This window comes from Quercus lobata, chromosome 8 (assembly GCF_001633185.2).
Source record: "Quercus lobata isolate SW786 chromosome 8, ValleyOak3.0 Primary Assembly, whole genome shotgun sequence".
NCBI lineage: Eukaryota > Viridiplantae > Streptophyta > Magnoliopsida > Fagales > Fagaceae > Quercus > Quercus lobata.
Genome location: NC_044911.1, coordinates 44979096 through 45050309, shown reverse-complemented (window position 1 = coordinate 45050309; position 71214 = coordinate 44979096). Strand labels below are relative to the sequence as shown.

At 35.1% G+C, this 71214-nt stretch overlaps 6 protein-coding genes and 1 pseudogene across 9 annotated transcripts in view; 5 read left to right on the top strand and 2 right to left on the bottom strand.

Moving 5' to 3' along the window:
- The window catches only part of LOC115955231 (transcription factor JUNGBRUNNEN 1-like), a 3575-nt gene extending 3456 nt beyond the window's left edge, over positions 1–119 (top strand). For both annotated transcript variants that reach the window (XM_031073298.1, XM_031073297.1), the window contains exon 3: positions 1–119. This exon is cut by the window's left edge and continues 620 nt beyond it. The gene's annotated coding sequence lies outside the window, so the exon portion shown is untranslated.
- Positions 120–4096: 3977 nt separating this feature from the next.
- Positions 4097–13491, bottom strand: LOC115955853 (switch-associated protein 70-like). Of its 2 annotated transcripts, none has more exons than XM_031074224.1 (10): positions 13292–13491; positions 13076–13198; positions 12605–12666; positions 12430–12513; positions 12272–12303; positions 12059–12140; positions 8194–8422; positions 6014–6241; positions 5522–5814; positions 4097–4685 (listed from the first exon to the last, which is right to left on the bottom strand). In XM_031074224.1, the coding sequence occupies exons 1-10, from the start codon at positions 13313–13315 to the stop codon at positions 4322–4324; spliced, it is 1521 nt and encodes a 506-aa protein (XP_030930084.1). In that variant the 5' UTR covers positions 13316–13491; the 3' UTR covers positions 4097–4321. The 2 variants fall into 2 exon arrangements, with proteins under 2 accessions (XP_030930084.1, XP_030930085.1); XM_031074225.1 differs by having other exon boundaries at positions 13076–13180.
- Positions 13492–16815: 3324 nt separating this feature from the next.
- LOC115956937 lies at positions 16816–17970 on the top strand. The gene is made up of 2 exons (XM_031075199.1): positions 16816–17310; positions 17470–17970. Exons 1-2 carry the CDS (start codon positions 16816–16818, stop codon positions 17968–17970), a joined length of 996 nt encoding a protein of 331 aa, XP_030931059.1.
- A 2350-nt stretch (positions 17971–20320) lies between these two features.
- LOC115955809 (anaphase-promoting complex subunit 5) lies at positions 20321–46217 on the top strand. Of its 2 annotated transcripts, XM_031074160.1 has the most exons (20): positions 20321–20698; positions 20829–20988; positions 21124–21245; positions 24587–24836; positions 28135–28312; positions 28412–28490; positions 28614–28699; positions 29184–29313; positions 29449–29481; positions 30305–30553; positions 33096–33173; positions 33292–33554; positions 35410–35469; positions 35647–35714; positions 40914–41019; positions 41130–41271; positions 41879–41977; positions 42728–42992; positions 44670–44737; positions 45661–46217. In XM_031074160.1, the coding sequence occupies exons 1-20, from the start codon at positions 20528–20530 to the stop codon at positions 45820–45822; spliced, it is 2769 nt and encodes a 922-aa protein (XP_030930020.1). In that variant the 5' UTR covers positions 20321–20527; the 3' UTR covers positions 45823–46217. The 2 variants fall into 2 exon arrangements, with proteins under 2 accessions (XP_030930020.1, XP_030930021.1); XM_031074161.1 differs by lacking the exons at positions 44670–44737; positions 45661–46217 and having other exon boundaries at positions 42735–42851.
- Positions 46218–49492: 3275 nt separating this feature from the next.
- LOC115956936 lies at positions 49493–52898 on the top strand (annotated as a pseudogene).
- Positions 52899–59541: 6643 nt separating this feature from the next.
- LOC115955235 (4-hydroxyphenylpyruvate dioxygenase-like) lies at positions 59542–62716 on the top strand. The gene is made up of 2 exons (XM_031073301.1): positions 59542–60873; positions 62247–62716. Exons 1-2 carry the CDS (start codon positions 59552–59554, stop codon positions 62431–62433), a joined length of 1509 nt encoding a protein of 502 aa, XP_030929161.1. The 5' UTR covers positions 59542–59551; the 3' UTR covers positions 62434–62716.
- A 1630-nt stretch (positions 62717–64346) lies between these two features.
- LOC115955234 (GDSL esterase/lipase At2g42990) lies at positions 64347–67428 on the bottom strand. The gene is made up of 3 exons (XM_031073300.1): positions 66969–67428; positions 65292–65778; positions 64347–64837 (listed from the first exon to the last, which is right to left on the bottom strand). The coding sequence occupies exons 1-3, from the start codon at positions 67332–67334 to the stop codon at positions 64644–64646; spliced, it is 1047 nt and encodes a 348-aa protein (XP_030929160.1). The 5' UTR covers positions 67335–67428; the 3' UTR covers positions 64347–64643.
- Between the last annotated feature and the right edge of the window lie 3786 nt (positions 67429–71214).

Here is a 71214-nt window from a genome sequence, read left to right as displayed (position 1 = left end):
AATTTGTAGTATGATCCACTATTTATGTGAAAAAATGAAGTATTACGTCGTTGTATTCTAGGAATATATAATAATTTTCCTGTGATCAAGTTACATACATTCTAACTATACTTTCACAGCATTAATAACTTTATAGGAGATTTTTTTTTTTTTTTGTATTATAAAATAAAGAATATTGTGATAATTATATATTTCCATATGTGGTTTGGACTGGTTGTACTTTTCTCACCCGTAAAAAGCATTACTTTATAGACTTGAGGTTAACTCCATAATACAACCATAACCCAACTTGTGTCCACAGTTAAAAGACGCAACAAAACATTAGGATAATCGCTTCTTAGAGAGAGAGATATATATATATATATATAAATCCAAGAAGTTAGATCAGATTTGTCATTCTGCAGATAAATATAATCTTCACAAGAATTTTTATAAGGTAGCCAGTAGGTTAGGGATCTCACGAGCACCAAAATGTTGACAGAAAGGGAGTAGAGTGTTGGATTAAGATAGTTTGACTCGGTTAATTAATTCAATTATTCAAGTTTATTAATTAAGTTAAATTGCATGCAAGCAGTGGAGGCACCAACAAATCACCAAAAATACCAAATGCAGCAGAAAATAAATTTGGTACGGTAATTTGTTGACAAATGGGAAAAATCTTTCGCAAGGCAAAAACCCCATTGGGTGATTTTAAGGTCACCACTTCCAAGAATCCACTAATCAACAATCAAATGGTCACAAATATAAGGAATCTTACCACTACCCTAGTCTATCCTGAAATATCAACCTATAGTTAAACCCTTGCTCCAATACCCAATTGGGCTTGATCTTGTAGTAGACTTCTTTCCATTGATGCACAAATCTCGAATTTGTGATTAACCCTTTTGCATAGATCCCAGTACGTGACTAACTCCAGCAACTTAAATGGATGTTGTTGGCTACAAAATTCTTCACTTCATTAACAATAGAGATCAGGAAGCACTTGGTTACAAAACCCTATGGCGTACAAACGCAGTAGCTTCTCATAGAGAAAAATAAACTCTTTGGTCTCTGTATCCATGTGTGACGACTCTTAAAATAAGTCTTATATATGTCTAGGGTTGTGAGTAAAGAAACCCTAAACAAATACATAAGCTTTGGCCAAATTTCAGATTGAAAATCTTAATTCTCGATAGATTGAGCTTCTATCGAGCCATCTATCGAGCATTTCATTTAGTCTCAATAGTAGTATCTATTGAGCTATCTGTCGAGACTTAATAAAACAGCTTTTCTTCACTTGTTTCTTAGATCAATCTTCATGTCTTTAATACGAACATTTGATATGCTTGAACAATATATTTCTTGACGTATTAAACCCAACCTAAATCTACCCAATTATAAGTAAAATGTATTTTATCAAAGATTAGCCAATTATATAAAATATGACCCTAACACACACTATTCAGCTAACCATCATTAATAGATAAGGAGCCAATCTTCCCAACCAGCAACCCCTCCGCATATGCATAAAGAATGAGGAAAATGTAAGAGTTTGAAATTCCAACCAAGTAGTAGATTAAAGGAAGTGATCAATCAAATGGAGCTCCTCAAGGCCCAAGATATGACATGACAGAATGCCAGTACTCTCATAAAGCATTATTGGAGAGCATCTTAGTGCATTCAAACATTGGCAAACCATTTATGGTGCACTATATATACCATTATTTATTTTGGGATGACTGTTTTGCTTGTCCAAATATATATATATATATATATATATATATTAGTTGAAGCATAATATTTATTGTTACTTCATTCTTATTGAGCCTCAGTGTGTCATTTCAGTCAAATTTAGTCAATTTCGGTTATTCAGTCTAGTTTTGTTCATCTGGTCCACTTGGTCAATTCCGGTCTAGTTTGGTTCATACAGTCCACTTCGATCCATTCAGTTTATTTTGGTCTATTCAGTCAATTTGGCTACGATATGTTGCTCCTCAATCCATGATATTCCTTAAATATACAAAAATATGATAGAAATAACATAATAAATAAATTAGATAAATAAAATTGGAAAATAATTAGGCCATGTTGTTCTATTTTATATAAAAAAATTGAGATGCTCCGTGTAATGTATATTTCTTTTGAACTTCTTTCATATACTCATCTACATAAGCTTTTTACAAGTACTAAAAGTTCTTGAAATGATTATGTTAAGTTGTGATTTTTTTTTTTTTTTTTTTGTTCCTAACTTCCTATGGATATTCAGTAGGGGTGTTGGGGGGTCTTTCTCTTGGAGAGTTTAACTATACATTCATTACCCTTAACCCGAAGAAACGACTTGCAAACAACTTTGACCAATTTCACCCTATAAACTTATGCAATGTTGTGCATAAAATCATGTCCAAGATGCTGCCAAACTAAATAAAACCAAATTAGCATTTGTCCTTGGTGGACAAATCTTAGAGAATTTGGTCATGGATTAGTGTAGGAAATCATCCATAGCTTCAAGGCAAAAAACGGAAATGAACGATTGTTGAGCATCAAATTGGACATGAGGCAAAGCATATGACCTAATGTAATAGGATTTTTTTTTTTTTTTTTTTTATCAAGGTAATTAAAAATTTTGGATTATGTGATAAATTCATAGCGTGGATTCACCCGTGCATATCAACTTCTCTATCTTGATCAATGGCTCTCCCCAAGGTAGAATTGATTCAAGCAAAAGTTTGGGAATATGTACTTTAAACTAAAAATTTTACATTCTTTGTCTGAGTCCATAGCATCCTATCATCATGCTTGAGAACCCCGAGTGGAATTCTCAGTATCATATCATATGTATCTTATGCAGCTAGAAATTTTGATTTAGAATATCTATTGCAATAACTTAGTGTGTGGTTTCTCAAAAAAAAAAAAAACTTAGTGTGTGTGCGTGAGGGAAGACTACACACACTTAAAAAAATAAATAGGCTCTTGAAGAGTTCTGGATACATAGAAATAATAATAAAAATAAATAAAGATGTGGCACAAAAAAAAAAAAAAACTTGAATTCTTGGAAAATGAACCAAAAATACAATTACTTCGTCTTTGCTTGTCCAAGGTTCCAGTTTTGGGTATGATTCAGAACAAAAAATGTTCCAATTTAGGTGAAGATGTTTTTCAATTGTCAAAAGAATATCAGACATCAACATGTTTGAGCCATATTAGTAAATAATAATGAGATTGGTAAGCTTCTATAGACGCATTTGGATGAACGGGGTGTGGTTAACCAATGTCTCTATAGAAGTTGGCATTGTATACAACTTCCATATACAATGTTGAGATGTTAATAAGTGTATCCAAAACTCTTCAAGAGCCTACCTATTTTTTTGAGTGTGTGTAGTCTCCCCTCGTGCAAACACACAAAGTAATTACAATAGATATTCTAAATTAAAATTTCCAGCCGCATGAGATACATATGATACTAGGAATCCCGTTCAGGGGTCTCAAGCATGATGATAGGGTGTTATGGACTCAAGCAAAGGATGTAAATTTCTTAGTTAAAAGTGCATATTCCCAGACCTCTGCTAGAATATCCATTGAAACTTCCTCGCTGCACTCATTGTAAGGCGTTTGGTCATTCCACAAATGCCTTGCAAAGAAAAGAAAAGCAAAGTTTGGATTCCGAAGGAAAATAAACTAACTCAGCAAAAGACTCAAAATGAAGATAATATCTGGTCAAAGGTCTTGCTTGAACGGATGTCAGTGGATGCACAAATGTTCAGTCATGAAACGGTTTGCAGTAAGTCTAGAGTCCTCATAGTTCCTCCGAAAGCAAAGGATCTATTAGCTTATGTAGTGAAAGTTGTAAGGCCTGGGAGTGGAAATAAACAAATAGATGGTATTAGCTACTGTAACAGGAGATGAGAATGCTCAGAGAAGGGGAAGACATGCAAAATCTGGATGATTTCTTGGATATCAATATTACTTTACAACATTCCATTGATGCTGCTTTGGTCACCAGGCAGGACTTTTAATAAGAAGAAAAAGAGGAATCAGAGACGAGCCAAAGGTAAGCAAACTATTACAAGGTCATGCAAAGAACACTTCAAAGTAGGCTGTTTGTACAAATATCAAAAAATGGTTTATTGAGAAGCTCTAGAAGTGCACTTTATATTAACTGTCCTCCACTGGGAAGGAATCGAATACCATTACATAGATATCAGTTTACCCTGTTCATAGCTCAATCATGAAAGAAATAGAAGGAAAAGAAATAGGTCGAGAAAGTTCACATTTTCCTGTAACTGAATGTGTGCCAATCCCTACATTTGAAAATTTTTGTTTATGTAATTGTGGATATTTAATATCAAGGCTGATGAAAAGAGTTTGCTCCTTGTTCATGGTGGTTATTAACTGGTTGGCTAACAACAGGAATATCCAAGCTGCTTCCTTCAATCTCAGGAGCAACTTCTCTTACATCAGCTATCCTTGCCTCTGTTGCCTGAATATCGCTCCATTCACCATCTCCAATTGGCCGGAGGTTGACCTGATCTGCTGCCACGTGGACTACACTCTCCCCAGGAACTGGGACTGCCCTAGAAACACTGAGACATGCTTTATCCACATTCTCCTCCGACAAGTCTACATGCTTTGTCAGTGGAAGCGTGTTATCAATACTTGAGCAAGACTCGGTCTTCTCCTCAAAGACTTGCTTAGTATCAATATGATGTCTGTTAAGAAAAAAAATAATTAAATTTTGATTATTAATCCCGAAAAAGTAACAAACAATTTTTTCATTACTTTTTATATTATAGTCTAATACTACAGATGTAACTTTAATGGAAAATTTTGGAATCAAGAGTGGTCTACATGTAGGCCAAACATGCTGAGCCTAGACATGTCAAAAACAAGGGGAGAAAATGACTAAACTATAGCAGTAGTTCCTCATATCATTAACAAATTACATAATTGTCACACTATGTGAACTGTAGAGAATAATAACAATACAGGAGAAATGCATTATCTAGAGAGACACAGGTTATTGCTTGAACATGAGAAAAAAATAACATCTAGCATAACTGTTCACATTAACTATCATTTTGACATGATCATGCTTGGGAAATTCTTTGGGTGGAAGTAAAACTCAAATCATATCCCGAAATACTCAGTGAGACATATACACAAAATAAAAAATTTGAAAATGAAAATCTTTATAAACTCCTTCTTTTCTTTTCCATACTTTGTGTTTTGGTAAAACTTTATCCTTTTTCTTACCTATTAGTTCCACTTTTACATGGATGAGAACTCACATCATTTTCAATTTAGTTTAGTTTAATTTTTAGTTGGGTTTTTTTCCTCTCCCTCTCTCTCCAGTTCTATTGCTTGATTAGTTGTTTTACATCAGTGTCATTAGTACTTTATCATGTTACTTATAAAAAAAAAAGAGTACTTTATCAAGTCTTTTTCCTGTAACAAGGGGCCTTACATCGAGCAGAATAAAATTGGGATTGATCCAGAATGATCCCTGAGTACTACGTGTATGGATAAAAGGGTTAAGATGCTAAACCTTTGGAGTTGTGTTTGTAACTTATTTACATATGCCAGAAGCTCTTGCTTTTCCTTCACAGCAGCTGACTCTTTCTGTACTGCCTCCTTTATTCTAGATTCAGCATCTGCCTCTGCAACCCTGACCTTTTCCTCTGCTCTCACAACAGCTGCTTCTAATATAACAACACGCTCTCTAGCTTTTGCAAGCTCAGAACGCCACATATGAGCCTCCTGATTAGCAGAGTCTCTCTGCTTGATCAATTGATCCTTTTCTCTACTCAAGGTCATAACCTTTTGTTCGTACTCTTTTAGCTACAAGTCAAATGAAAGCCAAAATATAGAGAGACAATTAAAAAGCGACATCTAAAATCACAACAGCATTTTGTGCAAGTAGAATTAAATAATAGGGAAGTTAGGAGATATACATGGCCATTGGCACAGGATTCTTTTTAAGCTGTTTACTCCATATCAGGTTTTATCAATACTATGCAATGAGCAATCAACAAAGTACCTTTGCCACACATGACTCCAGCTGCTTCTCGGAATCTCTTTTAACACGCTCAATTTCTGCACATGCAATTCTTCTTTGTTCATCCATTGTATGAGCTGCAGATGCAGCAGACTCAGCAGCTTCAGCTGTCTCAGATAATTTCTCAGCAATTTCTCTTATTGTTGAATCCCGTGCACGAAGGTCCTGAGCCAAATTGTGCAGTTCCTCATCCTTAACTCGTAGTGTCTCCTGCAAGATGTACTCACACAGTTAAAGAATCAAATCTAGGTTAAATTAAAGACCAAATAGACTTGCAGGATTAGCGATGACTTTAAAGGAATAAGCTTAGCAAGAAAACAAAAACAAAAGCAATATATATACATATAAGAAAGACTTAAAAGGGATAAGAACCCCAAGATGGTGCCAACATGCCAAGCAAGGCCAGGCTCAAACAGGACCATAACAACATCAACCACTAAACCTTGGTCCCAAAACTTTGGGTTTGGCTATGGATCTTCAAAAGACTAGGGTCAGTCACATGTATTCTTTTTTGACATTCTATCCCACCCAAAATATCACTCTGTTACATCCAATATTTAGTACCATAGAGTATAAGTGGTCTTATAATAAAAGGCACCTTTAAGGAGCCAAGCCAGCTTGATTTACATGACAACTCAAAATTATGGGACCCAAACACGTATTCGTTTATTCAATGACTATGCAAGACTAGCTTAAATTGAGGCGAGGGCATATCCACAAACAAGAAAATACACACAAGGCCCATCACAAAGACATTCTTCATCAACCTGTTCATAAATTCCTTAGCCAAGACAAATCAACATTAATTGCAGCCATAAAATAGTGGATGACTCTACAGGATGCTTATATGCCATTATCCAAACCCCCAAATTTTGCCTAGTCATCAAATAGCACCTAACAATTATGCATATTTTTCCATTGCTTCTACTTTCCAAAGTTCAATAATAATAATATGAAAACAAAGAGTTCTCTACCACTATTCTACTAGAAGCTATTGCTATTTCTTGCTAAAGTTGTCTGCCTAGTATCATGCTTCTGGTGCACTTAACTGCTTCTTAACTGTACAAAAAGAGAAACAAGGCTCTACATATATTTTATAATTTGTCTTCTAGATCAGATTTTATGTCTCAGTTTCAAGAAACTGGGTTTCTCAAGATAATCAATTTTTAGATTTTAATGAACATAAATTGTCTGATAGATTGAAAACACTATATACACAACATAGAACTTTTTTAGCGAATGAGCAGTATGTACCTCTGTACTTTCATTTGTACCAATTTTGATGGTCCAAAATCGTTCAATGTCTAATTCTATGTAACTTCATAAACTTAAAGTAAATCGTCTGAAAATTCTGAGAATATTAAGGCATTTATTAGGATAAAAATAATTTAAAGGCTGAGCCTGAGCACTCTTGATTTTGAAACCAATATTTCAAAAAATATTAATCTGATTACAACCCTTTTCTTTCCTAGTTTTGGGAAAAGAAAGCGGGGGGAGGGGGGGATGTTAAAGTTTTTGTAACTCATGACTCATAAGCCTTGCAATGTCCAGGATCCTATGTCCTTCCAACCCTTCTTCTTCTTCTCAAGGAAAATAAAATTGCCACAAAGCCAGAACCAGTCAATTAGGTAATTTATTGGCACAAATAAAAAATAAATATTTGCAGTAACTCTATATCCCTTGAACCAATACAAAGGCATATACTGGCATGTCTTAACTATTACAAATTAAATATTCCTTGTAGAAACATGAGAGAGGACATTCTAGCTATGCCTCCTAGATTTTTCCATCTATCTACTCAATGATCAGAGGCAGTCAAATAACAGCAAATGCATTTACAAGTGATGAGGAATGTACATTTCCAAGGAGGTTTTTTTTTTAAAAAAAATTACGAACTTGCATTTTCAAGTTTGTCAAACAATTAAAGAGAAATTGCAGGATATAAATCTATTGTAACTGCAGAAATGACAAGATTATATTTCATCCTATGCACCTGAATATCAAATGAAGGCATTAATCACCATAAACATGTTATTGATGAAGTACAAAAGCAATAAGAGTCTGATCTTTATATAAATATTATTGGATATGCAATCCATAACTGAAATTAGGACATAGTATCACTGCTATAAAATTGAAAGTGGAAAGCACAGGTAGAGTACCCTCATGATTGCTACATCATCCATTGGACCATCAGTTGTTCTATTTGTCACCATTCCTAGAGCATTTCTTAAAGAAATCTGCATTGCTGATTCAATTTCTTTAGAACATTCGAGAGCTGTTGAATTGGCAGCAGCAACTACTGCTGCGACTGTTCCTAATTTTGCAGAACCATTTCCACTTAAGGAATTCACAGCCTCTTTATGGGCCTTCAGAACCAATTGTGTTGCGCTGAATGTCAGAAGGCAATGAGAAAACAAAACATTAGTAGAGAAATAAACTGCAATATATGTATTTGATAATTCAGGCAAGAAGACAAGAACTCAAACCTAGCAAAGACAAACCTCATCAACAGATGCTCGTTTTATGAAATGAAATTTAAAGAATAAAATTCAACTGTAAGAACAACTAGTTGTTCATTCATTAAATTAACCCACCTTAGTATGTTACTTTCATTTTTATTAGGTTACTTTAGAACAGAAGAATAAATTTCAAGAAGCTTTAAGTAGCCAACATGAGGTAAAGAAGAAAGAAGAACTCTCAAGGTAAAGCTTTAATAAAATATAGAATAAGATAACAGTAAAATCAAAAGACAATGTTTCTTTTTCTTTTCATTTATTTTTTTAATAAGTAAATCAAAGATAACATTTCAGTTGCAAGAAGGATCAAAGAATGTCATAAATTAGGGAAAAAACTCAAATATAAAAAATTCAGTATCATTCTGAGCATGAAAAGAGTATGATTATGGATGCAAATGAGAATACACGTGGTGAACCCCAATTAGTCAGTGAGAATTCATAGCCAATCACAAAGTTTTGGGATTAAGTCTTTGTTGTTGTATCATTATGAGCATGAAAAGTGAAGTACTCATAAATGCTCTAAATTTTCTCCAAGATGTTCTTAGTTGTACATTTAAGGATAAGAAACAATACAATAAAGAAAAGTGATCTTTAATTTTTTTTTTTTTGATAGGTAATAACAAACTTTATTGATAATAAAAACACAATGAATTTACGATAGTAAACTCACTGCACTGAAAAGAATACAAACCAATCAAAAAGAAAGACTAACAAAATTAAGAAATACAAAGAATGACAATGCGTAAACCCCCAAATACGGGACCACTCAAACAAAGTCCTAAGTAGCAAAGACTTCACACAGTTTACAAGTCTCTCAGTTTCCTTAAAAGTTCAGGCATTGCGCTCCTTCCAAATTAACCACATAAGACACGCTGGAACCATATTCCACACATTTGAAGTGTGACTCCCCAACCACCAAATTCTCTCCTAAAACCTAACTTTGGCACCCAACCCAAATCTTGATCTTTTTTTAGGAGAAAAATTAACCTGGAAGGCTGTTGCTAGTTCCACACTTCATGGATTCAGTGGAGGAAGGATCATAACATCATACAAGATATAGAAATCAATCATGTCATTCCACTCGCACAACAAACATACGGAAGCATGGACATATGAAAGGTCAAAGCACCTTCAGTGTGTTTCTTTCTTTGTGTGGACCGCAGCTTGGGATAAGATTTTTATGGGTGATAATTCGTGGAATAGGGGTTTTAATTTTGTTGATTGGTGTATTATGTGTTGTTGTTGCGGGGAGACCATAGACCATTTGTTGCTACATTGTAAGAGGGCTCATCAGTTGTGGAGCTTTATCTTTAGATCTTTTGAGATTTGTGGGTTTTACCAAGATTGGTTGCAAATTTACTTTTTGATTGGTGGAGTTGGTTGGGAAGTTCTCATCTAATATTTGGAATTTAATTCCATTGTATTTAATGTGGTGTATTTGGAAGGAATGATGTTAGCAGACTTTTGAGGACATGGATAAATCTGATGACCAGTTGCTTGCTTCACTTAGTGGTTCTCTTTTTGACTGGTCTAAGGCTTGGGGACTCACATCTAGTGATTCTATCAATGTGTTCCTTATTTCTCTCCTTTGCAATTAATTTTCTTTTTTATTTTTTGTTTTTCTCTTTTTTGTACTCTTTGGTTTGCTTTATGCTTTTTTCTGCATGAAGCAGTTTTTTGAATATATATCTTTCTTACTTACAAAAAAAGAAAAAAGATAAACAAGTTGCAAACAAATCCAGACCATAATCTTACCAATAAGTCTGCTCACAATGTCCCCTATTGCTAATTTTTTTTTTTTTTTTTTTGATAAGTATCCCCTATTGCTAATGTTAGAAACCGCATTCCACTCAAATAGTTATCTGTTCCTTTGTTTAATAGCAAGAGAGGAGATGGGAGCAGGTATCCCTTCCCTTCTTTGGTTGTAGGGTGGAAAGGCAAGAATAAAGTAAATTACCAGAAAACTATGATTAATGATAGGAATCTGTTTATACATTGTTGAACATATCCCCCAAAATAAAATTTTAAAAAAAAAAAAAATTTTAAGACATTGTTGAGATTTTAAGAATTTGATAGGGTCAAAAGGGAAGTACAGAGAAATTCAGTAAAGTCGGTGTCCTTTCATTTCTATTTCCCCAATTTGAGAGAACTGGAAAAAAGGGCTTTGATAGGGTACATTAAATCCCTTTTAATCATCTCCCTCTCCGTCAAATACATCAAACAAGGGGAAGGGTAATATCCCAACCCCTAACCTTCCCCTTTCCTTCCCTTTCCTTTTTGTTCATCCAATTACACCTTTCAATTTGAAGAGCTGCTCAGCCTAAGCCCTCATAGTTTTCTGCCTACTTTCTATTGAGGTTCTAAAACAAACTTAGGTTTTCACCACTAACCAAAACAACAAAGCTGGAAGAAGTGATGCATCTCTTTCCAAATTCTCCCTAAATGACTGCATCCTTTCTTTTCAAAAACAATTGGGCAATTACAAATAAAAACCATCAAATATGTCAGACTCTCTCTCCCATAGTCTAACTTAATAATAATTTCATGGGACCAAATGATCAATGATGTTGGTTAATCTCTTTACTGGGGAGGCAACTTTGCATACCAACTATCCATCAATTTGCTAATATACATATGCAAACTAAGAAATTATAGGATAAATCATCACATAGTCCCTTGAACTGTGAAGCCACCCTCACAAAAGCAAACCATCTGAAATCTGAACCAAAAAAAAAAAAATGTTCCATGGTTTCGACCTAGAAGACAACTTCTCACAAAAATAAATTGTTGAGAAATTTCTTGTTGGATGGGGGGTGGGGGGTGGTGAGGAGTTCAAATACCATTTGGTTGGGTGGAATGCGGTTTGCTCTCCTATTGCTAATGGTGGTTTGGGTGTAAGGAAGATAAGTACTTTCAATCAATCTTTATAAAATGGCTTTGGTGTTTTGATTTGGAAGACACTCATGTATGGAGATGAGTAATTGCTACAAAGAATGGGGAAGATGGATTTTAAAACTGACTCAAGGGACACATGGAAGTAGCTTGTGGAAAAGCATTCAGACGGGATGGGATGGGCTGCTAAGATATGTAGGTTTTGATGTAGGGGATGGTCATCGCGTGTGGTTTTGGCATGACACCTGATGTGGGGATCATCCTTTAAAGGGTTTGTTTCCCGTTTTGTTTTCATGTTCCACAAGTAGAGGTGATTCATTATGTGATATTTTTATTGGACAAATGGCAGGGGAAATGAGAAGTTAGAAATGTCAGTTTTCAAAGAGCTTTTAATGATTGGGAGTAGGATTCAATGAGTGCTTTTCTTACTCTGCTTCAATCTAATACCCCTAGGAGAGATGGTTGTGATAAATGTATATGTGAGACTCTCCAAATAAATAACAGATGCACACAGGAATCATGACACACTCATAATTATTTATACAATCATAGAAAATCATTACAACAGACTCAGACCCTGTAAGAGGCTGCAAAAGGAAAGATCCAGAGAACTTACTTCAAGGTTGATACCCAAGCTCTAGCTGCACCTGGAGTCTCTGCACAAAGGAAGTAGTCTTTTTTCTGTGGGGTCCCAATATCTAATCACGCTAGTTAAGAAGCACATACGTTTAGAAATTTCAAACAAACCCCAAACCAATTCTTTCACTTGAACTCCAAAATATTTTCCACATTGTTTAAAAAGAAAAAAAGAAATGATAAATGAGGATACAGAAACAGCAGCCATCATACTTTGGTAGTCCACTAAATCACATTGAAAAAAAAAAAAAAAAAAAAGCATTAGTAATCTTTAAAGCTAAAAGCCACTTGCAAAAAGAAGTAGTTAAGAATTCAATAAAGCAAAGTTGTTAAGAAAAGCATTAATCTTACTGGAAGTTGACAGGAGACACTGTAATGGTGCTATTTGCATCAAATATAATAGATCCCTTGACAGTTGGCTCATTTCTCCTAATCCTAATGCAACCAAACAACCCGAAATATCAAAGATAAAAAACTTGCTCCATATTAAAGTTAAAAAAAAATGAAATGCAAAACAAATACTAACTTGTACTCCATTCTGCCAGTGGTTGGGTCCAAAATCACCCAACGCTCGTTCCATTTCCTCAGCTGTTATAATGCACACAACTTAATTAGTTACGCAATCAACGACTTCCTCAATTCCCAAATCTTAAAATGGCAATTTAAACATAAAATCATTCTTATGTCAGTTCAGAATAAGCATACAGCTGTGTAGTCAAGTAGTTGGACTCTTGTTTACCCACTACACCCAACCAAAATTTTTTTCTTTTCTATTACTATTTCGGTTAATTTACGCAAACCTGAAGAAATTAGAGCTAATTACTAGTTATAGATTCCGATAGAACATTTCTAAATTGACCCCAAAATTTTTTTTGAAAACTACGATTTAGCAAAGCTAAAATTTAAAAGCATTTATAAATTACCAAAGTACAAATTCTTAAAATAACAACAACAACAGGAAACAATCAAAATCTAAGAGAGAGAGAGAGGATTGTACGGTCTCAGATCGCTTGAGAAGTGGGCCTTGCAACAAATTCCTACCAGAACCGGACGCTAACTGGCGTTTGATCTTCTCCAAACTGTTCTCTGCATCACCAGGTCTCTGCTCCATCCCAAAATTCTTCAAGTTTATACATAATACTCCAATAACATTATTATTTTGTACATATAAAAATATACGTATATTTATATAATCTCAGATAGAGGGACTAACCGGAAGAACAGCATTGGAGGCCATGGTAGAAGTGGACTTTTAGAGAAGAGGGATCAGGATGTCAATTATGGGAAAATGGAAGGGGCTATTTGCTATAAAAATCTCTCACTCGCTTTCGATGATATTTCGGAAAGCTAGCAAACAATGCAAGGCTGTTAGGTTTGTTTCATGGACTTGCAGGTGGTAGTTTTAGTTGTCTTCTTTTCTATAATTATAATTTATAATTCTTATTTAGCCCCAAAAATCCTCTTTTTTTGTGTTTTTATTTTTATTTTATTTTTTGAGCTGTTCTGTTGCGTTCGAAGGTTTACTTTTGACTCTTGAGTGCTAAACTAAGCTAAGGCCCGATTCTCATTAAAAATAAATAAAAAAACTAAGCTAAGGCCCCGGCACGACACGACACGAGCGACGTTGTACTTGTTAACGCCAATGCCACGGACCGTGTACGAGTGTGAACTCTACCACGTGCACCATGCCACATTCCACTGCGTGATTACTATTGGTTGAAAAAAAGTATTCTTTTTTTTTTTTTTTCTAATTTAATCGCTCAGTGTGAAGGTTTGAATATTAAATATATCCGATTAGAAATATTAGTAGGCTCAACTAATCAGTTGAATTACAAAGCTTTTTTGGATTTTGTTTTCAAAGATTGTAGCTTGTCATTTTTGTAAATAAATATAAAAGGTAGGAATAATTGTGGCTTTGTATTTACCGTCTTTCTACATATGTTTTTTTTTTTTTTTTTTGAGTAATCTTTCTACATATGTTTGGTTGAAAAGCTACAAAGGTAAGAGAATAAAATATGTTAAGAACATTTATTGTAAGGACTCAATTTCACTAATAGGCCCAAAAGGTAATAGGATTTAGGTTCAAAGAGTTCAATACAATAAATTTGTAAAAATCGAGTTAGAAGACTAGGCTCTAATGAGTTGGATAACAATTATAGGAGATTCAGATAACAAAAAAACAAAGATAAACTGATTTTATCAACAGCAACAAAAATCATCCTTGACACGATCCTAGGAGATTAGTTATAGTATATATTTCTTTTGAATTTGATTACAGGTTCAATTCTTACTGCTACAGTATTTTTCTCTCAATGCTCTGATCCCTCTCATTTAGGGGATTCTTTCTTTTTTATACTCTCCTCTTCCTTCCATCTCCACCCTCCATGTGTAGATCAAGTTGTTAGCTTTGATCATTGTCTCATCAGCATTTTCCTGAAGTATCTAGGAGTAGCTGTAAAGCTAAAAATCACTGTTCAGGTATCACTTTCACATTAATGCGCCTAAAGAGTTAGCTGCATAACATTTAATAAAGTGGTAGTAGCCTTTTCTCATATATTTCTTACCTTTCCCATGTCTCGTTACTTCCTGATACTTATCCTTAATAGTGGAATTGCCCGGAACGTTACTCTTTATGGCAGATCAACCCTTCTGACCTTTGCACTGTTACAACCAAAGAGGAATTTGTCCTCGAACCACCTTTTTGAACTCTTATGAACAGTCACCTTCCACTATTTACTAGCCCGCACTTCTACATCAACGTTCCCTTGTCCTTGGATAGGGCCATGGCCCAATATATGTTTCTTGCTATCTTCCCTACATTTACCATTAGGAAGATGTAAAAGTAAAAGGATAATAAATTTTTGTATTTTCCAACCTATGTAGTAGAGAGATTAAAAAAAAAAAAAAAAAAGAGGAATAGAAAATAAAATACTTTTATACCTTATTATTAAAGATAGAAAGATGAAAAAGCGGTGAATATATACTTTTATTCTCAAAGTTTTTTTTTTTTTTTCTCAATTTGGAAGAAAAAAAAAAAATTGTGAACACGATACTCGCTCAAGACATTGCTGACATGGATCATGTCTTTGTACAACTACTACTCGTGCTCGATATGATTTTTGTATATTACAACAAAATCTTACAATATATTTCACAAATTGTATTGTACATAAACTTTAACTTAACCATACATTATATTGTTATAATTTTGTAGTTTTGTATTTTAGTCTCCTAGATAAGCTTATGTGTAGATATAACTTTTGCTGTTGCTCCGAAATGATAACATCTCTTTTCTTCCTATTTTGCGTCTCCTACCAGGTCGGCAATTATTAAAGATGGCTTTATCATTCTCTTTTGTCTTGTTGTATAATATCTTTATTTATATATATATATATATATATATATATGTACGGCAACGAGGTACCCAGACCCAATTGAGCCTTGGGTTCAGGCCCAATAGCACGGCCCCATTTTTCAAATCTCTGCTTTAAACTACCTTCATAAACTGCGAGTTTTAATCTCGTCCCCTAACCAGTGCTCGGCATAAATTTCCGAAACAACTAAGAAAGTCTTTTATCCAGACGTTCCATAGGGTGCTCGGCAATTCCCAGGAAACATCACTGCCGGGCATATTAGCTTGAGTTGGAACCAAGTTCCAAAACCATAATCTCATCATTCTACTCTCACCTAAATACCCACTTACAACAGATAATATTGGACATTTGATTGCACTAACAATGGCAGTAATCATGACCTCCCCATTAATTTAAAACTGTAAATAGTAGAAGTTGGGGAAAAAAAGGGGGTTCAGAAAAAAGGGAGAAAAAATAAGAGAGAGAAAGAGAGAAGGAATATCACTTTGAGTCTCTGTGCCAAGAACGACTCAAAGTAGGAAATCCTAAAACCCACCTCATAAATAAGTTATGAGCCCAAGTGAAGTTAGGCCCAATAATTTCATTTCCGGCGCACACAATTGGTGCCCACCGTGGGGCCATCCTACGAAGCTGTGATTTGACTGAGACTCAAACAAGGGAAATGTCCGAAGGGCGTTCGGGAGGCCAAGTCGAGAGCAGATCGATAGGATCTTCTTGGGGTTCCACATGGCGGGAAAGAAGACAGAAAAGGCGTGAGGATAGGGAGCGTGTGCGAGGAGAAGAAGAATTTGACCTGGGAGAAGGATCAGACTAGACTCATCGAACGATGTCGGGTGCCTCGGGACACGGGCAGCGTGATGGTAGAGACCGAGAATTGGAGCGGTTGCGCAAACTGATGATGGATCTAAAGTTGGAAGCAAGGGGTCGGCGCTAGAGAAGGAACCGAAACAACCGAGAAAGGAGGGATGATAGCATAGGAAATCAAGGCGAAGAGGGCTCTAGCCAGTCCGGTCCCCAACGATTCTAGGACCAGTCACTTTCACGAGAATCACGCCGACGCAGGAACCACTCCCACTCCCGAGAGACGTGTCATCATCGAAACCGTTCACATTCACGTGGATACGACGACCGAGGCTCGGATTCACCAAAGGAACAGCAAACCCACAATGCTGCCACGAACGCCATGAGCTGGGCTTTACGAAGAGCTGCTCGGTCACCATTCTCAAATGAAATTGAACATGCCCCTATGCCGAGTCGGTTTACACGACCATCATTCAATTCCTACAATGGGAAAACGGACCCTGTGGAGCATGTCAGTCATTATATCCACATGATGTCCTTGCATGCACACAATGATGCGCTGATGTGTAAGGTATTCCCCTTTAGTCTCGGCTCCACGGCCTTGAGATGGTTCAATGGATTACAAAAAGGTTCCATTCGCAGCTTCGCCGAGCTAATCCAGGAGTTCGACGCTAGATTCGTGACGTGCAGCCGAGTGCTACAACCGGTGGACGCGCTACTTTCCATAAAAATGAGGGTTGGCGAAACCCTTCGGAGTTATGCCAGTCGATATTGGGAACTATACAATGAGATCGGTGGGGGAAATGAGAACATAGCGGCAAGCACCTTCATGATGGGACTTCCCAAAGATTCCGAACTATGGGAGTTGTTGACGAAAAGACCTCCCGAGAATATGAGGCAACTTATGAGGCGTATTGAGGAGTATAAGCGTCTCGAAGATGATCGGTTGCATAATAAGAGGAAGGCCCCGTTGCTCGGTAGATCTCGACAGGGCACTATTCCGACAAGACCAAAAAAGGATTTCAAGATGCAGGAATCAGAAGCGCAAATTGAAGGGGTGAATGTGGCATTCAAATAACCGGTACACAAAATTCTAGATCGGATTAAGAACGAGTTGTTCTTCAGGTGATCGAACAAGATGGGGGGTGACCCATCTTGAAGAAATCAAAACTTATACTGCACATACCACAGAGATAAAGGACACACCACTGAGCAGTGTCGGGTATTAAAAGATCATCTGGGGCAACTAGTAAAGGCAAGGTATTTGAAAGAGTTCGTTTTGGATTCCCGTAACCGAGATGCCGGCCAGGGTGCTCAGCAGAAAAGGAATCCCCTCCCACCACCGCTGGGAGTGATCGAAGTCATCCACGCTGCCTCAAGGAGTGCGGCCACAGTTAGGAGAGTATTGACAGTGGCTTGCACGAAGGAAAAATCACCCGAGAAAATGATGAAAGTTGGTCAGCTAACAATCTCTTTTAACGAGGAAGATTTGGAGGGGACGATCCAACCTCATGATGATGCATTGGTAGTAACAGCACAGATAAACGGCTTCTTGGTGAAAAGAGTGATGATAGACCAGGGAAGCAGAGCTGATGTAATGTACAAATATCTCGGAATGAAGGATGAAATTCAAGTCTTTGACGTAGACTGTTCTAATGTCCGTGACGAACAATTTGCCGTCTGCAAAGGAACGAGATATGATATCAATAACCAGTAATAAAAAGTTACTTCAATAAAAAGAAAAGAAAAAGAGAAACGGTTAAGTCAGAGATTGGTACGAACCTACTTCACGCCGTGAAAGGGGGCAGGGGATCTCTTCGGCAAACCAGTTGCCGCGCACCCGGACAAACTCCCCAGCCGAGTTCCTATTCGAATTAGGTAGGCATGATATCAGCCGTACCTGATTATCCCTAGTTTTTAAGTAATAGTTGGAAGTTTTATTCCCACAGAGACTGTACATGTGGTTTATGTCATGGTGATCCAACTGTAAATTAAAGGTGTGGTTCAACCTACTAACACAGTTAACTACCCGGTAAAAATTGGGAGGGAGCTGGTCAGGGCACAGCCCGTAGTACCTAAGTGTGTTGGTCAAAAGAGGGTCCACGGGGAACCTAACCCCACCCTCTAGAACTGCCATTAAAGGAAAAAAAGCTATACCATGCCCTATGTGGAGAGCGATTTCGCTCTCGTGGCAGTAAGCCACTTCTACGTCACTGGGGATATCAAACTTCTGCTTAAAGGTGGCCAAAGTCGCTGGGGCCTCCAGGAGATAAGAATAACCCATTTTTGAAATCTAATACTGTGAGAGGGAACTCGTAGAAAGAAGTTTAAGAAAAAGGAAAGGGAAGAGAACTTACTTTGGGCTCTAAGGAAGAAATGGACTCTGGGCTGGTGAGTAAGCGCTCAAAGGAGTGATCGGCAGAGAGTATGCTCAAGAAGTAAGAAGTGAAAAAGTGAAAGAATGTTCTAAAGAGAACTATTGATAGGAGCGGAAAAGGGCATGGGAACGTTTAATCAGCAATAAATAGGCACAATTCACGAAAGACCCTACGAATGCCAATGATAACTGACACGCGCGCTGCTTCGATTCACGAATCGTCAGGCAATAATGACAATTAAACTTAGCGCTCCAGAATAGCGCGTCTTTTGAGAAGAGCATTAATGGGAAGCCATAACTGCATGAGTCCCTAGTTATAGGGCTTTCAAAACAAGAGGGCCTGATCGGTTCCTTGATTCTTCCTGGCAGCTGGGCATGAATCAAGGGGGGCTAATATACGGCACCGAGGTACCCAGACCCAATAGTACGGACCCATTTTTCAAATCTCTGTTTTAAACTACCTTCATAAACTGCGAGTTTTAATCTCGTCCCTTAACCGGTGCTCGGCATAAATTTCTCGAACAACTAAGAAAGTCTTTTATCCAGACGTTCCATAGGGTGCTCGGCAATTCCCAGGAAACATCACTACCGGGCATATTAGCTTGAGTTGGAACTAAGTTCCAAAGCCATAATCTCAGCATTCCACTTTCACCTAAACACCCACTTACAACAGATAATATTGGACCTTTGATTGCACTAACAATGACAGTAATCATGACCTCCCCACTAACTTAGAGCTATAAATAGTAGAAGTTGGGGAACAAAAGGGGGTTCAGAAAAAAGGGAGAAAAAACAAGAGAGAGAGAGAGAGAGAGAGAGAGAGAGAGAGAGAGAGAGAGAGAGAGAGAGAGAGAGAGAGAGAGAGAGAGAGAGAGAGAGAGAGAGAGAGAGAGAATATCACTTTGAGTTTCTGTGCCGAGAACGACCCAAAGTAGGAAATTCTAAAACTCACATCATAAATAAGTTGTGAGCCCAAGTGAAGTTAGCCCCAATAATTTCATTTCCGGTGCGCACAATATATATTAAATTTTTATTTATTTATTATTAGTACTTGATAAGGGTAAATAAATTTAATAAAATTAGCTGATTTTCTTAGAAGGTGAAAATACTATTTTGATCATTACATTTTAGGGTTATTGTTAATTTGATCCTTACATTTTAGTAGTAGTTAATTTGGTCATTATTATTATTTTTTTTTATACAAGATAAAATTATACTCTAATTTAATCTAAATGTATATATGTGTGAAGTTCCCTCTTGAAGACTTGAACCCGACCTTTACCCCCTACACCCCACAAGTATTTATATTTGTGGTGTGACCATCACACCAAGGATATGTAGTGGTGGTCATTATTATTTTTAACTTGTAGTCAATTTAATATTTATTATTTTTAATTTACCACCATTATGGGTCCAAATTTAGGTTTGTTTTAGTTGTTGAGTTAATATGTGTGTCTATTAGAGTTAGTAATTGATAATTTGAATTTGTTTTTTTGTGTTTGATCGCCAATAAAGTGTAAGAAAATTGATGATTTGACTAAATAGTCTAAATTAATTACAAGTTGAAAATAACCAAAAACTGTCGGGCTGAAAACGTTAAAATTTGCCTTAAAAGTTAAAAAAGAGAGAAGAAAAGAAAATTAGCTAATAGACTCCCTATAATTTATAGCTACTTGAAGATAAACTCCGGCACATCAATTTTCCCGGTTCTTTTTAAAAACCCCAAATTTTCTTCCTCCATAAACCCTAACCAAATTTATTTGCCATTATCGACCACCCTACAACCAAATAAGTTAAACACCTTTATATTTCTCTCACACTCACTCACTCACTATACAAACGCAAAGAGAGTGGGAGAGAGTGAGAGTCTGAGTCTGGAGTCTCAAAATTCAAAAAAATGGCAGGGATTGTGAAACCGCCAGGCGAGTTCTCAATCACGCCACACAAAGTTTCGGTTTGCATTCTCCTTCAGATCTACGCTCCTTCCGCCCAAATCTCGTTTCATTTCCCTTTCGCCTCCGTCGCTCAGCACAACCGCCTCGGCTTGTTCCTCTTAGCTCTCACTAAGGTAAAACCGCCTTCACTTCAATCTCTCTTTAATTTCACTTCAACTTCTTCTTTCTCTCTAGAATTTCGCAAAAACGAATCATCTTATTTGTAGTAATTACATTCGAATTTCGCATTTTTTGTTTTCTCAGTCGTGTGATGATATTTTGGAGCCGAAACTCGACGAGCTAATTGGTCAATTGAGGGAAGTTTTTGGCGTATTGAACCCTCGTTTCATTGATCATTTAACAACTAGGCTTTCGGCTCTTTCGTCACCTGATGACTTGTTTAACTTCTTTTCCGAAATGCGAGGTGAGTTGGTCCCAATTTAAAAAGCAATGTGACTCATTTTTTCGTGTCTTCGATTTTGTGTACCACATCACATTGCTTACTTTTGTAATTGTCTGATATGGATAGTTCGTTAATTTTATGTATAATGTTGTTCAGGGATTCTTGGCAGCCCTGAATCCGGTGCCTTGGAAGATGAGCAGGTTATTTTGGACCCTGCTAGCAACCTAGGGATGTTTCTCCGTCGTTGTATACTTGCCTTCAATCTGTTAGCATTTGAGGTATTATGTTTTCCAATATCATTTTGAAAGACCTCCATTTGATTTCACCATCATTTTTGTCAGTTTCATTGTTGTTTGGCTGTGAATGAAAGTTACATATATATATTTTTAAAGGTTCAATCTTTAATTATCTACTGTAGTTTTTCTATATTGTTAGTTAATCTGATGTGTCCTTACTGACTACAATTCAAGCTCAATGTCGTATTTACTGTTTACATTGAGATATTCAGAGAAGGAACCTTCCAAATTCCACTACCTCTCTAACCAAAGACGGCACTTATGTGAAAGTGAATCTTGGCTATTAAAACTTAAATCACCATAAATTTTAAATACAAGTACTATCTTGAAGACCACTTATATTGGTTCTGTTGTTAGATATATCTATTGCATGTATCACTTCCTCACTTCTAGTCACATGTAGTTTTATTTAGTTTGCCCATGGCAGTCAAAGACAAAGCCTTTTGTTAGGTGCTTGTCTTTAGAGCCTAGGCGAGCACCTTAAACCATGTAAAAGGGGCTAAGGTGAGAGCCTTTTTTAATTTCTAACTTTTTTATTGGAAGCTTGTTATAAAACCTATTGTTGGATTAACCTATCAAAAAAAAAAAAAAAAAACCTATTGTTGTATTAATTAATTTACAAAAGCTTGTTTTAAAACTTATTGTTAGATTTATTAATTTATAGAAGTTTATTGTAAAACCTATTGTTATAATGATAAATAGAGCTTAAACCATGTTAAGCATATTTTGAAATCAATTAATATATTTCTTTGTGCAACAAATGATTATAATATTTCAATACATTAGATGCATATGATTTTAAGTCCTATATGTATAATAACTATATTTAGAATTTGGTGCTTTTATTTAATCAGACTAGTGCCTTTTTGTTGCCTCACGCCTTGTGTGATACAATGCCTTGGAACCTTATGGCCTGTTTGGATGGAGGGGGGAGTGGAGGGGAGTAGAGTAGAGTTGGCTAAAAATAAAGCTAATTTTGTTCTAAATCTACTCTACTCTCCCTCAATCCAAACGGACCATTAAGGTTGCCTTTTGCCTTTGACTACCTTGAGTTTGCCAATGTATTTTGTTCCCTTTATCAATTTGTGTGTCTATTGTAGGTAGTCTTTCAGAGTGATGCAAGGTCATATAACAACAGAGAAATTTAAAGGGAAGGATTATAAATTATTTACATGAATTATAGCAAGATATTCTCCAAATAGTTTTGTTGTCTGACCAATATTTAGGTTATTTGAAAAGATATTATCCTTTCTTAGGGTTCTCTTAATCCAAACCCAACTTAATTTTAAAAAATTGAGGCCAAGTTTATCCATAGATAGGGTTGAATTCTGATTCTTCCTTCTGAGTTGTGGTCAAATTGTGAGGACTTGTTCTGTCAAATGCCTGTCAATTTCTAGCTTGTCTCATCAACTCTTCACAATAGTATTTGTATAGAGGCTTCTCCATTTCATTTAGGGGAAATACCTTCTTGTCCATTTATCTGGTAAATTATGATCTCTTGTATTTCATTTACTCTTTCCAGAATATGCTGAGATTTGGAGGCTTGAGGTGCTTTTGAAAATCAAAGCTTTTTCTTGATCAAATGCCTAGAAAAGTAAATCCTGGTGATCTGCCACAGGAGACCCTTAAAAGGCATTTTTTTCCAAGCATAGGCATCATATGCAAGAGTAGAAGTGTACACTACCTTAAATGGCTAGGTCTCTTACTGTTGAAGCAGAATATTGTGATAAAATCCCATTGCATTTAATTTAAGAAATGGGGTCGGCTACCTCTTGTTTGATAGTCCTAGGTCCATCTTGCCTCCAATGGATTTAAAAAATCCCCCTCCCAAGTCCCAGCTTTCTACACCAATGTATATCGTGCAAAGCTTTAGCCAGATTCTGCCCTCATTTACCTTTTCAGGTTCTTTCCTTTTTCAAACATGGACACAAAAACATGTATACTACACCCACCCAAAATAAATGGAGTTGAACTTGTTATATGCAAATTACTTTTTCTTGTCAGTTACAAGTGTTAAACATTCTGCCCTTTCAGTTTAATTGACAGGTATCTTAGATTGCAGTCAGTCAACCTTTTGACTTTCAACAGTCATGTTAGACACATTTCTGAAACACGTGCATGCTAACAAATCTCAGTATCAGCATGAAAGAACTTTAAATTTCACTTTTTGCTCTAGAAATCTGCCATTCCCAATTCATAAGTGTATCACTTCTTAAGATTGCTTAGACAGTGGCAATAAATGCATAGAGATGACAGTCAGTTCCTCTTCCTCCATGCTTTATTCAAATTAAAGTTGGTCACTTGTTTGCCTTCTATCACAAGATTACTTATCTGTTACCATACATCTCTTGAAAAGATGTCTAACTGCCATCTGCATCAAATGCTTCAAGCTAAGTGGGCGTTTTTTCTGGATAATAATTTTATGGCCCTAAAGACTTCTTCTATCCAAAGTTAAAAAATGATGCCAAAAAAGCAATAATGTATTCTGTTAGAATAGCTGAATTCTTGATCAGCTGATAGTGCTGCTACTGATGTTAAAGTATGGTTGAGGTTTGCAAAAAAAAAAAAAAAAGGTTGCAAAAGAGGCAGACAGGAAGGCAAATAAAGAAGAAGAAAGGAATGATGTGCGTTGTAAAAAAAAAGTTGCTTCTAAAAAATTCTTAAAAGAAAATATGATTCATTGTTTAACATAATACAATAAATTTGTCTATGGTAATAACTTTCTGTGTATTTCTTATTAATTAAAGTTGTATTAATTTTTAGATACATCAGTCTTAGTGCTAAATTGTACATTTTTTTATTTAATTTTGACAGTTGGGATATATTCTTCAATAATCTTTCCTTCATCTCTCTCTCTTCTCTTTATTTTTGATCTTTTGTTTTTATAAGAGCAAGGTGGAGAGTGAGGTTGTGGGTTTAAGGCCTACTAAGTGCGTGTGTAATTACTATTAAAAAATTTTGTTGTTACGTTTTTCATATCTGCTTCCCGCTGGTTCACTTTTTGTATTAATTTAACATCGGATGCAAACTGGAAAAGCAATGGAAAGGATTAAGAGCTAGAGCTATTAATAGTTGACATTAACTCTTGCACATATCATACTATCCTTGATATTATTCTTTTCCAGCTCTCTAAGTTATTCAAATATTATTTCAAAAAAATCTATGTGCTTACTTTTTCTCCTTTTGTTTTCACTTTATTTTTTCTACTTTGTAGTTGTGTTGTAATTTAAGCCTTTATGGGACAAATAGAATGTTAGATATGTGCTTTACTTCTCTCTTTCCACTTTTAGGATAACATTCTTGGTTTTTATTTTGAAGTGCAGGGTGTGTGCCACCTTTTGACAAATATAGGGGTATATTGTAAAGAAGCCCTCTCAAGTTGTGCTTCTTATGAGACAACGTGTTTTGAAGATTCCAGTAGCAATTTGGAGGCCTTTCCAGAATATGAAAACATGGACTTGGAAAATTTTGTCTTCAAGAAAGTTACCGAAGAAATTGAAGCAAGAAAAAGGGCTAGTGAGAGAGTATCTTTTCATCTTCATGCACCAAAAGCACTTTTTAATTTGGTTGAAGGTATAAGCACTTAACTTTTTTACTTGTAAAGCATGTATAGATGTTATAAAAGCATAGGCCATAGAGCCCCTTGCCCCTTTTGTTTGATGACAAACTAGTAAGAAAGTGAGCTTGTGAAGATAATAGAGAATCAAGTAGTTAATTTTCCTAAGATTGCTTTCGGAAGGTATGCTATGATTGAATTATTGCATAGTTAAGCCAATAAGACCCTAAAACCCTAAACCCTAAGTTTAAAACCCCAAAACCCTAAATTCTAAACCTGTGCATAAGAGTCATTGCTTTTCACTATATTGGTGCCTTGATCTTTACCTTTTGGTAGTATTTTGATTAAACCGTGTTTTTTGTTTTGAACATCGCTATCATAGTTGAATATATTTTGTAAAGCACAACAGAGTTGTATAAAATATTATGTTTAACTTTTTATGTTATTAGTTGATTATGTTGTTGCCAATTGATAATCTTGATCAAAATAGCAATGTAGAAAATGTAAAGAAATTGGAATAGCCTATGTAGGATTTGAAATTTTGAACGTACAACTTTTGTGCAATTGCATGATGCTCTGCTAACGGGACTTTTTTGATTATTTGTGATGAATCTTTCTATTAGAAGCCCTTATACTTATATTCAAAAACTGTGTGCTTCTCTAGTTAGGCCTGCACTTATGCTTTGTGCCGAGGCTCTAAAGGGCCTTTGTTTTTTAGTGCACCTAATGCTTTCAACAACATTGTTTATGATTGTTTGAAGTTGATTGTGTTAGTGTTGATTACATGAAAGAACTTGCTATTACATACTTGCTAGATTACATTTTTTTTTTTTTTTTTTTGGATAGGTAATGAAAAATTTTATTAAATAAGAAGCCAACCCCAGTATATTGGGGATGTACTTTGGGGTAAAAATCAAGAACCAAGGTTACAATGATCAAGTAAAATAGGAATGGAAAAACAAGAAAAATGTGATAGAACCACACCCCAAACAAGGAGAATATGACAGAAGAAAGACTTAATCTCTAGCAAGGATCGTTCACATCCCTCAAAACATCTAGCATTCCTCTCACTCCAAATACACCACATCAAAAAATGTGGCACAAGTCTCCAAAAGCCTATATTGCTATGATGCCCAAACTTACCTTGCCAAGACTTAAACAACTCAATTACCTTATGTGGCATAACCCAATGAATTCCAAACAAACAAAACTCCAAAGACTGCAACTCAAATGCTATGGGGCAATGAAGAAGAAGATGATCCATTGACTCCCCACACCTCTTACACATATAGCACCAATCAAGAACAATAATACGCCTTTTGCGAAGGTTATCAATTATAAGAATCTTCCCTAAGGAAGCAGACCATGAGAAAAAAAGCTACCCTTGGAGGAACCTTCGCTTGCCACACCATTCTCCAAGCGAAAGAAGTAAGAGTTGGAGGTTAGAAAGAAAGATAAAATCCTTTAACCTCAAAGCCTCTACTCCTAGTTGGATTTCAAAAAACCTTATCAGGGCCAACCCCTTTCACAGTTGAAGAGTAGACAATGCCTATAAACCGATCAAAAGGTTCTTGCTCCCAATCTTGAGGTGGATGATGAAATCAAACATCCCAATGAATCCTTCCACCAAACCACCCTATAACCTACCTCCGCCATTGAAGCATCCCTTGCCCTACTAAGATAGTAAAGTTTTGGAAAAACCTCTTTGAGGGTACAATCCCCACACCACACATGCTTCCAAAACTTCAGTCTAGCACCATCACCCACCTCATATCGTAGGAGTTTAGAAAAGTTCAACCGGCCACTTCTAATAAACCTCAAGAGGCTAACACCTTACGTACTTATCACCTTTTTCATAAAAAATAAGAGTTACCTTACCCCCTTTAGACAAATAAAGCCTCTTCCAACCTGCTAGTCTCCGCTTCATCTTCTCTAAAATTGGATTCTATATTGAGAGCTGCTTGAACTTAGCACCTAAAGGAAGGCCCAAATATTTCAAAGGAAGGGAAGAATGCCTACAACCCAACAACCCCACCAGATCATCCAGATTGTGCACGTCTCCAACTGGAACCAATTTTGATTTCCCTAAATTAATTCTTAAACCTGAAACCCCCTCAAATCTAGGCAGAATCTCCCTTAAAGTAACTAAATGATTAGGGTCAGCATAACAAAAAATAAGAGTGTCATCCGCAAATAACAAATGAGACGCCATCATTGAAGTACCAGCCATATTGTGTACGTAGAATCATGAAAACTGACCAGCAGTTGCAGCCACCTCCAACATACGGCTCAATGCTTCCATAACAACATCAAATAGAAGCGAAGATAAAGCATTCCCTTGCCGAATCTCCCTAGAACTTCCAAAGAAACCCGAAGGACTACCATTAATTAGAATGGAAAGCTTAACAGTAGAAATGCAGCACACAATCCATTTCCTCCACTTCTCTGAAAACCTACAACTCTGGGGCATATACATTAGAAAACCCCAATTCACATGATCATATGCTTTCTCCACATCCAACTTACACAACACCCCTAGAATCTCTGTCTTTAGTCTACTATCAATACATTTAGCAGCAATGTTTAGAGAAAGAGAGAAGATATCAATTTGGTGTTTTCTACTCTCTTGCTGAAATCATCCCAAAGTTGTTTAGCCATGAAACAGGATGCCTATTGTCAAAATATCTCCCCCCCCACCCCCCCCAAAAAAAAAAAAAGCCTTGAAAGAAGTCCTTAAAATCAACCAAAGATGTAAAGATGACAGTGTCCCTGATGCAGGATAAACCAGAACTTTGCAACCAAAAAAAGAAAAAATGAAAATAAAGGATAGAACTTGGGAGCCAACATCTAGGCTTGCTTGGAGTCAACACCAAGCAGCAGAAAACTGTTAGGAGTCGGCATCAAACCAAAAAAAACAAAATATCTTTCATTCATCAAAATAATTTCCCCTTTGACTGGAGTACAATGTTTGCTTATATAGAGATATGAAACCCTAATTTTGTGGTGTAGGAAACCCTAATTGTCTTATCATTAATTAACCCTAACTTAAAAAAAAGTACATATAAACCTAATCAGATACTAGGGCCTAAAATAAAATACAATTGACTAGCAAAATGAAATAATACTAAATTAAAGTAAATATCTCTTTTTGTCTCCCTCATCACTTTCTCATGCCAAGATTGTTTGCCAATGGTCGCATCTCCCTCCACCTCAGTATTTTGGATTAAGGTCATCATGCCTGTTCTTTAAAATTTGATGTCTTATGTCTAGAGGCAAGGAAATGGTAATAGTGTATTTAGCTATCTAAACGTGCAGATATTGAAGCTCCTGCTGACCCAAAATCCAAGCACGGTGACAAAGTTGGAGAGGCTTCTTCATATGTGCATCCTCCGGATTATGCATTAAGAGAATTTGAGCCCAATAGTGGAATATTCCTACGAACAAACTGGCAGATACAAGGGTACTTACAAGAGCAGGCCGATGCACTTGAAAAGTAAGCAATATTCCTAAATTAAAGTTTTGTTTGTGAACTTATGAAGTTGCACTTTAGGTTGTACTGAATCTCAGTTCTCAATCCTTATTCTCGTGGCAGGAATGGAAGCTCTTTCTCTTTGAATGCTTTCGAACTTATTTTAAGGCAGCTCCATAAATTGGCACCAGAGCTTCATCGTGTAAATTAATTTTCATTCTTTATTAATGCTTTTCTTTTTGGTAATTTTCTCCTACTCTCTGTTGTTTCTTGCACTTTTAATATGGTGCTGCTGCATTTTTTTTTTGGCTGGATTATGATGTAGGTTCACTTCTTGCGTTACTTGAATAGCCTTTGTCATGATGATTATTTTGCTGCTTTGGAGAACCTTCTCCGTTATTTTGATTACAGGTAAATCTGGATTTTAGCTTGCTATTTAATTTGTGAATGTTGTACTAGGTAAACTGCCTCTATCGTGGCTAAAATTTTCATGTTTTAATCTAAATATCTATAATTTCAAACTGAAAATGGAGAGCTGAGGTCTGGCCGCCTGGTGTACCTATATTGAAAAGAAGCTTCTGCAAAATAAGTTGTTGTCAGATTAATTTTTAGTGTTTCCATAACTATTTGTATGTAAGTATTCAGTGGCTTGACTACTTTAAAAAAAAAAAAAAATCAATCTGACAACTTATTTTGCATACAAATGGTTATGGAAACACTAACTAAAAATAAATTATCTAAAATGCAGTCTATATTTGAAATTCTATATTGCAGCAAAGAATACATCTCTAAGAATTTTTTTATTTTATCAATTTTAACTTTATTTCCTTGTCTTCTTGTTATAAATTCAGGTTTAAGAAAAATGAACTAATCTGAAAAAATGTTGGCACAAAAGTGCAGGGACAGAAGGAATTGATTTTGTTCCTCCTGCATCTGGTAGCAATAGTTTTGGGAGATATGAAATTGCTTTATTGTTTCTAGGGATGATGCATTTTCAGTTTGGGCATCCAAAGCAAGCTTTGGAGGTGAGCATGTGGAATGCATTTCCCTTCCAAAAGAACCCTCTTGCCCATTTTCTGTACCATTTATGAAAGTAGACTTGTAGCATTCTACTTTATACCCCTGCTATTGTTTGACAATTGTTTTTCTTGGTTCTTTAGGTTTTGACTGAAGCAGTTCGTGTTTCTCAACAGGTAATCTCCTTATTTATGTAATTAACTTTATTTTCTAGTTTGTAACCAATGAGCTCTAGCTCAAATGGTATCTTCTTTCCTTGTAAGAATTGGATGGAGGTTGAGATTGTGGGTTCAAGACCTGCCAGGTGCATGTACTACTGACCAATAAAAAAAAATTACCAGATTGTAATTTATTGGACTCTTGCATGAGTATATCCCATCTGCTTTTAGCTTTTAGAGATTTGTTGCTGATAGTTTGGATCAGTTGATTGTTAAATTAGCATTTGAGAATGGTTTAATATTATAACAAAACTCAAACAATGATAAAGCATATAAAATCCTAATCTTTTTAGTGAAAAAATGGAGAAATAATATAGCTTTAAGTCTCAAAGAATCCTAATCATTTATTCAAAAAATTGGGAATCTGTTGAATTTTGTTAATTTTTAATTAAGCGGCTCAGCTAAAGTAGAATTATAGCTTCTGGTTTTATGTGAATATTGCGGTATGTATATAGTAATAAGGGAATTGGCTTTCCTCTTGGTAATGTGGTAGATGCAAGATCAATTCAGTGTCAGACTGATTTTCTAGTGTTTAAATTAATGTTAAATAATATGTAATGTTTGTTTAAAAGATGTGGAAAATAGCTTTTACCTGAGCATATGAAACTAGAGAGCGGGTTCATCCCCATGGATTACACCAAGTGTAACTTGAAGCTCAATTTGGGCATTCTATTTACAATATGATGGGGGATTATTTGTTGCAAAGCACTAGCAGATTGTATTCTTTCTTATTTCAGTTTTTTGTTGCACAATGAGGACTGATTTATTTCAATTTGTGCAGCTAAGTAATGATACTTGTCTTGCATACACTTTAGCAGCTATCTGCAACTTGTTGTCTGAAATTGGGGTCTCAAGTACAGCTGGGATACTGGGGTCATCATTCTCACCTTTGACCAGTATAGGCATTTCGCTTTCTGTCCAGCAACAATTGTTTGTCCTCCTGAGAGGGTCTCTAAAGAGAGCAGAAAGTCTAAAATTGAAACGATTGGTGGCTTCCAATCATCTTGCAATGGCTAAATTTGATTTAACGGTAAGAATTGGAGTTACTATACTTTGTGGATTATCTCATTGTAAAATTTCTTTGTATGTCTTCCCCTGAAAGTGGTAGTGATAATGTATTTCTATTATGAATTATGGAAATAAAAACTATGCATGAGTTACAATTGCCACTTAATCCGCTTTGTTTTAGTGCTTTAAGTTACCTGTTTATCCATCATTTCCTTTCGTCAATGGCAATCACCTAAAAAGGTCATACTTAATGTACAAGGTCCCACTTCTATGGGCTCTGGGATGGGTGGTTGGTGGTAAGCAGCCTGACTTACTGCAATTTTGGAGAGACTAATTCTCATACTTGAACCTGCAACAAATTGGTTGGGCAGAAGGCTCTTGCCATCACACTAAGGCGTCAATAGCAATTACTTGAGCACCTACAAAAGGCTTTCATATATAAGAAATATGGGACATGATATTTCCCCTATGATTTGGATTGTTCGCAACACTTTCTCCGAGCTCTGACCTCTGCTTGCCTAGAGAATTGTCTCTTTATAATTAAATAAACTGTGGAGGAAGTGGAGTGATATAGTCCTTCTCAGGTTCAAATAAAATTACTTTTGAAGAGTCAAATGTTTGAAGAATTTTACTCTATGTGATGTCCATAAGGAGCTGTAATTGATTATTTGATTCCTGCAATATTGGGATATTACTAGTATGTATTTTTTTGTCCTCCATAAAATAAAATACTATGCATGAGTTACTGCTGCAACTTAATCCAATTTGTGGTGATGCATTAAACTTAAAGTCCATGTTTGTCCATCATCTCCTTTGATCAATAGGAATCACCCAAAATGGTTCTACTCAATGCACAAGACTCGTTTTTACGAGGTTTGGTAGATATGGTTGATAGGTAGCATTGCCCCAAGTTGGAGAGTTTGATTCTCAAACTCAAACCTGCAACAAATTTCTGGGTAGAGGGAACTTGCCATCGCACTAAGGTCTATCCTTTGATTGATAGCAATCACCTAAGTGCCCAAAAGAAAAAAAAGATTACAAGTACAGCATTTTAGCAGACCATCCTATCCTCCTCTTCACATTGAATCTTTACTATAAACTATTCATACAAGAAAATTCCTTGGATTCTAACTCGCCTGAAATGCCAAAAGAAAAGATGGATTCCACAGTATAGCATCAGTAGAAACATCCAGTGATCTGCCTGATGCAGGAGGCAGTGAGAAAGATTTATTATAATTTATGTATCAAGGGCAATTCTGTAATTTCTTAATATTCTAGAATGGGTCTTATTGAATTCTTATGGCTAATTTGAATTCCAGAAGGACATATGTAACAATATATTTTCGTTTCTTGTTGGATCAGTGTAAAGTGCAAACAACCCTTTTGATTTTCTAGAAGTTACCAAATATGGTAGCTTACAGGCTAATTGAAATTAGCCAAATGTGGATTAATTAGTATGAGATAATGTTCAGGGAACAGAAATTAAATAGAAAGGAAACATTAATGTTTTCTATTATTTTTTCCAAATATTTCTTTATATTCATAAATGCCCAATTGGAAGGGAATGCTCAGCCCACCAAATACTGGCATTTGCCACTATGTTTGCATTTGTATGTGCACATGCCCATCATGCACATATACATAAATAAATACTCTATTATCTAAATGCAAGATATTAGGGATGCATGAAGAGAATCTATGTATCATATACTGGGAACAGCTTCATGCAAGAATGTAAATAAATTGTTAGGGTTATTTTATTTATTTTATATAATTTTTTTATATAAAAATTCTTGTGCATAAATGAATTGGTCCCTTGGTTTTGCACTGGATTAACCTTTTCGTGTACTTACACATGTTTCTATACTTAAAAACGTTAAGATCAATAGCTTTTATGGTTTTGATTTATTTTCGATTTAAGCATGGGGAATGTTTTTGGGAAGTGCTACTGAATCATTGCTAGATTAATAATTCCATTGAACTTTGATAAATTTTAGGATTAGGAATGTTGTGATATCCATTCAAAATGTGTGCCACAAATTACTGTGACACATTACTTCATGTCATGTATATATAATCTTTCTGAAGCTATATTTGAAAGAAAACCCATATTTTTGGATCCCTGTGACGTGATGAGTTACATGTTAAAGAGATCTAGGGAGGCCATCATCAAAATGGGTATATATGGTTGATGGTTCCCCATTACTTATTGTGGTGCCTTTGGAGGGAGAGAAATAGTTGGTGCTTTGAAGATAAGGAGAGATCCATATCAGACTTGAAGCTATTTTTCTTTAGCACTTTAATTGATTGGTTGGCTGCTTTGCGGAACCAATCATTTTTATCTTTTCTTGATTTCTTAGATTCTTGTAATTTCTGTTCTTGATTGTTTGACCCCTTGTACACTCCCTATGTACTAGGGTGTTCCCCTTTTTTTGATATCAATAAACTCTTTTCTTATATAAAAAAAATGTTAGAGAGATCTAGGGAGTAGAATGGAATCTTATTTCTAATGGCTTTATATTATTGCATCTAGTAAATTGAAAATGTTCTACCATCATGTGCAGCATGTGCAAAGGCCTCTAGTATCATTTGGTCCTAAAGCTTCCATGAAACTCAGAACATGCCCCACTAATGTTTGCAAGGTAACATGAGGCATTTGATGATTATCATTTGTCTTTTGTCCATTTCAGATAAAATTCCAAATAATTTGATTTCTTAGTGCTGTTGCTTTCTTTTTCTTATTTTGTGTGATGTTTGCAGGAATTGAGGCTAAGTTCTCATCTGATTAGCGAATTTAGCTTTGAAAGTTCAACAATGACAACTGATGGTGCTTTTAGTACTGCATGGCTTAAGAATTTACAAAAGCCATTGGGTTCAGCAATTTTGTCCCAAGAGAATGGATCTGGAAGCAATGAAAATGCTTTCCAGTTTTGTGTGCAACCCAGTTCAATTCCTGGATCTGTATTGCAATTAATAGGTTCTTCATACTTACTTCGAGCCACTGCCTGGGAGTTATATGGCAGGTGATCTTTACTCTAGACCCTGTTATTTCTTGTTCATTTTTGTGCTTATTTAAATTTAAAAGCTTTTGATAATTATTGTTAGTGAATTGTCCTAGTGAAATAGGAAAACAAGGAATCATACCTTGATTTTTAGTTGATTTCTTAGATGCAACAATTATCAGATTGATATACTTCCATGCATGCATGCCCTCCCGTGCTTGTGCATGCACAGCCACACTTCCACATATAACATATTACAGGAACATAGGAGGCATCTCTATTTTCTTGGGGAAATCCTTAGAATTATCATTTCTTAGATAATAAAGACTGGACATTGCGGGTAGAACGCGGCATATGATAGAAACCAGGGAAAACTTCATTTTAAATCCTATAGTTTAAAGGGTGGAACAAATTAAACCTCAAAAATTAACATTATAAGCCGCAAGTATGTTTACATTGTTTTTAGAGAAAATTATGTTTTTAATGCTATAGTTTAGGGGTGTAACAAATTAAACCTTGAAATTTCAAAATTAACAAATTAAACCCTAAGGTTTCAAAAATTAACAAATTAAACCCTATCCTATTTTAAAACCCATACACAATCTACTTCAATGGGGTGAGGTTAGATTTGTTACCTTTCGAAACCTTAGGGGTTAATTTGTTACTTTTCGAAACCTTAGGGTTTAATTTGTTACACCCCTAAACTATAGCATTAAATACATAATTTTCTCTAAAAACAATGTGAACATACTTGCGGCTTATAATGATAACTAATTGAAACCTTGAAACCTGAATCTATTTCTAAGTTTTGATTAATCCCAACAAGTCCTCTAAGGGTGTGTTCTTTATGCAAGAGTTTGGAATGAGAATTATAAAATCTTGGGAATTTGTGAAAATTTGGTTGTTCCTTTGACATAATTTTTTAGAATTACAATTTCCATAACGTGCAAGATTTCAAGTCCCCCACCTTTTATGTAGGAAATTTCAGTTCTTACAATATTTTGTACTTGTGAGAATTACTAATATTATACTTAGTGTGTGTATGGCAAAAATAATTTTTGCCAACTTATTTTACTATTTAACTTATTTTTGCTACTATTCATGGTCACATTTTTTGGTACTATTTATGGGTCTTACTGTACTGTTTCAGCTAACTTTTATCTTTATCTACGGTACTTTTAGCAAAAAGTTTTCAGTTTCAACAAAATAAGCGGATCCCAAACGGACCCTTAAATTCAACTTTTCACTCTTTCCCTATAAAACTATGTAGAGTAAATTTTAGGAAAAAAAAAAAAATTTTCACCCAAATAGAATGTTCCTCAATGTTCAAGGGTATTTTGGTTATTTACAAGACTATCCATAATGGTCCAGCATTATTTTTTAGTTACTAAATGAGTGTGTGTAAGATTATTTTAAATGATTGAAATATACTTTTTTAATTTTTATTTTTTAACAATTCAATAGTTTTGGGGGGGGGGGGGGGGGGAGTGGATTCGAACTCTGGATGTCTTTGTTAGCAACATTAGAAGGTGTCAATTGAGTTATAAGGCCTTAGCAGTTGAAATATAATTTTTTTTTTATAAAATTTATTGTTACTTAAGATATGGAATAATTAAAATTCCTAGTGTTTTTGAACAATATAAATGTCAACTCTTAAAGGATTTTTTTTTTTTTTTGATTGGTAACTCTTAAGGAATTCTAATTCCTGGATTGTAAACTCTAAAATATATAGCTCTCAATATTCAGCGACTATACAAGTTGTAATAAATTCAAAGTGATGCCGTGTTTGTGTTCTTAATTTTGTGGTTATAGGTTTGGGAATTCTTGGATCCTTGATATTATTTCTGATATCCTTTTTTTTCCCTGCTGTTATCAGTGCCCCTCTTGCTCGAATAAATGCACTGGTTTATGCAACTTGCTTTACTGATGCTTCAAGGTAATCTTTAGCAGAAAGTATCACTTGATCATCCTGTTCGCATTTTTCGCCATTTCTTTCCTAAATTGTAGTACCTCTTTTTTTCAACACAAATGTTATTGGACATGAGGTTTTTCCTTTTTTGGGCTGAATGTTATAAAACACGGGTTTACCTTACCTTTTCTTGTGTATCCTCAGCTCATCTGATGCAGCATTAGCATATGTGAAGCTCATTCAACATTTAGCAGTTTTTAGAGGATACAAAGGTCAGATTGAAAGCTTATCCAACATTTAACATGAGATTGCATTTTCTTGGGATAGTGTTCTTTGTTGATATACTATTTGTTTGTGAGAGATTGTTAACATTCAGAATTAGTTACCTTATGAAATCCTTATTGTATAGTTACTTGTTTGGAATCTTTGGATAAGTAAACAATTCTCATTAAATGAGTGCAACTGGGTGCAACCAATGTCCACGCGGGTGTACAAGAGAAAATTTAGTAAAGTTCTTTTAATTCCTCTGAAGAGCATATTTTATGGTTTTCTAAAGCTCTAATCTGAAGGGTCTGTGAAAAAGCCAAATTTTAGCTCATGTAAGAAGCTGAATCAGGTTTGATGAAATCAATCAATATATATATATATACATATATACATAAAAGTAGAGAACTAAACTTATGTGAGAAAGTATGAGGTTTTGCTAAGTGATGCATTCTATGCAAAGAGAATTGAAGTTGTACGGCATCGAGGTCCCAAGACCCAAATGGGCCCTGGGATCAAGCCCAATGGCACGGCCCTATCGCCCTAAGCTCTGCTTGAAACTACCTTAAAAAAATACGAGTTTTGGACCTCTGTCCCTGAACTATGCTCGACATAAAATTTCCCGAATAATCAGTGAAACCTTGTCCGGGTGTACTATAGGATGCTTGGGGAACATCACTACCGAGCAAATTCACTTGAGTTGGAATCAAGTTCCAAGGCCATAATCGTTGCATTCCACTCTCACCTAAACATCCACTTATAACAAATAATATTGGACCTTCAATTGCACTAACAATGGCAGTAATCATGATCTCCCCACTAACTTAAAGTTATAAATAGAAGAAGTTGGCGAAGAAGAAGGGGTTCAAAAAAGAGAGAGAAAAAACAGTCGTTTAGAGAGGGAGGAGAAACATTACTTTGAGTCTCTGTGCCGAGAACGACCCAAAGTAGGAAATCCTGAAACCCACTTTATAAATAAATTGTGAGCCCAAGTGAGGTTGAGCCTAACAGTCTCATTATTGGCACCCACAGAAGTATTTTCAAATGCCACATTAGAGATAAGAACAAATTAAATATTGATTTTTTGTTTTATTTGGTTCAAAGTTTCAAGTCTTTTCTAATTAAAAATAAATATTCATTGTATCTTTTGGTTCAATGTATGAAAATTTTTCATCCCTCACACGTACACTCAAAACTCTGCATTTCAATTCACAATTTTTTCATTTCTTGCACTTCTACCCCTTTATATATATAAAAGCAGAGATCTCATGTGGAAAAACATGAGGTTTTGCCATATAGCGCATTCTATGATTATAAAATTGAAATAATATTCTCAAATGCCACATTATAAATAAGAACAAATTAAATATTAACTTTTTGATTCATTTGGTTTAATGTTTCAAGATTTTTCTAATTAAATAATAAATATTCTTTGTATCATTTAGTTCAATGTTTTAAGACTTTTCATCCCTCACACATATACACAAAACTATTTGTATTTTAACTCATCATTTTCACCTCTTGCTCTTCTATCCCTTTATATATACTTACGCACAGCCTTTCATGCCATCCCATATCAAATACATACAGACTGAAAACGATATCATTTACTTTCAATCTTTCAACAACATCTACCTAGCTCTAACGTTGTGTCTCATCTAATTCTAATCCATGTGAGTTAGCTAAAACCAAGGAAGGGGAGCTTGCATTTTATATTGAGTGACAATGGCAATTATGATTTTGATGTTAAGGTCAAATGTTGTGGATTTGTGGGTTTTGTAAATGATGTAATTGACGGTGAATATTTGGGATGTGTATTTTGTTTTAGAGTTAAGGAGAAAGAAAAAGACACATTCTATATCAACTTTTATTCTATCATATTCCTCCAAAGTTGGGTTTTTTTTTTTTAATTGAATAATTATAATGGATATGTGTGTGCAATTTAGAATTGTTGCTTTTTATGATGAACTCATTAGTAATAAAGTTTTATAACAATTATTCTATAATACATTTACAACATTCTCCAAAACCATCTTACATAAAATATTACAACATTATTCATGCATTGCACAGGTAACTTACTAGTTTATAAAATGACTCAATTGCCCTAGCTATTTTCAATAAATGCCACACCTCCCTCTTTATATACGAAAACTTACTCCCGCTTTGCTTCTTTCTAATGAAGAGAGGGGGAGATCCTTGTTGCATGTTGTGATTGTGGACCGATCAGGTTTGTTGTGGGGAGGTTCTTGGAGGGAAGAAGAGGTTGCAAGAGATGGTGGTGTTGTGTGCCAATGTAACAGTGATGGATGCTGACAAAGGCCAAATGAGATATACCCCAATCTTGAAGTCCTCCATCGTCCATTTTAAGTTGTGTTTGAACATTACAGACCCTAATGTTGGGTTAGGTGACATGCCTGGGTTGCTTTTGACCTCCATTGTCGCTTGAGTTTTGGTTTGTTTTCTTTGAGTGCACAAATCATGTGGCAGGTGAGAGTACATATTAACTGAATTTTATCAGTTAGTTGGTGACTTTGAGTAAGCCTTTTATTTATTGGTAAGTTGCATGTGCACCGGGTTGGTTTTTTACAAGGGGAGGAAGTGCTATTGGAGGTAAAGAGTCCATTAGCACCTTGATGCAGGACAAAATTGAGGAATTTGCATGTGTGTGCTTGTGGTGGGTTTAGGGTTAGGAGAATTTGTAGGTTTTGATTTATAATTGTTGAGGAGAAGGTTATGGGGTTCTGTTAGGAATTAAAAGATAGTTTGATGAGTTTCTTAATGGCTATTTGGTAAAAGAAAGTTAGGGTTTTGATAGGTAACAGGAAGGACTTAATTTGGGGTTTGTAAGAAAGAAGAAAAAAGAGACAATTTATGGTGTTTAGGGGCTGTATAAACAGTACCCTTGAACAGCTTATTAAAAAAATTAATGTACCCATGAACTGTACCACAAGAAGGAGAAAAACAAAAGAGAGAAGAGAGAGAGATGAGAATAGGAGAAGAACAATAAGGTTAATGTGCCCTATACTCTATCACTCATTTTATTTAATTCCATTTCCTTTCAGTGTTTATGCTATATGCATATACTCTTTTTTGTACTAATGGTAGGACTTCTATTTGACTATAACCTAAAAACCTAATAAAAGACTTAAATTGGACTTTGAGAAAATAAAACCTAAGACATGGATGGGACAATCTTCTTAAGTGATATAGCAGGTGTGAGGTTGGAGATGGCACTAAAGTTAGTTTTTGTCTTGATCTATGGCAGGGAAAGAATACTTTCAAAGAGAGATATCTTGACTTGTTTTTATTAACGAGAGATACTGAAGCCACGGTGGCAGATTATGTTGAGATCAGACATGACCAATGTTATTGGAATCCAGTATTCATTCGTGCAGAGTAGGATTGGGAAGCAGATTTAGTGACACAGTTGTTAGAAGATCTTTACATAAATAAGAACCGTCCTGGGAATGAAGTTAGTGTGGATCCCCTCGCCAACTAAAGGATTCTAAGTGAAGAATTATTATAAGGTTCTGAGGGGAAGTGGTGGAGATTTCCCATGGAATAGCATCTGGAAAGTTCAGGTTCCCCCAAAGGTGTCTTTCTTTTTGTGGTGAGTGGCGTTAGGGAGGGTTTTGACAATTGACAATCTAAGGAAGACACGCATTATCACTCTAGAGTGGTGTTTCATGTGCAAGAAACATGGGGAGGATGTAATTAAATTATACTTACATTGTGTGGTGGCTTGAGGGATGAGGTCTATGAATTTTAGTCTTTTTAAAGATTCTTGGGTAATTCCAAAGTCAGTGCATGATTCGCTAGCCTAGCATGTTGGAAGAAGCGGTTTGGAAGGAGAGGTAGTGGAAGGGTTTGGCAAACTGCTCCTTGTGTCTCATGTGGACTATTTGGAGAGAGTGCAATGCTAGGTGCTTTGAGGGGCAAAAATCAAGTGTGGCAAAGCTGAGGTATCTATTGCTGAAGACTTTATATGATTAGGAATTCGCAATCTCTGACTTATACTGTTGAGGGGTTTCCTTGAATTCCTTGATTCTTAGAGTCTTTGTTTGCTCTTTCTTTTTATTTTATTTTTTCTGTTGTGCCAGCAGTATACTTCTTGTGTGCTTGTGTAGCACCTTTCTCTTAATTTTTTTTATCAATAAATAAATTGATTGGAATTACATATTTGCCCCTGACTACAAAATTGATCATAAGTAATAAAATAAAGACTCAAATAAAAACCTGTTTTAACTCTAGAAGACTCATGCCTAGACCTTTAAATCCACATGACTGTTGCTTCAATTGGACTTCACGAGTTCACCACATAATATAACTATTGAATAGGCAAATTTGCAAAGTAATTGCCAATCAATCTTCTATGGCTGCATCACACCTGATAAAACCTTAATGGTGGATAACCGTAGAAAGCAGAAAAATGGTATAGTAGATTGGTCTTACTTGTATAAGTGGCTAGAGGGTGGGTCCACATTTTCCTGCAATTCATCATTGCTACAGATCTTTTGTCACTTGTTTTCAATTTGTCTTGGACTTGAGGTTATGCTTGGGATGGGTATGTCAATGGTAACATGTTGGGAATGGTCATTTATTGATCGTTGGGATAGTTTGATATAAAATTTAGTTCCCTTATGTCTTAGATGATATCTATTGGAGAGAAAATTCTGACATATTATGGCCTTTGTGGTACTGTCATAGTTTATGAATTATGAGTTCGCTTCACAATTTTGATGGTGTTATCTAATTTCTTTTCTTAACTCCTTTCTTTAATTTTTAAGAGTCGTTGAACTATAAAATTTTAGTTTCTTTTGTTTTTCTTTTTGAGTCCTTGTTTACTTCTGGTGGCCTTTCTTTTTATTAATAAATTCTGTTAATTAATTAATTAATTAATTTTATACATATATATATCTAAAAGTTGTTTTAATAAATTTTTATTTTTGTTTGTGCATAGTGTGAAAAGGAGGTGGTGCCCCATAGTTAGTTATTATCATTTTTTTTATTTTTTTTTCTTTTTAAAGCTGGTAAATTTACTTGTATTGGACCTTGTTCAAAATTTCTTGTGTTTTTGCTATATTTATTTATTTGTAAGGCTGTTTATTGTGTGAGTAGCAACTCTCTTACATGCATAGACATGTGAGCATATAAGTACTTTTCATCCTTGATGAACTATATTTTTTGTTTCTCTATATTTCTAGAGGCCTTTGCTGCTCTGAAACTAGCAGAGGAGAAGTTTTTGTCTGTATCAAAATCACGAATCTTGATACTAAAATTGCAGCTGCTCCATGAGCGTGCTTTACATCGGTAAGTTTACCGTGTGCATTGTTTTCATGATTTTTCAATTTACATACTGCATGCTAATTGTTCACATATGTCATGATATTTGATATAAGTTTAATATTACACTCATGTAGAGGACATCTGAAGCTGGCGCAACAAGTATGTGATGAACTTGGAGTTTTGGCATCATCTGTCACTGGTGTGGACATGGAGCTGAAGACAGAAGCAAGCCTTCGCCATGCTCGTACATTGCTTGCTGCAAACCAGTATAGTGAGGTTTAGTATTTCAATACACCTAACTTATTTTCATAGGCTTGTGTGGTCCATCTACCTTATTTATAGTAGAGTTTTTTATTATGCAACCTATAATAAATTTTGCTGTAGCTTGTAATAGATTCTAAACATCAAGTCTAGTAGGGAGACCAATTGAAAAGCTGGATGTGTTGTATATTGCAAAATACAAATTAGTAATGACCTTGGTATAATTACTAAGTAATAGTATGTCCAGTTTAAGTATGTAAGGTAGAGTTATAAGTAATAGAATGTCCAGAATAAGTATGTAAGGTAGAGCTATAAGTAATAGAATGTCCAGTATAAGTATGTAAGGTAGAGTTATGGTAGACATGAAAATACTATTCAAACAAATAGAGATGTTGGTTAGAGTTTCTGGATATCTAGTCTTGTCAAGCTGATGCGAGTCAAACCAATGTATGGGCAAATTGATGCTTGGTTTGGTGAAAAACTAAATTGCACAGCCTAGCATGAAAATTAATAATCCTGCATGATCTATTGAAGTAACTATTTGATAGAGGCCTGGGGTTCAATGTATTTGTTTTTTTTTTTACCCATGGTTCTTATCTGTTTAATACAATGCTATTTGCAGGCAGCAGCAGTAGCACACTCCCTGTTTTGCATGTGTTACAAATTTAATCTACAGGTTGAGAATGCCACTGTTCTTCTTTTGCTTGCTGAAGTCCACAAGGTACACTGCTACATTTGACTAAATCCCTTGGAGGTTAAGGCAGATTAAATAAGCTCACTATTACTTAGCAAAAACAAGCTGACTATTTTTTAAAATCTGTTTCCTGTTGTCACACATGCAAATGAATAAAAGCACAACCAATTTTTGAATAGTGAACTGCACAAAGCAGCCCAACCAAAATTGCATATGTAAATTTAATAATAATAAAACTTAACAAAGTAACTTGGCAGCCCTGCTAATGTTTGTTGATTAGAGCCCATTGCCCACCAACATTATTCTGTGGAAGTGTAAGATAATAAAAAATAAGTAGTACAAACATCATTCTTTACTGTATTGCGTATTTTCTTTATTTTAAATCAAGATAAACATATTTTTTTGCTACTTATTATTGCTTATAAAATACTTTTAGGCACATTTTCAACATTTTGATGCTTTTTATTTATTTTTCTAAGTTAAAAGTGACATGAATTATACCAAATAATATATTTCAAGTAATTAATGTCTCTCCACTGTATCATATGTGTTGTATTGTATCCATGTTTTGTGTTGGTATTGGGGCTTCCTAGATTTTATATTGTATTAACAAATCTTAATGATTTGATCAGTCATAGTGTTTTCACCTCTCTCCTCTCGGCCTTGTGGCTCTGGAGTTATTTGTCAATCTTATATTTTACTATGATTTTTCTCTTCTAATTTCTTTTGTGTTTGAGTTCTCTACGGGTAAAACATTTCTTAATTTCTTTTTGTCAGCGATCAGGAAATGCTGTTTTAGGTCTACCATATGCATTGGCAAGTCTCTCCTTTTGCCAATCATTTAATTTGGATCTTCTCAAAGCATCAGCCACTCTCACACTGGCTGAGTTGTGGCTCTCACTTGGATCAAACCATGCAAAAAGAGCTTTAAGTCTTATACAGGGGGCTCTTCCTATGATTCTTGGTCATGGAGGTTTGGAGCTCCGTGCTCGAGCCTATATTGCAGAAGCAAAATGCTACCTCTCTGATCCAAGCTTTTCAGGTAAGTTAGGTCTTTCTGCTTTTAATTTAAAATATCAAAGCGGTTAAGAACCACCTTCCTCCCCCCACACCCCCACCTATTTTTTTAACCATTCTTGATAAAATTTGGAGTACTGATATATTATGTGTTTGAATGGCTGTAACTTTGATTACTTTTTATGCTCTAAGTTAGATATTGAATTTCATCTTCATGATTACTTTGGTTGCCAATCTGATTTTTTCTAGATTACTATATTAAGCTTTGTTTGAACTTTGCATTAAAACACATACTATCATTCAAATATGATTTCTGTTTTGGCTTTCAAGTTACAACAAGTAGGAGAGGGGGACTTGAACCTAGAACCAGGTATTGCCATTAAGCCACAAGGCTCTTGGCCTTACAAATACGATTTAGTCTCCACTAAATTGTAATAGTTGCTAGTAAAGGTTGTAAAAGCTACCTATGAGGTTTTTGAAGCATTAACAACTGTTTTTTTTTCCCTCTTCCCCAAATAAAATAGACGTACATGATTACTTGTTGAATGATTTCAAGTGTGAGAAGTTTTTATGACCTAGACAAAGTCAAAGATGTCACACGATGGATATGAAGTTTGTTGTCATACAATGGACATAAACAACTAGAGGAAAGATTCTTACTATGAATAATCTGCAGAAGAGAAATATTTTTATTGTCGAGTGGTGTTGCATGTGCAAGAACAATTGGGAGTCTGCGGACCATTTGCTCCTTCAGTGTGATTATGCGCAAGTCTATGGGTTTTGTTGTTTGTTTGTATTCCATTGGGATATGCCCAAGTGGATGGTGGATTCGCTGGCTTGTTGGAAGGGGGGATTTAGTAAACATCATTGTGCTGATTCATGGGGGGCTATTCCACTGTGTTATGTGGACTATTTGGAGAGAATGAAACCAATGTACCTTATTCCTTATAAGGGGTTGAGCATTGGTTTGTGGAGCTAAAACTGTTTTTATTATGTTCCATTTGTGATTAAATGATTGCTTTGAGTTGTCACTCCTTTTTTCATTGGAACATTTTCTAGATTTATGTAAGTTTAGATGACTGTTGTAGCATCCCCATGTACACTGTCTGTGTACATGGGGAGTATCTTTTTCGGTCTTTAACAAGTTTTTTAATTACCTATTAAAAAAAGGACTGATACACACTGAAGATCTTTCGTTAATTTCATGTCAATTAATTTGCATGTACCCTCATCTTTAAATGCATGTAGGAGTATCATTACTAGTATTATTAATGGGATGGAGGGTGAGGTCATGGATTCTCAAGACCCACTGGTACATGTGTAACTTATGAATTAAAAAAAAAAATGTTGTGTGATCAAATAAAACTCTGCTGTTTCTAAATGCAATTGACAGGTCAGGTCAATTTTGCCAACTCCGTCACAGGTTCTGCTTTTCAGGGCTGTGGGACTATTAATACAATTGGTCTCATCACTCATGTAGCATTATATACTGTACACAAATTATTCCTTTAGCTGTTTATATACTTCACACAGAATACTAATCATAATGCTTTTGTAGATAAACAGTGTGGTGCAACATTTTGTTCATTAGGGATGCCTATTTTTTCTGCCCTTGCTTTGGTTTTTTTTTGGGTTAAATTAAAATTTATTTTTAATTTTACTGAATTAATACATTTAGAATTTTGTTCAATTTTTTCACCAGTTTCTGAGAATTCTGAGGTCGTACTGGATCCTTTGAGTCAAGCTTCTGTTGAGCTTCAAGTGCTGGAGGTAAAATTATCTTATGAGTTTGAGAAGATCTATGCATTTGTTAACCAATTGTGGGTTTTCTGTTTTATCTGGAATTCTGTAAGACAGCATGGTTTGGAAACCTAAAACTGTAATTATGCTGTATCCTATAAATAGTGAAAGCTGCAAGTATAATCTTTCTAAAATTTCATTTTGTCCAGTTCTGCTGAATCATGTAGATTAGCCATAGGTGTGATGAAGTGAAATATTGTTTTAACATATAGCAGTTCAAATACATAATTTTTCATACTTTTGATGTTGCACTTGTGTGATCTCATGGCAAAATATAGTGAGAGTTCAACAGACCCACCTTTTAGACTTTGTTCTTCAGTTTCTGCTGAGTCTGAAGTTTGTGCTTCCAAAAACTAGAAAGAAGCATGAGGCTTAAATTAACTTAAGATTAATTTGTAATGTCCTTCCACCATCCAAGTTAATTTCCAAAATATTAGATTAACCTCAATTCAGATGCTGGTTGGTGCTCACAGATTTTGTTTTTGTTGTAATTAAGGATATACACTGCAAATGATTTCATAGTTTAGTGTATTGATTGCAGAATTTTGATATTTGGGGTGCACATTGCAAATGCTCATTTAGATGTAATTGACCCAAATAGATTTTTTTTAGCTTGTACATCAAACAGTGGTTTTCAGGTTGTTGTATCTCCTTTTGTTTTTGGTTTTGGAGCATTTCAGTATGTTATATATCTTTAGTTTAAAATTTAGAACCAGTGAACCCCTGGTACAAAACTAGAATGTTAGATTTTCCTAGTTAAATCCTCCAGCTGATCATGTATCTGTTGTGTGTCTTCACTAAAATTTCTTTCGTATGGATTGATGCTTTTTTTCCCCGATGATTGGTTTGTACAATATTCTCAAATATGATATGAAAATTCCTATTGTCTACAGTATCACGAATTGGCAGCGGAGACTTTCTACCTAATGGCTATTGTATTTCACAAACTGGGGCAACTAGAGGAAAGGGAAGAAGCTGCAAATTCATTCAAGAAACACATGATGGCTCTTGAGAATCCTCTAGACGATGAAGATCCTCTATTCAATGTCTTATGATGAAGCCAAGTTGTATATTAATCTAGACAAAGCCTGTATAATATCCATGATATCGGCAGCTTTCTCCCAATTAAAGTGTCTAGTTGTAGATATGGAAATATAATGGTTTCATGCTTGGGGAGAATGAATGCTTCTCTATTTGTTTCTTTCTTTTTATTCCTCAAGAATGTTCAGCTTTGCACCATGTTAATTTACAGAGTAGTTTGTAGTTTGTAGGGCAATTAGGCTTTGATTATTACGTTGAAAATTTTGTCAGCATTTATGTAATTCATGTCCTTGTAATTGCTTTTTAAGGCACTATAGTAATTGGAACAAGTCTATCGTGTACCATATGAATACAAATCCTATCTCACTTTTTGTGTTCTAGTTTATGCTCCACTAATATGATTTGTATTCATCAATTTGCTGTTCATAGCAATCGTTTCATGTTTATTAAGAAGCCGTACAAGATGAGCATCCAAAACCTCTTAGAACTTAATGGCAATATTGTAATGGGAAAAGTGGCTGCTATATCTGCCTTGCGTGTCATGTATGTAGTTTTTCTTAGTATGTAACATGTGGTCTTTACGAATTGATCGCCTAGAAACCTTTTAAGCTCGTTTGTGGCTGGACTATTTATGGGATTATTATTTAAGCTTGTTCCTTCATTAATTTTTGGGCCTCGTGCGGACCCATTTGGGATTTCTTTGTTAATGCAATATTCGGAGCATTAATCGGTCGAGGATAATCTGAAGGAGATCTGTTTCCTTTAATTTATGGGAATTTATGGTGTGCTTGATTCTATTCCTCAAAGGACAATAGGGTAGTGGCGCACTAAGCTCTTTTTCTTTTCTGATTGCAAATTTCTGTGTCCACAAGTTTTTTGACAGGTGTTGTTTCTATTGCATAATGATCTTGCCGTTGTTTGGGGGGGGGGGGGGGGGGGGGTGAGGTTATGGATGGCTGCGCCAAAGATTGTAAGAGCATTCTCATTAAGAATGCTAAATGGTATAAATACTAAATTTTAGCATGCTAAATACTATAAATGTTAAAGAGCATGCTCCATAAAAACTTTCAAATCCTATAAAATTTGCAATCCTGCTACAGTGGGCTGCTACTATAGCAAGATTGTAAAAAAAAAAAAAAAAAATTTGTTTTATCACTTTCCCTTCCACCCGCATCCTTTTTTGCGCCTATCTCTACTCGTTTTCCCTCAAATTTTATTTTATTTTTTCTGGTTCACTCTTTCTCCCACGCCTACGCCTCTGCCTCTGCCAACTCTCCTTTTTTTTTTTTTTTTTTTTTTCTTCGTTCTCCCTCAACCCAAGCCACTCTTCCCTCCCTCAATCTACGCCGCCAAACCCATCTCCGCTTCACTACTCCCTCTAACCGAACCACCATCACAAACACAACCTCTTCTTCCTCTGAGTGAACCCATATTGAACCCACTCTTCTCTTCCTGACCGAACCCACTCTTCTCTCCCTGATGTGCTCCGGCGATTTTGTAGGACTAGGTTTGTGGGTCTGAGTTCATGGGTCTTTGGGTGGGTGGTGACTGAGGTGGGTTGCTGTGGTTGAGGCGTGGGTCTCTAGGTTTGATGGGTTTTGCTTGCAGTGGCCGCCGTGGGTCTTGGGTTTGTGGGTTTTGTTCGCCAGTCTATCCTCCGCCTCCCTCTTTTCCTCTCACGGTGAGGCTTCTCTCTCTCAAGTTTAGTTTAGTTTTTGGATTTTTTTTTTTTTTTTTTTTGGCTATGGGGTCGATTTTTGGATGGATACTGATTGTGGTGGCAGTGGGTTGGCCATGGGTCTGGGTTTGCTGTTGAATGTTGATGGTTTATGGTGGTGGTGGCTGACTGGGGTTGCTTGGGCTGAGAAGAAAGTGGTGGAAAGAGAGAGAAAGTGGTAAAATAAAAATAATATTATTTAAATGAAGTTGTAAAAAAAATTAGAATGTTTGATGTTTGATGGATTGTAAAATGGTATTTTAAAATTGATAAGTAGGATTTTGAAGTGGTAAATGCTAAAATATTTAGCATTCTTGATGAGAATGCTCTAATTTTTGTAAATTTATTGGGTTGGAGCTTTAATAGTTGAGTTAACTTATGTCTATCTTTTTAATAATTAAATGATTGCCAGATTATTAAAAAATGTCATGTCTGCCCTTCGTATTAGGCTAGACAGCTATAGGAAGTTAAAAAATGGACCAATATTGCTTATTTACTAAACTTTATGGAGTAGTAGTAGTGCTCATTTAAGACTTCAAAAACTGGAAGTGCTCAATATGTAAAGATAGAGATTATTAATATATTTTGGCTAAACTTTCCAATGTATAATATCTCTAGTATCAATTAATTTTTTGAATTTTCATTAAAGTGAGGTAAAAAACAATAGGAAAAAGTTTACTTTTAAACTAGTTTGGAGGAAACATCCTCCAACCTATTACGTGCATTGCAAGAGACTATTCACATGCACTTTTGTTCGTAAGAACCTAAGGTTCGACTGTTTCAAGGTGAAGCAGTTCCACCATGCCGAGTTTTGTTGCACTGTCAACACCAACTCGGCGCAATGTTTCTCATGGGTTTTGGGCATGCCCATTGTGGCCAAGTCCAAGGGCGGCTCTACATTGATGCCAGGGTGGTCATATGACCATTTTAACTTTGAAAAAAAATAGTTATTATATATAAAGTTTAAAAATTTTATGATTTTTTTACCTTTAAAAAAAGTTGTGACCATATTAAATTTTTTTAGGTCCAACATAAATAAACTTTGGACAAAGTTTGGCAACAAACTTGGTTGTAGATTAAGGTTATAACTCTATTTAATATATATTTTTAATTGAATGTGAATTTTGACAAATCTACAATTAGATTACATTTTCTTCTATATCCTCCATGCATGCTGTTAGGGTCATATTTTCCATGTAATTGACTAATCATTTGATAAAATGCACTTTACTTGTAATTGAGTAGGTCTAAGTTAGGTTTAATATATCAAGAAGTATGTTACTCAAACATATCAAGTGGTATCTTTAAAGTCATGAAGATTGATCCAAGAAACAAGTGAATAAAAGCTGATTCATTAAGTCTTGACAAAAGCTCGATGGATACCGCTATCGAGGTTAAATGAAGAAGCTTGACACAAGCTCGATCTATCGAGAATTACGATTTCAAAAATTCAAGATCTGAAATTCGGCCAATGCCATATTATTTGATTAAGGTTTCTTTTCTCACAACCCTAGTAATATATAAGACATATTTTAAAAGCCGTCATACACAGATACAGAGAACTAGAACTCATATACTATATGTGAAGCTACTACGTTTATACGCCTTAGGGTTTTATAACCAAATGCTTCTTGATCTTCATCGTTTATGAAGTGAAAAACTTTGTAGCCAATAACAATCATTCAAGTTATTAGAGTTAGTCACATATTGGGATTCATGTTAGTCACAGATTGGAGATTTGTGCAACAAAGGAAAGAAGGTTGCTACAAAATCAAGTCCAATTGGATATTGGAGCAAAGGTTCAACTGTAGGTTGGTATTTTGGGATAGGTCAAGGTAGTAATAAGATTCCTTATACTTGTAATCGCTTGATTATTGATTAGTGGATTCTTGGGCTAGGGTAGTGGTAACATCTCATTGGCATGAAATTTGACACATATTTTCTTTGACTGCTTTGTGTGTTGCAATTTTGCATTCAAACACGAGTTAGGCGTGCATGCCATCCCCATTGAGGTCGAGGATGCCGAGTCTGCCTTGCACATTAGCGTCTCCCATGGTGCCAAGCCTGTGTCTCCACCTATTTACCTCGGCAACAAAGACAACTCCTTTGCCATTCTCACCAAAGTTCACCTCTTAGGCGACGTCCTTCATCAAATCATCAAACCTTGATGATTCATTGTTATTCTTGCCCAGTTCGAAAGTGTGGATGAAGTCTCATCCTACCCGTTGTTGGATTTCGGGATCCGACGGCTTGATCACGTTGTGAGTAGTGTCCCCAAAATAGCCCCTGTGGTATCATACCCGAAGAACTTCACTAGATTCCATGAATTCGCAGAGTTCATAGCTGAGGACGTAGGGACTTGTGAGAGTGGGTTAAACTCTGTAGTTTTGGCCAACAATGAGGAAATAGTTCTTTTACCATTGACCGAGCTGGTGTTTAGGACAAAGAGAAAAGGCCAAATATATAGAGGGGTAGGACTAGTGCACCACTCGGCATTGGAGAGTGAGGACATACATATTCAGAACACTGAGGGAGATGAGCAAGCGGAGTGGGGTACTAGGGGCCGGGGTTTGAGTTCATGCGGTCGCTGCCACCGACGTATTATACGAATTTGAAGAATAGGGTAAGGGATGTGTTGACAGATGAGCGGATTAAGGGGTGTGAGGAGTTAGCTAGGGATTATGGTCGATAGGGATGATTAGGGGACATTGTTCCAGATCTTCTCCAAGCCTGTATGAGATAGGTATTTCAATTTCTGCTATGTGTGTATAATATGTAACATTAATAATACATTATAGTATAATATAATGTAGTATTGAAGAGTATGGTAGAGAGTTAAGAGTTGATATATATTACTAATGTTAGGACAATCTAGTATGTATTTGTCTGATGATAAAGAGTTATAATCATAAGCAGACTCTATAAGTTGAGATTCTCTATAAATAAATAAAAAAATCTAAAAAAAAAATGTATTTCTTTGCTAGGTGGTGGACTCAATAGACAAAAACCTACTACCATATTATCCATTCTTGAAGTGTTTTGGGTGTTTCATGGTTTTATGAGTAAGAAGTGAAATAATATAATTAAAGACTGAAACACTACCTTCATTCGAATATGAAGTGAAGTGAAATAATTTGCTTAGAGTCTGATTAAATATGTCCTGAACTTAGAATTGGTATATGTTGTCCTATTTTTATTGATACGTGCATGGTTTGGACAATGTGCATGAAGTGAAGTGGACGTAGAATGGAACCATATATGTTAGTGTGTGTAATAGGAGGGTAGTGTTACTCCACTATTTGTGTTAAGTTAGTTTAAGAATTATTTGAGTATTATGTTAACCTTAGTTGCTTGCCCATACTAAAAATAAATTAGGGTAAATTTCACTAACTACCCCTAAGGTTTGGCCAAATATTAAGGAGATTTAAAAGATTTCAAAATTGATAATTTCAGTCCTTAAGTTCAAACGGACTCTAATGTTGTTATTTATTTTAGTTTCTCTTTCTCACCCTCAAACCTTTCTTCTCTCTCCTCACTCTTTCTTCTCACTCTCTTTGGCTCCCTCATCCTTTTTTTTTTACTCTTAGGCCACTCTTTCTTCTCACCCTCTCTCTGGCTCCCTCATCCCTTTTCCACTCTTAGACCTCTCTTATCTTCTTGTGGTCTTTGTAGCGGCGCCATGGTGTGGGTAAGTGGTGTTCATGGGTTTCAGTGTGGATCTATGTTGGCTCTCATGGTCTTTGTGGCGGCATCGTGCTGTGGGTTAGTAGTGGTTCGTGGGTTTTGGTGTGAATTGGCATTGGAGGGTTTGGGTTATTTGTGGGTTGGCGGTGGAGGTTTGTGGATTTTGGTTTGGATTGATTGTGGGTTGGCAGTGCGGTGGAGGCTTGTGGATTTTGGTTTAGATCGGTTGTGGATCGGCGGTGGAGGTTTGTGGATTTTAGTTTGGATCGGTGGTGGTGGGTTTGCTTTGGATTTTTTTTTTTTTTTAAGCAAAGAGTTTGGGTTGGTTTGAGCAAAGGTTTTGTGGGTTCTTATGAATGGTTAGGTTAAGTGTAATATGGATTCGAAGACTTTGAGGGATATCTTGGTGAGTGGAGTTGAGCCTGATGATATTTGTGTCAACTGTGCTTATTGCTTGTGCTCAAATTGTGGTGGTTTTGCAAGGGAAATAGATTCATGAGTATGTTAGGAAGAGGAATGGGATGGAGACAGATGTGTTTGTGGGGACCGCGCTTGTTGATATGTATGCTAAGTGTGGGTGTATAGACATGGCTGAAGAAGTCTTTGAGGGGATGCCTAAAATGAATGTGTTTTCATGGGCAGCCATGATTGAGGATTGGCAGTACATGGGTACACAAGGAAGGCAATTCATTGTTTGGATATGATGCAAGTAGATGATGTGATAAGGCCTGAAGGGGTTGTCCTTCTTTGGGTTCTAGTGGCATGTACACATGCAAGAATCTCAGAGGAAGGCCAATTGCTATTGGATGACATGGAAAATTGATATGGTATTAGACCAAAACATGAGCATTATAACTAAGGTTAACAGTGTTAGAATTTGTTTGGACTAAAGGATTGAAATGACTAGTTTTGAAATCTTTTGGACCTCCTTGGTGGTATTTGGCCAAACCTCAGGGGTAGTTAATGAAATTTACCCAATAAATTAATATTTCTAAGTGTGCTATAAATATATATATATATATATATATATATATATAAATATAAAACAAAATGAAAGACTTGATTCTAGCTGAACAATGCAAGATAAGACATACTACTAAATAATGCTCTCTTCTAGTCCTTTTTCTTTAGTGGTGAACCAAATATAGTGGTCGAGTTTATAATTAAAATTCCCTATTATGTTGATAGTGTTTTATTTATACCTCACCAACTAGAGTATGTTATGTGTCTCATTATTTTTATTTTAAATTTTAATTATTTTATTAAAAAAATAAAAATAAAATATATGTGACAAATTATGATTGGTAAAGTGTAAAGTGAAATACTCGGAATGGGAAAAAGAATTTTTTATCATCAGAGTTCATAAGTTGGGGAGGTCCTATAACTTGTAATAATTATAGCAATGTCAACATAATTTAATGTTTTTTTTTTAAGTAATTTTGTTTAAAACCAAAAAAAGAAAAGAAAAGAAAAAGAAGAAGAAGAAGAAGAAAAGTGGAATAGGAATTTTGATTAATTTTTTATATTTCCAATATGTTAGATTAATTCAGATCGAGAGTAGGGTGCATGCTCAAGGATGAGGAAGGGAAGGAGTACCCAAAAGGCGGATGTGGAGGGTTTGGGAAGGGTAACTTCTCCGAGCTCTTCAAGTCCATCGAGGAATATGAGAAGACACTTGAAGCCAAGTGAATTTTTGAACCAGATGTTGCATGAATAAATTCCTTGTGGCATTTTCATCAATAAATCACGAGTATTGTTTTACTTTATGAATAAGGTAGTTGCTGGAGCCATGGTTTGGTCATAAATCATAATGTTAAAAAAAAAAATGGTGGAATAATGAAAGATCTTGTGATGCATAATGAGCTTCACGGTTCTTCTAAAATAATAATAATAATAATAATAATTGATGTGCATTGATAATAGCTTAATTTTGCATATTTATATCATTGTTAGAAAGTATTATTATACTTATTTTGAGTTAATTCATACATTTTATATTTGGTTTTGGAATAATGCTGAATAATTAATTTTGTGCTTAATTAAATTTTATTGAGTGAATTTGTCTTTTGTAAGAGAACGAAATTAAATAAATGGATTTGTACAAAGAAGAAAGCTAATGGACTTTACTTTTACAAGGGCCATGATGAAGTTAAAAAAGTCCAACTCAATTAAATTTAAGTCAAATTGGAGTAAGAAATCAAATGAAATTTGCACCAAATTCAAGTCCAATTCAGATTAGGATTTTAGCCTGCACATCAGTTAGTATTTTTGGTATAACTTTCTCTCAGATAGCCAATTGAGATGATTCAAGTTGGGATGAAAATTTAACATAAAGGGCTACAACTTTGTAGTTTACCAAAAGTGCGAATTCTGACGTTAAATGGGCCAAAATCATCAGTTAAGTGAAACCTAAAAATTTGGGATTTTCTCCAAACGGGAATTCAACTTGTAATAAGATTCCTTGACCTATTTAAAGGCTTTTTAGGGAAAAATTCAGAGGAGGCTAGTTTTAGGGCCAGGGGCTAGACATAGAGAGCACGACTATCTCTTTGGTTTTCTTCCATGACAGTTAATTTATATTCTATTTGTGTGGTTTAATGTTTAGTATTTTATTTTTGTGTTTTATTTCAATTACCATGAGTAGCTAAATTTATAATTAGGGTTGAGGATAAAATCTTGTTAAGGATTATCAGTAATATTTATGTGATTTGATTTTTCCTACAATAGTTGTTCTTTAATGATTTAAATTGTTCTTACTTCATATCAATTGACTAAGATGAGATTCTAGAAATGAGTTCAATTATGTTTTTCTCATGATTTAGGATTTGTCTTAATTAATTGAATGCTTGATTTATTATTTCTTGATTTTAAAATTTGATATCTCTTGTGATTTATTTGGCTATGGATACATTTGATGATTTGATTTTATACCTAGGAAGCGAAGAAAAGCATGTTTTAGATATTTAAATAGAAGTTTTAACGATAATATTCTCCATGGTAGCAAGATTGATTTCTAGATTATCATGTAGTGGTTGGAAAAAATTAATGATCGTAAATATATACTGATATGAATTAACAAAGCGGATTCTAAAACCTTAATTCATTTCTCTAGATTGTTTACATCTCTTTATTGCTTTATATTATATCTTTTTTTAGTTTAATTATTTGCTCAGTATATTTAATTTCAAACAACCAATTTTTATTAAACTAGATTAAGATTAATTTGGTTAAGATTTGATTAATTTTTCTATGTTCATTCAAGTCCTTGTGGGTTCGACTTCGTTCTGGTCAAACTATATTTCGGTACAATTCGTACACTTGCGAGTACTTTAAAATTTCACAACAATAATAATAATAATAATAATAATAATAAAGCTTCACCTTTATCATTTATTTATTTATTATCTTAATGTGGGTGTTAAAAACCCTTTGGTTATCTGATTATTCTCACGAGTGTGTGTAATTTCAAAGAGAGCCAATTTCATATTAGAGATCATTTTAATTTGACTAATTAAGGGAATATATATTTTGGTCAATACCGATTTCAGTTGCTTTTTGGGGTGTGATAGTAAAACTGTGTAAATCAATGTGTGCGCAACAAATTTAACCCTATTTGTTAAGAGCTTAAAACTATTAGCCCATATTTAAGTTAATATGCCAGTCTCTAGCACAGCAATTATAATAATCGACACATGAAAAGGAATCACGAAAAGATTCATTTCAGCCCACAAAACATCTCTGTCACAAAAATGTGAAGAAAGGAGAGAGAGATGGTCATAATAGAAAGAGAAAATAGAAGTAGAGAAGCAGAGACCGGCGAAGAAGAAGAAAAAGAACTGGAGAAGAAAATGCAAGACTCGCAATGCAAGTCAGTAATTTGTACTGATCAATTTTTATTTTTCCTGCCGAAATGGCTGATATTATCTGCTACATCCGTTATAGACCGATATTTGTATGTGTTTAGATAGTGCTGAAAAGCACTATCTTGTGTCTGCATTTTCTTTCGTTCTATTTTTTTTTTTTTTTTTTTGTGGGAAAAGCATGTTTCAACAAAGCTAATGCACTTTCAATGGGTCTTGTGTACTGTTCACGAGACCTATAAACCTCTTTCTTCGTCAAAACTTTCATTAAAAATGGGTCTCACGATACTATTCACACATTTAAAAATAATTATTTTGTTACCATGTTTTCAACAAAATAAATGATATCCAAACACACTCTTAGAATGTTACGTTTCAAATGAATTTATATACCAGTTTATCGATTGGTACAATAAATATAAGTCATACCGGCCGGTATGTACAACATCGACTCCTTTACTAATTTTCTGGTCATGCATGTTTTTCACTCGCTTTTGACCAATTCATCAGCAAGGCATGGTAGATTGGATATGAGAGAGAATTGAACACATAATTCAGCAATGCATTTAATTTTTTCTCTTACTTTGTGCTTCTAATTCAGCACTACCAATCCCAAAATGGTCATAGACTTTTACACGATTTATTGTCAGACATTGAGTTATACAATGCCGTACGGGACACAATTTCAGTTATATTTGTAATACAATAAAATTGTCTTTTTAACAGTTACAACTCAAATTGTGTTGTTATATGTCCGATACAGACGATAATGTATGACGATCATCTATCAATAGCCAGCCAAATGACTAATGAGTGAACAACACCGGAAGCCAGAAAGGGAAGAATAGAATAAGAGTGATTGGCCCATTCTGATAAACGTGCCACATCATCCCATCAATATCCCTACGAGACAATTCCACCACATGACCCCAAAAGCTTACGTGCGGACTCAACTCGCTTGATGGCCATTTGTCCAAACCCACATTCCAAAACCAAATACATCTCTATTTAAACCCACTCATTCTCTGCCACGTACCTCCTTCACCACTCACTCTACCCCAACTAGCAACAACCGGGTTCAAAAATTGATTTTTCATCAAGTATATCCATTTTCTGAGGTTTTAATTCCTCAATATATATATATAAACTATCGGTGTGGTGTAAGATTATCATTATGAATGAACAGATTTAAAAATGTGATTTACTTCATCTTAGATAAGGCAAAGTGTCATTATAATTTTTTTTTTTTTTGAGAAGAATTATAAACTTTTATTTGGTTTAAAAAAGTGATAGAGATTATTTGCTATGTGAAAATGTGGAAAATTAAGTAATTAATGTTGACAATCTATGATATAAGATATTAGTTTACAAAAGTTAAAGCCTTAAAACAGAAAAAAAAAAAAATTATGGTTTTCAATTACATTGAGTTTTTATTGTCCTAATATTTTGAAGTCCATTTTTGGAAATGAGAAAAATAGTGTATTACCCATTTTTTTTCTTATATTTTGAACCACTTGTTATCAATTTTTATTTAAAAAAAAAATGCTAAAGGTATTACAAATTTTACGATATAAAACATACAAACTAATATATTAATGTATGTTATTAGTGAGTTTTGACCTTCTAATAAATGAATATTTTATTTTATTTTAGAATTTTTTATGGGAATTTTGATTTTATAATTAATGACACATCAATTTGTTAGTTTTATATAATAAAGTTTGTAGTATCCTTAATATTCTACAATTTTGGGCCTTTTTATAATAAGGCATGAGTTTTTTTATTTTTTTATTTTATTTTATTTATAATTTATAAAAAAAACTATTAAAAAATGCGGGCATAACTCGTAAATGGCCTAAAGTCTTAAGCCGCCACTAGAATCTAAAAAGCACAAGTTTTAAACAACACAATTTGGTCTAAGTGGATGGAGGGGGAGTAGAAGTAGAGGTGTTTACGGTTTGGTTGTTGGCCAATTTTTTCACTGCACCATAGGGGTCAATTTCCCCTTCACCGGCTCCAATGATAACCATTGGAGGTCGGTTCTTTGGTCTTTATGTTTTCGTCGGATCGAAAGTTAATTGCACAAGATTCCTCCACGAGAGAGGAATATGAAAATCTAAGTTCTAAACTCATAAATCTTAGATCAAAACCCATTGATCTAAGATCTCAATCCAAAAATCCAAGATATAAATACCAAAACTTAAGATCTAGACAACAAAACCCTAGATCTAAAGATTCTAAACCCAAAATCCTAGATCTATACACTAAAACCCACAACAAATCAAACCTACAATAGATTTTCTTTGATTACAATGAGAGGGAGAGAGGTTTGACACCTGGTTGGGCGGTGGTGGAGAGATAAACCACTGGTTAAGCCATAATAGAGAGATTTAGCACTTAGGAGTTAAGGTTTGGTTGGTATCAGTTCTTAATACCCAGATTGAGGGTGCCATTGAGAGATTTTAGAGTTTTGAATAAAAAAAAATGAAGATGAAAGGATAGAGAGAGATAGAAATTTGATGATATATATTGGTTTGGTTCAGTTACTATCAGAATACATGATCTAGCTTTGACGAGCACACCGCATTGGCATTGAAACTAACTATCTTCTCCAATTACAAGTTTGAATTTAGTTAGTTGGCTTGTGGAGCAATGTGGTTTAGTCGGTTTTGGGACAAAAGGTCAATTTAAGTACTCTCCTACACCCCTTCTCCCTCCCCCATCCAATCCGACCATTAAACAACAGAAATACTCTAGTGTATGCACTAGCTAGACAAACTTTGGAAGCTTGTGACTTAATGTTTAGTTGGAAGAACTCCTATATTTACTACTTCATTATTTCAATTAATAACAACACTACATTCTTATTAAAAACCAGCCTCACCACACGTGCTTCACATGTGTGATGAGGTTTTTTTTTGGGTTTTAGTGTCAAAATTTTCCAAAAAATAAAAGAGAAAGAAGCCACTAAAAATCATATGAACAATAAAATGATTAAAAAATCACTAAAATAATTATCTTGTAGGAAAGGACTACTCCCTCCTCTGATAGATAAAAAGAGTTAAAAAAACTTACATGAGATGAGAGAGATGGATAGAGTGAAAAAAAAAACTATTTTATTTAATTTATCTAAAATTTAGAAATGTTTAAATTAGTGACTTTATATATTTATCTTTATTATTTAAACTTGAGAGCATTTTGGTGTGTAGAATGATGAAACCAAAACAAGAAATTCTATTATTAGTAATATGGATATAAATGGATAAATAAATTCAATCTAAATTAGTGTCCCCACCCCCCAATAAGACTAAAAGAATACATTATCTTCAAGAATTTTTTTTTTAAAGATAAAAAATAAGAATACATGGCTTATGCTTAGTTATGCTCTTAGCTACAATCCAAAGAAAACTACAATCCTTTGAGTTCTAGCATATTCTTAAAACAAAAATTACACAAAACTTGAGTATTCTTTGAGACGTGTTTGCATATCATTACATACGTGTGTCAATTATTCTAAATCCATTTGTAAATATCATATAACTTTATATAACAAAAAAGAAAAGAAAAGAAATATCACTTATTACATAAACTTTTCAACTAATTGTAATTTTTAGGTGGTGGACTGTTTGGTATCCACTGTGGGACCTCTCTTCATACGCTTTCTAAGGGCTTGTTTGGTGAGTTAGTTTGAGTAATGTTATTTGAATGTTTTTGATATACATGTGGGTGAAAAAGTATATGAAAATGTGTATTATGTTATTTAAAATGTGGAGTTTTGTATTTGAGTGGGGCTACTAAACAGGAAAGTCTAGAAGCCAAGAATAGGAGTCGTTTGCTTACCGTGATAAACTTCCACGTCATCCGATCATTATTCCATCCACAAGCAAAATCTCAGCCCATGTTGACTATAACGTTTAGGCTATTTTGTAGTTGTATTCTGGTTATATAATGTATTATAAATCCGGTTTAAAACACTATTATTATTTTCGTGTGTGTTCTAATAAGTATTACTGTTTACTCAAAAAAAAAAATAGAAATGTTTAAATTAGTAACTTTATATATTTAACTTTATTATTTAAGCTTGAGAGTATTTTGGTGTGTAGAATGATGAAATCAAAACAAGAAATTCTATTATTAGTAATATAGATATAAATGGATAAATAAATTCAATCAAAATGAGTGTCCCCACCTCCCAATAAGACTAAAAGGTCCAGTTAATGTGTGCACTTAAGGTATACATTAAACCATTTATTTTTAAAAATATTTTTTCGAGAATTGAAAAAATTGTCAATAATTTTTCAATTATCGAAAACTTTTTTTCTAAAAATAATTTATTATTATGTGTCTTTAGTACACACATTAGTAAAATCCAAGACTAAAAGCCTAGAAGCCAAGAATAGGAGTCATTGCTTACGGTGAATCCGTGATAAACCTTCCACGTCATCCTATCATTATTCCATCCATAAGCAAAAATCTCAGCCCATGTTGACCATAACGCTTACGTGCGGACTTCACTCGCTTAATCCAATCTCTCCAAACCCACATTCCAAAACCAAATTCCACCATCTCTATTTAAACCCACTCACTCTCCACCATTTTACTCTTCCACCACCCAATCATTTCCCACTCACTCCGCCCCGTAAACCCAACGTTACCCGAAACCAACAACTAACAACCATGGGCAACAATCCGGACGAAACCGGGTTCAAACTCGTCGGGTTCTCCAACTTTGTCCGGGCCAACCCGAAATCCGACCGTTTCAAGGTCAACCGGTTCCACCACGTGGAGTTCTGGTGCATGGACGCCACCAACACGGCCCGAAGATTCTCATGGGGCTTGGGCATGCCCATCGTAGCTAAGTCGGATCTATCCACGGGTAACTTGACCCACGCATCGTATCTCCTCCGCTCCGGCCAGCTCAGCTTCCTCTTCACAGCTCCGTATTCTCCTTCTCTAGCCACCATGGAAAACGTGGCCCCCGCAGCCGCGTCCTCCATCCCCACCTTCGATCGCGCCGCGTGTCTCGACTTCGCGTCCAAGCACGGCCTCGGCGTTCGCGCCATCGCCGTCGAGGTCGACGACGCCGTTTCCGCCTTCCACGTCAGCGTCTCCCACGGCGCCGCGCCCGTCTCCCCTCCCGTCCACCTCGACGAGGACCAAACCACCGCTCTCTCCGAAGTCCACCTCTACGGCGACGTCGTTTTGCGCTACGTCAGCTCCAAATCCAGCTCCGACTCCTTGTTCCTCCCAAAATTCGAGGCCGTGGACGCGACCTCATCGTTTCCGGCTTTAGATTTCGGAATCCGACGGCTAGACCACGCCGTCGGCAACGTGTCCGATCTCGCCGCTGCCGTATCCTACGTAAAAACCTTCACCGGATTCCACGAGTTCGCCGAATTCACGGCGGAGGACGTCGGAACGAGCGAGAGCGGATTGAACTCCGTCGTTCTGGCGAACAACGAGGAAACGGTTCTGATACCGATGAATGAGCCGGTGTACGGGACGAAAAGGAAGAGCCAGATACAGACATACCTGGAGCACAACGAAGGAGCTGGAGTGCAGCATTTGGCACTGGTGAGCGAGAACATATTCAGGACACTGAGGGAGATGAGGCAGAGGAGTGGAGTTGGAGGTTTCGAGTTCATGCCGTCGCCGCCGCCGACGTATTACAAGAATCTGAAGAACAGGGCTGGGGATGTGTTGACAGATGAGCAGATTAAGGAGTGTGAGGAGTTGGGGATCTTGGTTGATAGGGATGATCAAGGGACCTTGCTCCAAATCTTCACCAAACCTGTTGGTGATAGGTATTTTATGCAACAACTAATTTAACTCTATACTCTCTATTGCTGCTGCATTTTTAATTTGTTTCCAAACTCTAGAGATCATTTTTCACATTTGAACCAAAAATTGGAAATAGGTGGGTTAAAAAGCAACCATCTTGGAGTGAAAATTGAAAATGAAATCGTAGATTGTGTTTTGAATGTAGTTTTGGTGGTTAATTTTGTATGTGGTGGTTAACATGGTCCCAAGTGTAACCTTGGCTGGTAACCTTTTGCCGCCCCCCCCCACCCCCCCTTGATTGCTTCACTTTTTATTGAAAAGGTGAAAAAGAGAGAATAGATGGGTTTATTTTTTGCTTGATTAGTTATGTGGAGAATGTTAAAAGAAAAGATATTTGTGTTTGTGGTTTGTTTTTGTTCTTGCAATGGACTTCCCCTCTAAATCTCACCTTTTATGTAGAGGTAACTTCAGATGGATTTTTGAGAAAGATTGTAAATTATTTTTGTGGGGGGTCAAAAACACCAAGAAAAAAGAACAACTAGATGATTAAGAGCAACACAACTAATTTGTAAGGAAAGAGAAGGTAATTTACAATGGGAAGATTGGAGAAAGATTGAAGATCAAGATGGGTGAACTGAGTATGTTTCGTTAAGAAATGGCCTTAGCTGAGATACAAAAGATGAACTTAAGCTATTACAAAGTCTTTCCTCTCTCTTTTTCTCTTCTAAAACTGGAATCCCCTTCTGCTGTGGGTTAGGTCCTCCTTTTATCTTCCCCCTCCTCCTTTTCCAGCTGTTCATTATCTGGCTGGATCTCAAAGGAAGCTAGTCCCATCAAACACTTCTTCTCTTACATTTTTATCATGAAAGAAGAATTTTGGGGTGTCCTTGCAGTTCAGGCTGGTCATTCATCATTCAATGCGGCCGATACTAGGTAGGAACATCTAATTAATGAGGAGGTAGCTATTGCTTAAGGCTTTGTGCTGTTTTCTTAGTGTCCTCAGCAAGAATTCTGGGCCAAGACTTCAACCTCAGCAATACACACCTTGGCCTGTAGCTCGGGTGATTCCGCTCTTCTTTGGCCTTTGGGCTTATGATACTGAGACTTGGGCCTAATCCCATCCTCTTAAGTTGCTGCTCCAATAGTCTCTCTTCGGCCTGCAATCCACGTGGTGTAGATACCCCCTCCCACAATTTTCTTATCTATTTCTTTTGGTTCTTTTCCTTTCTTTAGTGGTGATTGGTGAACCAAACATGGTGACAGAGTTCACATGTAGTTGGGATTTAAACTTGTAATAATTATAGCAATTTCAAATGTAATTTATTTTATTTTTTGCTCTGTTTTGCCCTGTTTACATTATTTTGGATTGATTGGTTTTGGTTAATCATATGGACAGGCCAACCATTTTCATAGAGATAATTCAGAGAGTAGGATGCATGCTCAAGGATGAGGAAGGGAAGGAATACCAAAAAGGTGGATGTGGAGGATTTGGGAAGGGTAACTTCTCTGAGCTCTTCAAGTCCATCGAGGAATATGAGAAGACGCTTGAAACCAAGCGAGTTTCTGAACCAGCTGCTGCATGAGAATATAGTCTTTGATGTAACGTTCATCCACAGACCACAATACTATTTTTCTTCGAAGAATAAGGTAGTTGCTGGAGCCATGGTTGGTTATACTTTTTTTACAAAATTTGTGGACCAATTCTAAGATATTGTCATGCATGTAAGCTTCATGTGTCACGTGAACCACCAATTCAATGTACAAAGACATGAATGCTGAAATATGTTTATATAGATTGTCTAGTGTATGTTTATTATTTGATGATTTTTACTTATCAAAAAAAATAAAAAGATTTGTCTAGTGTATGCATTTTGGCTGTAATTTTCGGCAACTTAAATGAGGAATAAATTCTGGAAATTTCTTCTGTAATACATGTTTTGTATTTGTCCCTTGGAGGAGAAATTATTGTATACTCCCGGAGTACTATAAATGTGTACTTCCTCCTCTCACATGAATGGTGGGTCACACTAATTAAATTCATGGTAGGACCCATCATTCATGTGAGAGGAGGGAGTACGCATTTATGGTACTCCGGGAGTATCTAATAATTTTCCCCCTTGGAGAATGCACAATTATGTAAACAATATCTAGATAGATGTTTAGCAGCAGTTGTTAATATTTCATTTTTGGTATGAATTGAGACTGGAGGCTTGGCAGTGATGAAATTGAATGTTGGAGGATTCAAGCTATGATGAATAAGGCATGGTGTACTTTGCTGGTAGTCCATTAGGGTATGTATAAAGAAGCTACTAGAGCTCTTGTCCTAAAGGTTTCTTGCTACTCGGTGCCAATTGCCTAGAAAACCCAAAGGAGGATAGGTTGGCATCTCCAAAGGAAGGGATAAAGTCCATCTTGTAAAGTGAAAACAAGTGTAATTTCCAACCAAGTAGATTCAGTTCCCAAAATTTTTTTTTTCTTCAATTTAGGTGTGAAGCATGTCAATCTGGAATTGGTGGTACCTTTTTGAAGAGAACTCATAGAATAGGAGTGTGAGAAGTGTGGAGCAATTTGGAATATGTAATGGAAAAGAAGTAGGGGTTCGAAGGTTGTAGCAAGCAAAGGAAGAGGCAAAATTAGTACATATACCCATATCAAGTTCCAAATAAAAACAAGCTCATTTGGGATTTTTCTAACACTGCACGTTCAGTAAGCTAGAAGGTAGAGAATCCCAACTAGTAGTATTACTATTACTCATACGACTGATACAGGAATCCTTAAAATTCACCAGAACAAAGTCAAACGGGCTTAATTGGCAAGAACAAACAAACCCAGCTCTGATCATTGATAAAATGTTAGTGAATCTAACCCAAAAACTGGATCTATTAAATAGAGAGCCCAACTAGTACATAAACGTATATAAAGTTATAAATTCCGAAACACAACAGTCGGATTCAGTTTGACTAGTATGATCCAGTTTTGGAACTCGTGTATTCCTTTAGAGAGAGTAACAAAAAATTTCTTCTCATTGGCTTTTAATTGATTTGCAAAATCAATCAACAAATGATTGAAGACAACACCAAAAGTTTCTACTCCAAGAAAATCAATGTACTTTGATGTGAGATGTATGTCGTACCACAAATAGATTATATTGCTTTCAAATTTACTAGATACAGTTGTAGCTTGAAATATTTTGGAACTTTTGCATGACCACAATCATTGTCAATAGGGTGGTTGTCACCTTGAGTGCCTGCACAACTACATTCCGCAAACCACAATCATTGTCAACAGGGTGGTCGTCCTCCACATTATCTTTAACCATATCACGAACAAGCTTTGATATCCTTGGTGCTGAATAGAAAGCATGAAAAAGTTTGATTTATTTCTAGCTAGATGTGACCTTTAAATCCATAAAGGGTTCATTCAAATCCATAAAGCGCCCATTCAATACACAGGAAAAGAGAGGGAGATTATGAATTCACGAATTCACATACCAAAGAAGATAAATTGATAGTAATTTTATAATAATAAACTTCTATTTTGTTTACAAATTAGGGCATATTTAAAATCTCTAACAAACTTATTTTCCAAGTAAGCATCCCTAAACATATTTTAATTAAAGTAGTACCATAACAGAACTCTAAGTAGTTGACTACAAAAGGCTTAAATATATCTGAAATTAAGAAAATAAAATCCTAACCCCTCAACTTAATTTCATAAAAATATAAAAAATGAGCCCCATATTTTCTTCTACATATAGCATGAGAACCAGACAACACACGCTATAACATATATATCACAGAAACTTAGCTAGAGAATTTTTAATCAAATATTTGGAGATTATCTGAGTTGCTTTCTCTGAAGGATGGAAAGCATCCCAAAACACATATTTATTTGCATCTGAGCATGTAAATGGACTCTGCGGATCGCACATGTAGCTCATCTCAAATAACCCAGTGCCACAACATCCCACACTCACAACATCGAACCCTGCAACCAAGAGCAAATAGTTCTCAAATCCAATGGTTTAAAGGATAGAGAAATAATTTAGCTAAAAAAGAAAAAACTTAAGACATATCAAATTTAATTTCAAATTGCATTAATGCATGCTTTTGCAAGTTTATTTGATAATTAAATAGGAATTACAAAAAAAAAAAAATTCCTTTCCTTTTTTCTAAAATTACCAAAATTTTCTGCTAGAACAATAAAGAAGGAAGTGATAAAGAATTTGTGGCTTAATATAGATTTCTGCTAGGACCATTTAGGAACTAGTCATTAAATAATTATTGGAGCCCACAGTTGTTTCTCAAAGCAATTATTAATTGAATTTATGAAGTTGGAAAGTTGTTTTGGAATGATCCAAAATAAGGAATAATGAAATAAATGTCAAGAAAAAATGAGGAGGAAGAAAAACTAAAATGATGTATACGAAATCAAAACTTACCAAATGTAGAAGGCTTCTTAACGATTTGTAGAAAAATATCATATGCATTTGCAAACACTAGTTTAAGACCAGGAAGCTCCTTGTTAAGCTTTGGCACCAAACTCTTCAATTTCCCATTAAATTCCAAGGCTACATTGTTATATTCCTTCACACAGTCATGATCGAAAATGTTTACTGTTCTCTCCAATGGCAAACACCCCATTGGAGGAACCCCAGTTAAGGATATTTTTCGAGCTCCTAGACCATGTAGTGTGTGAATGAAATTATTGGCAAGTCCGATTAGAAAATCCTGGTACTGTTCGATTGTGAATTGGGATTGTCGGTCTGGTAATGTGTAATAGTTCTCAAGGAAGTCGTTTGTTCCTACGCTAATCAAATATAAAGACTCACTTAATATTTCTTTTGCCTTCTCATCGCCAGCATACACTTTCAATTTCTTTTGGTAGTCCTTGTAGTACTCCACTTCCTTCCATAGAGGTATAACACCCTGAAACGGGATAAATTACATGAATAAAACTTATTTGTTTACTTTTTAGATAATCCGTTGTTATAATTTATTACAAGGGAGATAATAGGAAGTGAGAGTTTAAAACATAAATGTCTTCTTTAAAAACACTAGGAGGTAGGGCCGTAGGGATGTGTATGGGTTGGGTTGATGAGTTTCTTCAATTCAATGACCCAATCCATACACATCCAACATGGTTGGGTTGAAAAAAATCCAATCCAACTCAACCCATCACAGGGGGTCCAACCCAACTTACATGGATCTGGTTGGATCCATGGGTTTGAAATATTTTTTAATTTAAATTTTTTAATTGAGCATTATAGCAATACTAATACAAATAAGAGAAAATTTTAATTACCTAATAAACATGAGCATAGAACCAAACCAATGCAAATTATTTTATTAGTGCTTCAAAGTTAGAAGGATATCATATATTTCTATCCCAACTCAGTTGTTGAATAAAAGAGTAAATGATAAAATTATATAACATATTTTTTAAATATATATTAAATATAGGTGGGTCAGATTGGATTAGATGGATTTGTGAATTTGCTGACCAGCACCTAACCCAACCCATCGTAAAATAAATTTTGACAATCCAATTCAACTCACCAAACCCTACAAATTGACTCAACCCGATAGGTTGGGCTAATTTTGGCAGATTAGCAAGTTGGCCACACACCCCTACCAAGAGGTACCAACTAGTTGAGTTACAAACACACTAACATATGAACTAAAAAAAGTAATACTCTTTTTGGCAGAATTTGGGAGATGTGATTAGTAAATCTTATCTTCGTTTTTTTTAGAAAGGTTGATTCCCAAACTCAAATTCATGACCTATCACTTTTGATGGAAGACATTTACCATAGCCCTTACGCATAGACTAATGGGTTAATTGTTGCTATGTAGAATTTGATAAATAAGGCATGAGTGTGTGTAGAGTGCAATGTGATGTGATGTGCAAATTGATACTTATGCACACATAGAATTAACATGCCAAATTTGTTGTCAAAAGTCTTGTAATTCAACTAATTGACAACTCCTACTATTTCCAATGAAGACATTTAAGATTCAAATCTCCCCACCACTAACTCTCGAATTGAAAAAGAAAAAACAAAAACATTCAAAATTTGTTAACGTGTATGTATTGGAAAGTTCATATTGGTACTTACTAGCACATCAGAAGTGGCATTATCATAGCCAGTTCCTGCAGAAGCAAAGCAAACTCCAGTAGCAAAATCTGAGATATTATAAGTTGGATCCAAGTAGGCAGGTATTGCTGGCTTGAGTCCAAAAGCCTCAGAGATGAAGTCAGGAGGAATCCGACCATTGGAGAAGCGTCCGGTTGGGTGGCCGCCAAAAAAGTCACGACCATAAGGCACGAAGTTGCTCTTGGCAATCGTTTGAATCTGGTTATTGTTACCTGAATCCACAGATGAGTCTCCAAAAACTATGACTGCTGGAACTTTAGCTTTGGATTTTCCTACTAGTACTAGGATTTGGATTAAGAACAGCCATGGCATGTAGATGTATGCCATCGCAGTTTTTTAGTATCTCAGTTGCTTGAAGCAACAATAGAGATTGGCTATGGAAATGGGATGTGGGAGAAGAAATGCTAATAATTTATTGCATAAAGGAAATGAGAATTTAATTGGATATCGACCTGAAAAGTTTGGTGGTGTAGTTATTATTGCTTTTAATTGTGAAGTACCAAGGTCTACCATCATTATGAGGTTGTGCAGGGCTTAGCTATCAAGACATCTTGCAGTAACGTGCCGATCAAAGTCGGTGTTCCCAACATTTTGAGTTCATATTTATGGTGCGAATTGTTGAAGTCAAAAGTATTTCATGAATTTATTTTGTGTGTGTGGTTGGTTGCGTGTGGAAAAGGTTAGAAATTAGTACACTACAATGCAGCCTCTGGCCCCTTGCTGCTCCACCCGGCCCCCCCCTGGATCTCATGCACTTGTTACATGAAGGAATCACTTGCATTTCTTGAAACTTAATACAACCTTTATGGTTCGTTGGGTAAAATAATTAGCTGTAAACTATAAAGTACTTCTTGAAAAAGCAGTTCCCTTTCTACTTTTTTCAGAAAGCATGATTTAATTCACAATTTTGTAGAACCAACAAATAAATAAATAAATACATATATATATATATATATATATATATTAAATTGCATCAAATGAGCCTTTATAATAAATAAGAACATTTAACTAGCATAGAGGTGATTTATCAGGAGGCTTAGCTGCACCAATGTTTTTGTTTGAATTTATAACGCTACTAGGAGTAATGAAAAAGTTGATAGATGCTTTAAAAATATTTGTTAGAAATTTTTTAAAAAAAAAAAAAAAATTTATGGGGAAAGAAAAAAGTATTGTTTTTTTTATATAATTTTCTATATTTTTCATGAAAGTAGTATAAAAACTTTTTTTTTTTTTAAGATAAACTATAGAAGTATAAAAACTTTCTTAAAATAGTTCATTAACAAATGTCTTATGACCACCTATTAACTAGACCCATTTATTATTTGATGAAAGTTTTTTTAATAAACTATTCTATGATGAAAGTTACTAAAAGACAAAAGATCAATACAGATGAGATTAAGTAAAGATCAATATAGATATTTAAAAGACAAAAAGTCATATATGATAGGAGGTAGTATACCTTTTTTTTCGAGAATATACCATCTCTCTCATAGTAGGTGGATCCTATATATCTTTGTATTATGAATCTGATCATGAAATGTAAGTTACTTTAATATATCAAAAGTAAAATCTAATATTACGATTAAAACCTTAATATATTGGGTAATCACACATAATGTTGAGGGAACGTATATTCTTAAAATGTAATCCATAATAATCTCTTTCTATAGAAACATGAAATATCCCATTAAGATAAATTTAATGGGAGTTGATTATTCAACATTCTGGGCCTAGCTACTTTAATAAAGAGTTACTAAAATTTATATTTAATGAAATTAGCTTATATAAAATATATATAAATAACTAAAATATTAAACTAGTGACTCAAGGAATAAAATAGTTATTTACAAAGGCAAAACTTAGTTATAATACTTAGATGTGCTATTTCTTAGGTTTCCATTTAAAAATTCAACCATATGACAGTACTTAACTAAAAATATACTTCTTTCCCATGAGAAAAAAGCCACATGGCTAAATTTTAAGAATGGGAACCTAAGGAACAGCACTTAAATACTGTACCTAAATTTTGTCATATTTATGAAGTGACAATTTATTATGATTTTGTTCATTATGGATGTTTCATGCATGGGTTATATTGGGATGTAATTTATTAATAAGGCCTAGATTGCAATTATATTTTAATAGTGATACTTGTTATACAATTAATGGTAACTTTGGACTTATCAAGAGTTGATGAAAGCCTGAAACCCATTAGAGTTATAGCCTTATTTGTCCTTTTGGTCCAATCTCAAGCCACACACTGGAGCTTAATTGGACTGGCCCAAAAGGCTAATCCAGTTAAATAATCAGTTATTTATTTAATAAATATTATTAAATAACGTAACTATCTAGGCAATCAAAACGTACATATGATTAAAATTAAGAAGAGAACAGTTTTCTCTATAATCTTTCTTGAACATAGTTTTCCATACATAAGAGAATGTATGTAAGAATTGATTAATTGACCACACATTTTGGGCACCATGTGAAATTGGGATGAAAATTGAAGGTCTTCTCAGGATACTACCTAATTCTTGTTTTTAATTTTCATTATATTAAGGTACGTTTTCTATTTTTTGTTCTAGAATTCGAAGTTGTATATTATCTCTCATGAATGAAGTAGATCCTTGTATTGCTTCCATTGCTTGTTTTGTATAAAATGCAAAACTATGTTTTCCAACATCTTGTTCATCATTCTCTTCTATGTTTATAGCTTGAGATCTAGATCTCAGCTTAATACTTGGGACTTAAGTTTTTCTTTTCTATTTTACTTTGTACTTTGTAGGCCAGTGTTCTGGCTGACAAATCGCTTGGTTTACCCAATCTTTTCTTTAAGGGCTTAGAAAAATTTCCCCTTCTTTGGGGCTTTGGTCATTCTTATGTCTTGGTTGGCAAGTTTTATGATTTGGTCAAAGAAACTTTTGGTATTTTTTTGATCAGTTTTGAGATAAATCCGTCTTGGGACCATTTTTAAACTTGCTATGGTTAGTTAGATAATGCTATAATTAAGACTCTTATTTTTAAAATAATTGATTAAGAATCTAAAAAAATCTCAATTATCCAATAGAATTAAACTATCCTATTCATGCATGTGAAGCCTTGTCCTAAGCCTAAGTCAATGAAAATTATGAAAAATATGGCACATGATGCATCATAATTAATACTTTAGGGAACCAATCAAAATTAATTAATTACATTCACATGTGGCCTTAATCGCAAGAACATCTACTGTTAAATCTTGATTAAGCTATATCTTGCAATTCAATTGTTCAATTTAAGCGCATAATATGTGGTTTTGATCGTTACGATTTCTAGATTCATATTCAATTAAGTATTTGAAAATTCAATGGTTAAAATTATGATTTTGTGCTTATATTATAAAATGATGATTTTGTCCTGCAAATGAGGTTAAAGTGTTAAACGGAAGCTTACAAAATGGTTTTCTACAATTATAAGTTCTTATAATTTGAGGTATAAAGTGCAAGTATCCATATAATTTATGGCTGAAATCTGCACTTAATTTGTAAATAATTTTTAACGCTCGTGGCTATCCCTCACCGCATCCTTTTATGCTAGTGCTGTCTCAAGAAACCATGAAGGCAAATTTTGCTCAATCATGTTTGATAATTGTTCTTCATCAAATTCCTCTATTGGTGAAGCTAAGTATCTCTTTTGGCGGCAAAAATGGCAAAATACCCCTTTCATCCAAAATTTCCAGTAAAATGTCCCTGTTCTGAAACTATTTAGCGATATGCCCCTGTTTTGAAACTTGATTTTGTAAAAATCGAGTTTCAATGTAAAACTCGATTTGTAGAAAATCGAATTATGGGCAATTAAACTTAAAAAAAAAAAAAAAAAAATTTATAGAACTCGCCATTTGAAAATTTTCAAGGAACTCGGGTTCCTTACTGAAATTTGATTTTTAGAAAATCGAGTTTCAAAACATAGATATTTTGCTAGATAGTTTCAGAACAAGGGACATTTTACTGGAACTTTTGGGTGAAAGGGGTATTTTGCCATTTTAACCCTCTTTTGGCAGTGCAGTTAGGTTTATCCATGAAAGCATAAAAACATACTGTAAAACTTTAAGGGAATTTTCTAGAGGTCATAAACGCCATCAACTCTAAACCTAGGGTCCGTTTGGATACAATTGAAAACTGAAAAATACTGTAGCAAAATAATTTTTAAATGTGTAAATAGTACTATG

Excerpts from the sequence above, each read along its gene's own strand:
- LOC115955853 (XM_031074224.1), bottom strand. The coding sequence starts at position 13,315 with ATGGCCTCCAATGCTGTTCTTCCG. Across the intron at positions 13,199-13,291 it reads CCTCCAATGCTGTTCTTCCG|AATTTTGGGATGGAGCAGAG; the intron begins GTTAGTCCCTCT and ends ATAAACTTGAAG. Across the intron at positions 4,686-5,521 it reads TTACAAACACAACTCCAAAG|ACATCATATTGATACTAAGC; the intron begins GTTTAGCATCTT and ends TTTTCTTAACAG.
- LOC115955809 (XM_031074160.1), top strand. The coding sequence starts at position 20,528 with ATGGCAGGGATTGTGAAACCGCCAGGCGAGTTCTCAATCACGCCACAC. Across the intron at positions 29,314-29,448 it reads ATCCAAAGCAAGCTTTGGAG|GTTTTGACTGAAGCAGTTCG; the intron begins GTGAGCATGTGG and ends TTGGTTCTTTAG. Across the intron at positions 30,554-33,095 it reads TGGCTAAATTTGATTTAACG|CATGTGCAAAGGCCTCTAGT; the intron begins GTAAGAATTGGA and ends CATCATGTGCAG.
- LOC115955234 (XM_031073300.1), bottom strand. The coding sequence starts at position 67,334 with ATGGCATACATCTACATGCCATGGCTGTTCTTAATCCAAATCCTAGTA. Across the intron at positions 65,779-66,968 it reads ATGCCACTTCTGATGTGCTA|GGTGTTATACCTCTATGGAA; the intron begins GTAAGTACCAAT and ends ATCCCGTTTCAG. Across the intron at positions 64,838-65,291 it reads TAAGAAGCCTTCTACATTTG|GGTTCGATGTTGTGAGTGTG; the intron begins GTAAGTTTTGAT and ends TCTTGGTTGCAG.
- LOC115955235 (XM_031073301.1), top strand. The coding sequence starts at position 59,552 with ATGTTGACCATAACGCTTACGTGCGGACTTCACTCGCTTAATCCAATC. Across the intron at positions 60,874-62,246 it reads ACCAAACCTGTTGGTGATAG|GCCAACCATTTTCATAGAGA; the intron begins GTATTTTATGCA and ends TCATATGGACAG.
- LOC115956937 (XM_031075199.1), top strand. The coding sequence starts at position 16,816 with ATGTGTAAGGTATTCCCCTTTAGTCTCGGCTCCACGGCCTTGAGATGG. Across the intron at positions 17,311-17,469 it reads CAGAAGCGCAAATTGAAGGG|TGTCGGGTATTAAAAGATCA; the intron begins GTGAATGTGGCA and ends ACCACTGAGCAG.